This window comes from Hippopotamus amphibius, chromosome 15, assembly GCF_030028045.1.
Source record: "Hippopotamus amphibius kiboko isolate mHipAmp2 chromosome 15, mHipAmp2.hap2, whole genome shotgun sequence".
Lineage (NCBI taxonomy): Eukaryota > Metazoa > Chordata > Mammalia > Artiodactyla > Hippopotamidae > Hippopotamus > Hippopotamus amphibius.
Genome location: NC_080200.1, coordinates 21,736,892 through 21,808,980, shown reverse-complemented (window position 1 = coordinate 21,808,980; position 72,089 = coordinate 21,736,892). Strand labels below are relative to the sequence as shown.

General features: G+C 35.4%; 3 protein-coding genes and 1 pseudogene across 3 annotated transcripts; all 4 read right to left on the bottom strand.

Moving 5' to 3' along the window:
• Window positions 1-15,452: 15,452 nt before the first annotated feature.
• On the bottom strand, window positions 15,453-16,397 carry LOC130836715 (olfactory receptor 2G3). The gene has a single exon (XM_057709193.1). The coding sequence runs from the start codon at window positions 16,395-16,397 to the stop codon at window positions 15,453-15,455; it is 945 nt and encodes a 314-aa protein (XP_057565176.1).
• Window positions 16,398-30,501: 14,104 nt separating this feature from the next.
• LOC130836347 (olfactory receptor 2G2-like) lies at window positions 30,502-31,472 on the bottom strand (annotated as a pseudogene).
• Window positions 31,473-35,388: 3,916 nt separating this feature from the next.
• LOC130836791 (olfactory receptor 2G2-like) lies at window positions 35,389-36,336 on the bottom strand. Its single transcript, XM_057709347.1, has one exon. The coding sequence runs from the start codon at window positions 36,334-36,336 to the stop codon at window positions 35,389-35,391; it is 948 nt and encodes a 315-aa protein (XP_057565330.1).
• An 8,110-nt stretch (window positions 36,337-44,446) lies between these two features.
• Window positions 44,447-45,376, bottom strand: LOC130836709 (olfactory receptor 2G2-like). The gene has a single exon (XM_057709170.1). The coding sequence runs from the start codon at window positions 45,374-45,376 to the stop codon at window positions 44,447-44,449; it is 930 nt and encodes a 309-aa protein (XP_057565153.1).
• Between the last annotated feature and the right edge of the window lie 26,713 nt (window positions 45,377-72,089).

The following is a 72,089-nucleotide window of genomic DNA, read 5'->3' as shown; positions in this document are numbered from 1 at the left end:
TTGAACTTGTTTGACCAGCCAAATGCATTTTGTGAGGCAATGTTTCAAGAGGGCATATTTTAAATTCCCATGGTTTGTCTGATGTATGTGTGCCTGGGTAAAGAATTGATGTAGCTCATAATTTATTCACACTTAAAGAACACTTTGAACATAGTATATCTTCATGTTTATGACATAGGCTCTGTGAATTTAGCTTCTATTGTTTTGTAATTATCACTCTGTGCAAAATATATTTGTTGTTTCAACATAAACAAAGTAATGGAATAACTTTCATTTTTAAAATCTAGTTAAGTAAAAAGAGGTATCTAACATAATGGAAGCATATTATTTTTAATTACTTTGTTACATTTTTAATATGTAGATATATAATTAGATGAGCATTAGAATGGTAACAACATTTGTCTGTAGGGAAGTAAAGATTTTTCTCTTTATTATTAAAATATGATGAAGACCCATAATAGAATTTTTCAAAGTCACACATGTGATATAAAGTTGTCCTTGATCATGATCAAAAGCATACTTTTTCTATTGTGTTTTCTCAATTATTACATTTAACTATTTAAATAGACAAAATGTAGGCACATGGCTTTACTTTTTTTCCAAAGAGTTAGTCACCCCAGAAATGTTAATTCTACAATCCCCTGTATTCCTTTAATTGTGCTCTTGCCTGTGCTACACAAAACTTTCTTGTGACTATTGGAAAAAAAGTGGTCATTGGACTAGGTCAAAGCTGAGACACATGTATGGCCTTGAATGTGGAATTAGTGATATAAATATGAGGACTCTGTATTCTCTGTAAAGAGCAAATTTCTCTCTCAAATTCTCTCTCAATCAGGGACACAGAAGGTGGGGCCAGTTATATTACCTGATTTTCATTAGGTTCACAGGAGTGAACAGGAGTCACATGAAAACAAACATGTGAAACAATTTTACTTCATATACTTCACATAGCTAGTGATAAAGTCTAACCCAACCAAAGTAGACTAAGTTTTATTTTAAAATTCTACTGAAAGCATCAGAAGTACAAGACCAAGATCTAGAAGAATCAGGAAACTGTACATATAAGATCACAACATCTGCAAAGAGATAATTTTACCTATTCCTTTTCCATTTGTATATCTTTAATTTTCTTTTCTTTGCTGATTGTTTTTGTCAGTACTTCCAATACTATGTTCAATAGAAATGATGAGAGTGGGCATTTCTGCCTGTTACCAGATCTTAGAGAAAAAGCTTTCAGTTTTCCCATTGATTATGATGTTAACGGTTTTTCTTTTTTCTTAAATGACTTTTACTGTGTTAAGGAAATTTTCTTCTATACTTATTCTGCTAAAAGTTTTATCATGAATGGATATTAAACTTTGTCAAATGTATTTCAGAATCTGTTGAGATGATTACATGATCTTAATTATTTATTCTGTTATTCTGATATACTGCATTGATTGATTTGAGTTTGCTAAACTAAAATTGCATCCCAAGGATAAATCTCACTTGATCATGGTATATAATCTTTTTAATGGGTTGTTGAAATTGGTTTTTAGTATTTTGAGAAGGATTATTGCATCTATGTTTATCAGATACAGTGGTCTGTGGTTTCCTTCCATTGTACCTTTGTTCAACTTTGGTATCAGGGTGATGCTGGCCTTATCACATGAGTTTGGAAGTATTTCCTCAATTTTTGGGAAGCATTTAAGAATGATTAGAATTAATTCATCCTTAAATACTAAATACTACAGATGAGGATCTAACATCATAAATACACAGTAAAGCCATCCAGTGCTGGACATTTCTTTGTTGTGAAGTTTTGATTACTTGAAACCATATTTGTGATTGGTCTGTTCATAGTTTCTATTTCTTCCTGGTTCAGTCTTGGAAGATTGTATTTTTCTAAGAATTTATCCATTTCTTCCAGGTTCTCCAATTTATTGGCATATAGTTGCTGTAGTAGTCTCTCATGATGTTTTGTATTTCTGAGGTGTCCGTTGTTACTTCTCCTTTTTCATTTCTAATTCTGTTGATTTGCATCTTCTCCCTTTTTTTCTTGATGAGTCTGGCTAATGGTTTATCAATTTTGTTAATCTTCTCAAAGAACCAGCTTTTAGTTTTTTTTTAATTTTTGCTATGGCTTCCTTCCTTTCTTTTTCATTTATTTCTGCTCTGATCTTTATGATTTCTTTCCTTCTGCTCACTTTGGGGTTTCTATGTTCTTCTTTCTCTAGTTGTTTGAGGTGTAAGGTTAGGTTGTTTATTCGATCATTTTCCTGTTTCTTAAGGTAGGACTGTATTGCTATAAACTTCTCTCTTAGAATTGCTTTTGCTGCATCCCATAGGTTTTGGGTTGTTGTGTTTTCATTGTCATTTGTTTCTAGATATTTTTTGATTTCCTCTTTGATTTCTTTAGCGATTCCTTGGTTGTTTAAGAGTGAATTGTTTAGCCTCCATGCATTTGTATTTTTTGCAGTTTTTTTCCTGTAATTGATATCTAGTCTCATGGCGTTGTGGTCTGAGAAGATGCTTGATATGATTTCAATTTTCTTGAATTTGCTGAGGTTTGATTTGTGACCCAAGATGTGATCTATCCTGGAAAATGTTCCATCTGCACTTGAGAAGAAAGTGTAGTCTGTCGTTTTTGGATGGAATGTCCTATAAATATCAATGAAGTCGAGATGGTCTAATGTGTCCTTTAAAGCTTGTGTGTCTTTATTTTCTGTTTGGGTGATCTGTCCATTGATGTAAGTGGGGTGTTCAAGTCTCCCACTATTATTATGTTCCTGTCAATGTCCCCTTTTATAGCTGTTAGCATTTGCCTTATGTATTGAGGTGCTCCTATATTGGGGGCATAGATATTTACCATTGTGATATGTTCTTCTTGGATGGATCCCTTGATCATTATGTAGTGTCCTTCCTTGTCTCTTTTAATAGTCTTTATTTTAAACTCTAATTTGTCTGATATGAGTATTGCTACTCCAGCTTTCTTTTGATTTCCATTTGCATGGAATATCTTTCTCCATCTCCTTTACTTTCAGTCTATATGTATCCCTTGGTCTGAAGTGGGTTTCTTGTAGGCAGCATATAGAAGGGTCTTGTTTTTGTATCCATTCAGCCAGTCTGTGTCTTTTGGTTGGAGAATTTAATCCATTTACATTTAAGGTGACTACTGACATATGTGTTCCAATTACCATTTTCTTCATTGTTTTGGGTTTGTATTTGAAGGTGTTTTCCTTTTCTTGTGTGTCCTACTTAGAGAAGTGCCTTTAGCACTTGTTGTAAGGCTGGTTTGGTGGTGCTGAATTCTCTTAACTTTTGCTTGTCTGGAAAGCTTTTGATTTCTCCCTCAAATCTGAATGAGATTCTTGCTGGGTAGAGTATTCTTGGCTGTAGGTTTCTCTCTTTCAGGACTTTCAGTATATCCTGCCATTCCCTTCTGGCCTGCAGTGTTTCTGTAGAAAGGTCAGCTGTTATCCTGATGGGTTTTCCCTTATATGTTGCTTGTTGCTTTTCTCTTGCTGCTTTTAATATTTTTTCTTTGTGTTTAATTGTCATTAGTTTGATTAATATGTGCCTTGGTGTATTTCTCCTTGGGTTTATTCTGTATGGGACTCTCTGTGCTTCTTGGGCTTGGTTCATTATTTCCTTTCCCATGTTGGGGAAGTTTTCCACTATAAAGTCTTCGAAGATTTTCTCAGACCCTTTCTTGTTTTCTTTTTATTCCGGGATGCCTATAATTCAAATGTTGGTATGCTTAATGTTATCACTGAGGTCTCTGAGACTGTCTTCTATTCTTTTTATTCTTCTTTCTTTTTCCTGCTCTGTGGCATTTATTTCCCCCATTCAGTCTTCCAACTCACTTATTCATTCTTCTGCCTCAGTCATTCTGCTGGTTATAGCATCTAGAGTATTTTTAATTTCAGTTATTTTGTTATCCATTGCTGTTTGTTTTTCTGAGTTCTTATGAACTGTTTCTTGTACTTTCTCTATTTTGTTATCGAGATTTTGTATCATTTTTACTATCATTACTCTAAATTTTTTTCAGGCATTTTTCCTATTTCCTCCTCATTTATTTGGTCTTGTGGGTTTTTTTCCTGCTCCTTTGCCTGCATGGTGTTTCTTTGTTTCCTCATGGTTGTCCAAACTTTTGGGGTTGCTTGTCCTGGCGATAGAGGTATTTATAGAAGACTGTCCAAGCCTCAGACTAATGTCCAAGTGTTGGGTTTAAACAAATACTAAGTCTAGGAAACACATACATGTATAAGACACACAATTACTGAATGCATTAGGACATAAGGCTCTGGAAAGACCTCACAGAACCCCAGTATGCTATCAGATATTCAAAGAGAAACCCAGCAGAAACTGACAACTGAGACAGAACAAATCAGAGACAAAAGCAAAAGCAAACAAACAAACAAATAACACCTTACACATACAAACAGTAATCCAGGGAGATTTTGTAAGCTAGGATCAAATATAGAAAAGAGCTAGAGTACCACCAGACAGAATGGAGATTCTCAGAATGAAATTAGACAATTGTACTAAGGACTAAGATAAAGACAAAAACCTAATATTAAATACCAAGGTGGTGCATCATCTGGAGACTAGAGCAAGGAGTCTGAGCAGATCGATAGTGTTGCTTATAAATATGTTAAGATAAAATAAACTAAAAATGGATGGAAGAAAGGGGAACAGAAAAGTGTAGTGTGATTGGAAATATGCAAATAAAAAGAAAGGAATAGAACTGTATAAAGGATAGGGATGAAAGGAAAGTATGAGAGATATATTGTCCATACTACCAAAAACTTAGCTAGAAATAGAAGTATATAAAAAGGCAAAAAAATAAAAATAGGATAAAAATAGCATTAAAAAATTATGTTCTAAAACTTGTAGATCCCTTAGGACTAAGATCGTAATTAATAAAGGAAAAAAAAATCCAGTACTGATCCCAGAATGGACCAGTTCAATAGGATTGATACTAATATTTCTGTTTCCTTAGAGTCTCAGCTGTAAGTGTCCTTCTACTCGCCTTGGGTTTTTTTGCATTATTCTGTGGCCAGCAGAGCTTCCTTTATTGTTCATCTGTAAGCTCCGGTGTGTGGGGAGGGAGAGGGTACAATAGTGGCTCCTTTCCCTGGGAATGAGTGAGCAGTGGCGCACCATTGTTTCAGTCAGGCTTGGAGGTGCCTGTTGCAGAGGGACGCTGGTGGCTCAGGTGTAAACAGAAAGTCTCAGAGTTGAGCCTCTCTAGGGTTTTTTTTTTTTTTCTCTGAAGCCTCCCTGCTGCAGGCGTTCCAAGGAGTTTTAATCCAGCCCCGCCTGAGTGCCTGAGGGTACTTGTTATCCCTGAGTGCCTTAGGTGGCCCACAGGGCGTCTCTCCACTGCCTGTTGCAAAGGCCCGAAGGAGAGAGAGAGGCTATGCCCGCGTCTCTTCACCCCACCCCCCGCCTGCGAGCCTGCAGCATCCTGCTGCCATCATGGCTGGGCAGCTCTCAGGGGCAGGCATTCCTCGCCGCAGACCTCTTCCCTCCTGTCCTCTCGGTCCGTCACCTTACTGGCAACAATTTTTCTCACCCTGAACCAGCTCTCTGGTTCCCACGCTCCTGCTCCCGGACTCTCTGTTCAGCTGTGAATCGATGTCTCGGTCCGGGAACGCTGAGCTGTGGTGTGGACCCTCCGTGTGTTTCTCACTCCCTCCAGTCTGCCACAGCTCCACCGCTTCACCCTCTTTGAGCCGTTGTAGATGCCTCCCTAACAGTTATGTTGGGATCCTTGTGGCCCTTTCTGGTGTCCGAGGTTGTCTGCTGATGTTCAGCTGGTTCTCTGTGGGAATTATTGCATCCTTCGGTGCATTCCCATTGCATCTGTGGAGAGGGATGCATTCCATGTCCCTCTACTTTGCTGCCATCTTTTTTTCTTAAGCCAAACTCTTTAAGTGGTGCCACAGTCCTCTGTGGAAGGAGCCCTAACTGGCATAGTGTGAAAGACCATGGTCCTCTTCTTGGACCGACTCTGGGCAGCATAGGATTTATTTAAATTAATTTTGTTTGGGACCTATGAAACTCATGAACTTAGATATGCAAATAACTCTCAAGGTTTGGAAAGCTCTCAGCCATTATTTCCTTAAATAATCTATCAATCCTCTTCACTCTATTTTCCTTCAGAAATTCCAATAATTCACAAATCAGTTCTTTTGATAGTATCCTATAGCTCTCATAGGCTTTCTTTATTCTCTTTTATTCTTTTTTACTCATTCTCCTCTGGCTGGGTGTTTTCACAGTTCATGTCTTCTATCTCAGAGATTCTTTCTTCTCCTTGTTCTAGTCTGTTACTCTTAATAATCTCTATTGCATTTCTAATTTATTTTATTGTACTGTTCAGCCCCAATATTTCTGTTAGGTTCTTTTTAATGATTGCTATAACTTTATTAAACTTCTTGGTTTTCTTGAATTGTTTTGGGTGCTTTCTTGTAGCTTCTTTTCTTTAAATAGTTAAATTATTTACATAGAAAAGTGCAGATCTTCATTTCTTTGGGATTGGTTACTAGAAGATCATAGTGATCCTTTGATTGCATCCTGTTTCCTTGATTTTTCACATCCCTTAAAGTTTTGCTTTGCTCTCTTCATTTTTGATGTAGCAATCATCATCTCCTGTCTTTATGAATTAGTTTTGGAAGAGAAGTACCTTCTGACAGCCTTGGTAGTGATTCAGAGGCTTTATCAAACTTTCTATGGGTACACTTGCTCCATGATTTTTGCTCCTCCTTGTTTCAGAATTAGTAGGCTTGTGGGGTTTTTTCCTTTCATTTTATTTTTATTTATTTATTTATTTGTCCTGTAAGGCACCAGATTGCATACTGACAGCATTTCTTTTACTTTCCCAAAGGTTGTTCTAAATCTCAAGTTTATGGTCTCTCTGTGGTTCACAGATTTGGGCCCGCTTTCTGTGCTTGCTCAATAACTGTGCCAAAGAACTCTCTCACCACTGCTATCAGTAATATGCACAATGAACTGGCCACAGAGGGGAGAGCTGTGTGCATGAGACTCACTGAGTGCTGGGGGTGACCATGGGCCAGCACATGTGAATCTATGGGTAAGGCCTTCTCAGTGGCTCATGCATGGTCTTCTTGATGGAGTCCATGATGCAGTCAAGAGGATTCAAGTATTTTTACTGCTCTCTGAGGTGCTAGAATATCTCCACCAGAAACATGAACTTCCACAAAGGTCCTCTCATCAATGCATGATTGTTTAAGACAGTGATTTCAAGAGACTCCCAGACCAAGCTAAGAGGAACTGGAACCAGTTCATGGGCCATTGCAGGATCATAGCTGGGAACAAGGTCAGTATGCCTATTATCCAATTGCACAGGTGGGTGAGACCCCTACATGGTCCTTTGCCATATGGTACTAGATCTCATAGTTCCCCAAAAGACATTTTTTGCCCAAGGTTTAATACCAAATTATTTTTGTTGAGGTTAGGGACAAAGTGAGAGATGTCTTATTTCAGTAAGATGAGGATGCCACTTGAGCTCATATTTTATTTTTAATATTAATTTCCATATGTTCCTTGGTCTTATATAGAAATATAATTTGTATTTGTATGTTTTTCTTATATTCTGTGACTACTGAATTCCATTCTTGGTCCTTGGAATTTTGTTGTAGATTCTTTGGTAGATTCCACATCTTACCATATGCAATTAGGAAGAGTTTTATTTCTTCTTTTTTGATTTATATGGTTTTATTTCCTTTTTTGTCTTATTGTGCTATGTTGAATGGCAGTATTAAAAGAAGGCATTCATTTTTGCCTTGCTGATGGTATTAGAGGAAAGCATTTAGTCCTTCAATATTAAGTATATTAGGGTAGATAGACTTCATCAAGTTTTACAAGATGGTATTCATAGTTTAATGGGGGTTTTTCACATATATTGGTGTTGAATTTTTTAAATAATCTTCTTAATTTATATGAGCATGTTATTTTCCTTCTTTTGTCTTTTTTTTTTAATGGTGGTTACATTGATTGAGTTTTAAAAATTGAGTCAACATTACATCCCAGGCATAAACCTAACTTGGTAATGTGTATAATTTATTTTATATTGCTTAATTATATTTTATGATATTTTGTTAAGAACTTTCATGTATACATTCATAAGGGATATGTGTCACTATTTTGCTTATTTGGTAATACCTTTTCTGGTTTTTATATAAGAGTAAAACTGGCTTTATAAAATGAAGTGAGGAGTGCTTTATCCTCTTCTGTTCACTGGAAAAGATTTGCAAAATTGTTGTTAATTCTTCTTTAAATGTTTTGTAGAAATCCCCAGTGATATCATCTGAGCCTAGAGATTCCTTTTTCAGAAGTTTTGCAATGATGAATTTAATCTCCTCCATGGTTATAGGGCTATTCAAATTGTCTGTTTCACATTGGACTAGTGGTAGTAGTTTGTATGTTTGGTCTAATTGGTCCATTTCCCCTAAATTTTCAAGTGTATATTAAATTTATGTGCCCTAATGAGAACCTACTGTATAGCAAATGGAACTCTACTCAGTGCTCTGTGGTGACCTAAATGAGAAGGAAATCCAAAAAAGAGGGAATATATGTATATACATAGCTGATTCACTTTGCTGTACAGTATAAACTAACACAATATTGTAAAGCAACTATACGCCAATTAAAAAAAGCAAAAACAAACAAATTTTTGTGTCAAATGTAGGTATGTGTTCATAGTATTTCTGTACTGTATATTAATGTCTTGTGTACCTATAATAATACTTTCTCTTTCATTTCTCCTATCAGTCCTTTTTATTTGCTCTCATGTTGTCTTCATGAGCCTTGCTACATGTGGTCAATTTCATTGATATTTTCAAAGACCTAGCTGTTTTTTACACTGATCTTCTTCATTGTTTTCCTTTTTCAATTCCATTGATAGTCAATCATATCTCTATTGTTTCTTTCTTTCCTTGTTCTGAGTTTATTTTGCTTTTACTCTTGTAATTTCCTGAGGTTGGCACTTACATTATTTACATGTGGCTTTTTCTCATTTCTAATGTGAGCATTTAATGGTAAAAATTTCTCTCTCAGAATTGCTGTAGCTGCACCTCACAAATTTTAATATGGTGCATTAATTTTCATCTAGTTAAATATCTTTTTAAAATTTCCATGGAGGTATTATTTTAGACCTATAGATTATTCAGAAGCAGATTGTTTAATTTCTGAGTCTTTGGAGGTATTTTTATTATTTCTATGCTATTGACTTCTAGCTTGGTTCCATTGTGGTTGGAAAACACACTCTATATGGATTCGATTGTTTCAAATTTATCAAGGTTTGTTTTATGGCTCAGGTCATGGTCTATCTTGATATATATTCCCTCAACGCTTGAAAAAAACTGCATTCTGTTCCTGTTGAGTAGAGTGTTCTATAAATGTCAGTTAGAGCCTGCTACTTGATTGTACTGTTGAATGCTACTGTATCCTTCATAATTTCCTGTCAAGTTAAGGGAGTGTTTTTAAATTCATTAACTGTAATTGTGTATCCATGTGTTTCTCCTTTTAGCTCTTCTGTCTACTTTACAGCTCTTATTGTTTGGGGCATACATTTAGAATCACTGTGACTTCTTGGTGGATTTACCCTTTCATTATTATATACTATCCTTCTTTTCCTGGTAATTTTATTTGCTCTGAGTCTATTTAAATGATATTAATATAGCCAACACTACTTTCTTTTGATGGATGTCCCCATGGTAAATCTTTTCATTATTTCACTTTCAACCTACCTATATCATTGTATATGAAATGAATTTCTAACAGACAGCATATACTTAGGTCACTGAAAAAAAAATAACTCTGCTAATCTGTCTTTTAATGAGTGCATTTAGAATCTTTACAGTTCATGTATTATTTATATATTAGGGCTATATCTGCCATTTTATTCTTTGTTTTCTGTTTATTTTGACTAACTTTTCCTCTTTTTTTTTTTTTTTCCTGCATTCCTTTGTGTTACTTACATCTCCTTTAGAATTCTATTTGGTTTTTCAATAGCGTCTTTCAGTATATCTATTTTAAATAACTTAGGTTTTTTTGGTATCACATTACTTGCAAATAATATATCACATTCTATTGGTGTCACCATTTCTCCAGTTTGAATGAACTCTATATTTTTCATTTATTTTATCTTACCTTTTCTCACTTATAATTTTCTTAAGGATTTCTTCTGCATGTGTTTCTTCAACATATATAAACATCACAGTGTTTTATGTTTGCTTTGAACATCAAATGTAATTTAGAAAACTTAAGAGAAGAAAGTCTATTGTATCTATTCACAAGTTTACTCTTCCCAAAGTTTTTTCTATCTTCCTAATGTTCCAATATTCCTTCTTCAATTATTTCTTTCCTATTTATACAAATTTCTTTAGCCATTTGTTTAGGGTAGGTCTGCTGGCAAAAAGTTCTCTTAGTTTTTTGTGATCTGAGAATGTCTTGATTTTGTCTTCATTCTTAAAGTGTATTTTCAGTGGACATAGGATTATGGGTTGACATTTTTAAGCACTTAAAAAATGCTGTGACATTTACTTCTGACTTTAATGGTTTCTGATGAGAAGTCCACTGTCATTCAAGTTGCCTCCTGCAACCCCCAACCTCAGAGGTAAGATGCTATTTCTTTCTCCTAGATTTCAAGATTTTTTTGCCTAAAGTTTTCAGAAGTTTGATTATAATGTGTGCTGATGTGGATTTCTCTGTATTTACATGTTTGAGGTTCACTCAGCTTCTTACCTCTATAAGTTTATTTCTTCTACCATTGTTGGACTTTTTTCAGCCATCATTTCTTTAAATATCTTTTAGCCTCACCTTTCTTCTTTTCTTCTGAAAATTTGATGTTAGATCTTTTGTTATATTTACACAGGCCCCAGAGTTTCTGTTCACCTTTCCTTTTTTTGCCTGATATTTCTCTTTCTTGTTCAGGCTAGATAAATTAATTGTCCTATCTTCCAGTTTATAGATTCTTTCCTTTATCCTCTGTTCCACTGTCTATTGTTGACATTATTCATTGAGAATTTTTCAATTACAGTTATTGTATTTTTTCAGTTTTATAATTTTCATTTTTTTTTCATTTTATATTTTCTATTTCTTTGTTGAGTCTGTTTCTTTTCTGAGACTTTCCACTTTTTTTATTTATTTCAAGTGTGTTCATCATTGGTCATGAAGGCATTTTTATAATGGTTGCTTTAAAATCTTGTCAGATAATTATAAAATTTCAGTCATGTTGGTGTCCTGTGATTGTCTTCTCTCATTCAAGTTGAGATTTTTATTGGTTCTTGATGTGACTAGTGATTTCTAATTGAACCTTGGCATAATGTTACTAGACTCGGTAACTGCTTTAAACCTCTTTTAGTTGACCTGCTTTTCTGAAACTGTTCTGACAGGGAAAGAAGCAGGCTCTGCCAGGGCAGTTCTGGATGTTCTCCACTCAGCCTTTATTGATGTCTATGTTGTGGGGAAGGGCTCCTCACACTGTTGGGCATGGGGGAGATTTCCATATCCAATTATGCCTCTGCTAATACCACGCTGGCTGAAATGGGCAAGTGTGCTGCATTACTGTTACCCACATGATCACTGATACAATAGTCAATAGCCTTTTTATCACTAGGCTATGGTAAAAGTCCAAACACTTTAGTAGGCCTCCTTTGACACCATCCCAGAAAGGAGGGGGAGATGCACCATCAGGTGGGAGTGGAAGTCCAGGCTCCTCACATGGTCTCTGATGACACCATGGGAGGTCTCATTTATGCCCAAGGGCATAAAAGTCCCAGGACCCTATTGGTCTTCTCTAACATTACTCCAGCTGGGATGCTTGGAATAGCTCATTAAACTCTGGAGATGGTGAACATCTAGGCTCCCTATTTACCCTTTTCTGGTGGAAGTGTAGATGGGAGCACATTTTTTTCTGTGACGTTTGAGAGGGGTGAAGGAGTTATTGTCAAAAGTTTTCTGTCTTGCTTGGTTTCTTATTTCCCTTTACTCTAACTGTAAAAAGTTGGGTTTTGTTGGAATTTTTCTTTTTAATCTGTAACCTTTGGCTTTATTTGGCTTGCCAATTTTCCAAGATCTAGCCTTGTATAGATGAGGAAGAAAACAACAACAGATATAAGAAACAAGAGAACTCATCACTGTGTTGTTCCAAAGATCCGTAGTTGGTCTGCTCTCTCCTATCCACCATTCAGAGTCTTGTTGTGTTTGTTTTATATATAATATTCAAGGATTTTAATTGAACTTAACAGAAAGAATAAGGAGAAGTACTTCTACTCCATCATCCTGAAACCAAAAGTTCTTAAATAAACTTTGTCATTTTAGAAAAATTTTAGATTTAGACAAAATTTTCTCTTCCATAACTGACTGCACACCATTGGCCACTCTAAGAAGAGAGGGAAAAAAATCACCACAGGTTGATGGCATTTTGAATTTTAGTTTTCCTCAGTCTGCCTATAATTTTTGTTTTCCAGAGTCTTCAGGTCACTCCTATATTTTTTCTCTCAAGTTTCTATAGATGCATTCAGTGGAAGAGATAGGATGAAATGTGTTTGCTTCATCTCATCTGGAATTAGAACCTCTGAATTTGAACTTTCTTTTACCCTTCTCTCCCACAGAACCAACTTCACATTGTTTTCCTCTTTCTTTTATCAAGATCTGATATAAAATCTGAAATAATAGTAAAAATTAATGAATCAGGGAGAAGGATGTCATTATTTCTTCATCATAGTACCTAGAACTTGCTTAATTAACAATAGCTTAAGATAAACATCCTGTACATTTTTCTTATTAAATTAAAAAAATTATTTTAAATTTATAGGTCGTTGAACATGGAAGTAATTATTAGTGATTTTTTGAAGAGTTCTGTTATTCAGATTGACCAAAAAATCTTTAAATAGGGAGAGATTTCCCAATAAAGTTTCTTATTTCTGTTTCATCAGTTACAAGTGAATAAAATATTTAATTCATAAGCCTGAAGTTGGAAATATTCTGTTCAGAGATCCTAGCAAACTAATTTGGTTGTGCTTATTTATGTTCGGGAGTATGCTAAGATTAAATCCGTTTGGATGCTATTTATAAAATAGTCAAATAATAGTTTATAATTTTTAAACCCAATTAGTCTCCAATAAAGATAGGGGGAAAAAAACCCAATTAGTGAAAATATTATCAAAATATGACATATTTTTTACAGGACAGAAAGCAGGCTGTTTCTACCACACGTTGATCATCTGATTAAAGAAGCAAATTTTCAACCTTAAAACTTGTGATTTTTCAACTTTGGGGTTATATTATCTTGCCAACATTTAATTAAATACTTAAGAAATTATCACTGAGCTAGGACACCTGAGATTATAACTGTACCTTTTTGTTTCCTTTCTTCTATTATGGAAAGCTGATGTTGTAAAGAAGTACTGCCAATGCATAAGTTGTGTGTTTTTTTTTTCTTTCAATTTAATTTTCTAAAGACAGATATTCTATGACCCTCCAGAAGTTTTATTATTTTCATTAGTTTGGAAGCATATTCTTAATCAAAGTTTTGAAAATATTGTCTTTACAAATGTCTGTTCATTAATCAGAATGAAAGTACATTACTCTCAAATCCTTTTATGCATATCATATTTCATTTTCTTGCAACACATAAAATTTGTGTGATTTTTGATCCTCCATCTCTTCTTCCAAGGAACCTTTTCAGTCTTTCCAATGTTCAACATATAATACCATCTTTAACTTTACCAATAAATAAAGTAAAATAATCTGTAATCTGAATTTTCCATGGTAAAGAAAATACAGGTTAATTGAAGATGTTTCTTATTTACATCACACATAGCCAAAAATTGTTTACTCTGCACATAGCTGCTTTTGAATTATCTGCCAGCATTCAGTTCTATGATTATTTTTTCTATATTTTAAGTTATTGATATTGTGCAAAGTTCAACATTGTCTTTTTATATATAGTTGACAATTTCTTATATTTGTATTTCTAAAATATGGTTTTAGAAGTTTCATATTAATAGAAACTTGCATTTCTAATGGGTGGCTTACCCATTTTTGCTATAAGGAATGATTTCTTCTTCACATATAATGATAAGATTAATAAACTTCAATGTAGAATCATTTATGCACATCATTGTATGCTTATTTTGAAAGAGAAAAACTATTAATTTAGAAATTTTACTGCTTTGTTGAAAATGACACAGCAGAAAAGCCTTGATAACTCATTTCCTTCTTTATGAGGCAGTGTACTAGGAGAAAACAATGAATTATCAAATAATCAAATACAAAGTTTTCTACTATTTACCATTATACTTCCATATTCACTCTGTTCTTTTGCAACTAGTATAACATATACACATAAACACACACTTAAACACACATACACTTACAGAATTACTACTGTAGCTTACACCACTTACATTTTATATATGGAATGAGGTCTGTGTGTTTACACTGTAAAAAATTCAGACCAAATATGACCCTAATTATCTCAATTATAACATTTTCTTGATTTCCTAAGATTCAATGGATCATCTTCGAGATTTATTACCCTTAACAATAATTATTAAGAAAATAATGGTGTATTTTGAAGTGCAGATATTATTATTATTTTATTTAATGTATAAAATGATTTAGAACAAAATTATTGAATTGCTTTTTCTCTTAAAAGTTCTGTATCTACCCTGCATGTCATGAACTAAGAACACAAAAGGAGATGCACTCACTAAGTTACACAAAGTAAATGTGTTGAGTATATTTTTTTTCACTTACTCCTTCTTAGAAGGTATCTTTAAATGATAAATGGGTTATGGAAAAGAATACAATATCTTCCTAGTTAGTAAATCAATACTATGAGAATTTTTTCTGCCTGGGTAGAGGAAGTACATGCACAAAGTGTTTATTTTCCAACATGAAGCTTTGATGAGTGGGGCATTATGAAATGCATATAACATATTTGGCAGAAAGTTGGACAAGTTGCTAAAATAGAAAAAAAATTATTTAGACAAGGTGGCTAAAAGTTCTTAATATTCAAGAGAGACAAATATACTCAAAAGAATATACATATAAAGAGCTAAAATGTATTATATTATCTTTATAAATATAACATTTCTTTGAAAGAGCTCTTAGAGAAACCTATTAAAAGTTTTTAACTTTCAGTGAATAGCTGGTAAATATTTAATGGTTTAATTTTTTTGAATCCTTGGGAATAAGTGTCAGGATTAAAATACAGACTTTGTGGTGAGAATCACAATTTATACCCATGCATATTTCCCATGGCTCAAACTCTCAACTTAAATAAACATATATACATTTTGTTTATTTAAAGATAAAAGAGGGTGAAGTTCCTCATATAGATAAAACAAATGAACAGTAATTTAACTTGGGTAAAATTGAGAACAGTGGTTTGGCTAAATAGAAACTGAGTAACTGCATAACCAATACCTTGCACATCATGTCCATAGGGAGCACAGTTTTCCTGAGAGAAGTTTCTTCAAAGCATCTTTCACATCCTTGTTTCTTAAAGTGTAGATAATAGGATTTAAGGTGGGGGTCACCATGGTGTAGAAAAGTGAGATGAACTTACCTTGGTCCTGTGCATAACTGTTACTTGGTTGCAGGTACATGTAAATTATGGTGCCATAGAAAATGATCACCACTGTAAGGTGGGAGGAGCAGGTGCTGAATGCTTTGTGCCTTGCCTCCACTGAGTTGATCCTCAGCACTGCTTGAGTTATGAAGCCATAGGAGATAAGGATGAGTACTGGGGGAATTAGGAGAAACAGGACACTAACAATGAAAAGCACCAACTCATTGATGGTGGTGTCCACACAAGCCAACTTGAGAAGAGCTGGTACTTCACAAATAAAATGATCTAGCCTATGGTTGCCACAAAAAGGCAATTGCAAGGTAAAGGTAGCATGAACCAGGGAATTGACCAAACCACTGAGCCAGGAGATGGATGCCAGCTGCTGGCATAGCTGTGGGTTCATGATGACTACATATTGGAGGGGTTTGCAGACAGCAGCATAACGATCCAAGGCCATCACAGCCAGGAGGATACACTCGGTGGAGCCCAGCGCTAGAGAAATATAGAGTTGTACCACACAACCTCCATAAGTGATGGTTTTCTCTGGTCCTCGCAGATTAACTAGAGTCTGAGGTGCAAGGCTAGTAGTGAAGCAGATGTCCAGTAGGGAGAGGTTGCTGAGGAAGAAGTACATAGGGGTATGAAGAGGAGGATCCAGGTATGAGATGATGATGATGGTGAAATTTCCCGCAAGGGTAAGGAGGTAGAAGAAAAGGACAAACACAAAGAGCACAGCCTCCAGGCGAGGGTGGTCTGAGAAGCCTAGAAGGACAAAACCCATCAGGGAACTCTCATTGGCTTTTTCCATTCCTCCAGAGGGAACTACACCTGCTAAAAGAGGAATGAGAACAGAGGAATTTGAAACACCTCATCCTAGAATCACAGAATGCATATGCTGAAAGGCTAATGGAGACTGACTTATCCAACCTACTAATTTTTCACCCCTAATATGTTACTGACTTGAAACATTAACCCATGTTACTTCATTTCAGTCCAATGACTCTCCTTTAAAAGTCATAAATGCTTTCAACTTTGGGGTTATCTGGAAACTGATTATTAAAGTCATTCAAAGTAGATATTTTCATGTATATCAAGAAATGTGTAATGACCTACTCACTACTAAAATCAAGTGCCTCTCAAAGTAAAGTGAATAGAATCTTCATGGTTTTTAACTGTTCACAAAAATCTGCATACAAAAATACATTATTCAGGTTTCATATTTGGTTTTAGCATAGGCACAAATGGGGATGGGAAATTTCTTCACATCTTCCGCCTACACACATGCATTCTTAAACACTCATCTCTATGCAGTGCCTCAACAGAGAAAGGTAAGGTAGTCATGGGTTTAATAGTGTATCTAGACAGACATAACAAAATTAAATAGTTAGGTGATGAATAACTTAAATTTAAAAATAAATTTTTAATAAGTTAATAATTTTAAGCAGATTTTTACAAAATAAATGAGAAAAATATTATTTTGAAATATGAAGACTAGGGAAGCCTTTATGTATGAAACTAACAAAAATAATATCTTTGAAGATGGTAATATTAGGATGGGAAGGGATAAAATATCATTTTCGACATGTGGGAAAACATTAGAAATAACTAGGAGGAAATGAAGAGGAATGTTTGAGGAACCAAACTATATAATATAAATCAACTTATACAAGTTCATTCAATGATTGAACTCCCAAAAAATAAAAATTATTTTTAAAACTATATTTTAAAACAACATCACTTAAAACAATCTGGCCAAAATTTCTTAATATCCTAGACTGCAAAAAAGTACTTAAAAGAATATACATTATTAACAAAAAAATAATGAATTAGAGTTCATTGCAGCACTATATACAATAGCCAATACATGGAAGCAGCCTAAACATCCATCAAGAGAGGAATGGATAAAGAAGATGTGGTACAGATACATAATGAAATATTACTTGCTATTATTATAAATACAAACTTTTTTGAAAGAGCTCTTAGATAAACCTTTTAAAACTTCTCAACTTTCAACATGATAAAAACATAAAACAGATTACAAACAAAAATGAAGAGTTTATGTGAAAGGTGAAGAAAATTCAAGGTCAGTTGGTAAACACCGGTAGAGCATTGTGTAGGTGATACATTTGCCTTTATAAGAAGCAAAAAGTTGAGTGTTAAAGACTTTCCTAGAAAAAACTATTTGAAGCCAAATTGTAGAAAATATTGAGCAAGATAAAGTTATTAATTTTGTTATGCAGACAATGAAATGTCACTGAAGGTTTATGAGCACACAGGAGAATGATACTATCAATTTCTGTTTTGGAACTATTAACCTGGTAGTGATATGTAGTTGCATAAGGAAAGAAATTGATGTCAGGGAGTTCAGTTAGGAACATTTCAATATTCTCCTCATGTAAACTGGGGGCCATGTAGTACAAATAGACTGAAAACTATTGAAAATGACAACAATTTAATGAAAATTAATTGAAGGAAAATTAATTGAATGAAAATAAGAAAATTAATTGAATAGTGATTTTGTAATGGAAAGGGGAATAAGATGGGGACTTTAAGATGATTCCATGATTTGCTTTCAGAATGAGGAAACTAGGGAAGTGTAAAATGAGAGACTACATTTCCCATTCTGATACTTTTTTGCCCAATTTACCAAGACTCCCAATTCAAAATATGTTTCATTTCATCCTCCTCCACCCTGCCTTTGGCCAATGTGTTTCTTCCTGACTGATTGTGAAATTTTAGTATAGGATTCAAATAAGGTGATTGTATCTAGTGTGCTTATTTATATACACTGAGCCAGATGTAAGCCAGGTGTGTTTTCCTTCCTTCCAAAAGAGGTAGAGGGAATGCTTTTGAATGTCATTTCATGATGACTTTTAAAGAAATTTCTAATATCTGTTTGTCTCTATGATTGAGAATTGTTACACTAAACATAACAAATGTATAAACCATGAAAAATATAGATATTAATGCAAGAAGAAGGTGAAAACAAGCTGAGATTTTCAACAAAGACATAAATCAAAAGCAAGAAAGAGGTGTGAAGTAGGGCCAAATCGTGTGAGAAATCTTAAAATGAGGATTATCCTCGTATTTTCTTAAAATAACAATTAAGTTGTGTGTGAGTGAAGGGAGAAATATTCTAATAAAGATTGTAAATTACTCTGTAGGTGAGATAGTAAAGGACTTTGAAATTTAGCCTAGAAATGTTGATGGTTTGTATAAGGCTATTTTAAAATATCTTACCTGTAGAATCAATTGAGCTAAAAAAATAAAAGGTAAGTGATAAGCATATATAAGAATCAAGAAATGAGGTAGTGAGTATCATGATCTTTGCCTTTAATTCTTATTCAAACTAAGCACAAACCACCAGCCAGAGGGATGAACACTACACACGAAGCACTTAAGTTCCTCCTTCTACTAGTCCATGCCTTCCCTAACCTCTGCCTCTACCCCCACAAGCCTGATGTATTACCTTGCCATGCTGAGCAATTTGCAATCTCCTAACTGTCCTTTCATTTATCTTTCCTTTTGTTGATCCCTATATAGGGATATTCTCTCCAACAACCATTACCTGAAAATCATCTACACAGTTTTCAAAACTCAGCACTGGTCAATTACATACAAACTCTCCCTTGACTCTGACTTACCTCCACTCTCCATGATGGCAAGATTTATTTTGTGTCACTATATACTCTAAAGCTACTTCTACAATAGAAACTATAAGACACTACTAACCTAATTTTTACTTCTGTATAGTTTTACCAAACCATAAACTACTAAAACTTAAGGGTCATGGTTTACTGATACTTTATGTAATTTTATGATGTCTGATATACAATAATTCATCAATAACAGCTTGATGAAGCAATGAATGCATTTTCAGGCGTCCTATTTCCCACAGTCAGATTCTTTAAAAAAAAATTCTCTATAGAAAATATAAGGAAAAAAGTTATGGTCAGATAAGCTGAGCTGGGAGAGAGAACTGAACTGCATATATAGGCAATTAAAGCAACAATGAGCCAAAACAAGGTGACAGTGAAGTCTTTAATCACTTAGAGTGATGGCATAAGCAAGAGTCTAAAATTGGAGAAAGTACCTACTCCACCCTGTTTCTTGTCCCTTTGTGGAATGGTGTCACTTCTGAGGGTACCCTAAAAAAAAAATAACTCCTGCAGTTTTATGATCCTGAAACCAAGGGGAGGGAGAGAAGAAAAGGGCTAAGTGTGAAAAAGTAGAGTATTGAATCAGAAAAGAAGAAGTTGTCTTAAAGATTTCCCCTCTTCCCCCTACCAGGAGGCCTTGGCAAAAGTACCTGAAGAAGACCTTTTCCCAAAGCTTCAGACAAACGGACCCAGCAATGAAGATGCTCAGGACACACGTACCAATATGTACAAGAACATGAGCAGCCACAGGGGCCTGAGTCTGACTGCAACCTTTCAGATATTGCAGTGAATTGGCTGATGTGAGGGTGGCAGCTTTCTCCCATGAAGCCTGTCAGGCAAAGCCTTTGTAATTGCCTATGGTCAGGCTTGAAATGTAACACATGGGTTTTTAATCAGGAATCAACTCCTCTGTTACCTGTGTTATTGTGTCACTCAGTCTTTGTTCATTACCTCAATCACCTGCTTGTAGAAAGCTTTGGAACAGCCTGAAAAATCATAATTCTGCCCTGTCTTGATTTGGAGAAATCCAATGTAAGACAGATGTTTTTCTGATCTAGGGTATTTTCCATATGCTATGTTCCTCCATGGCTACTCTATAGGTGAAAATACAAGATCAATGATTATAGATTTCTCAGTATCTGTTCAGGTGTCTTAAAACCAGATTGGAAGTTGCCCTTCTGACTAATAAAGTTCATGGTCTAATGTGTAGTCAAGTATTCTCTACCCATGAAGATTCTGATTCTTGCTGACCCTCAAGTTTCAGTAAAGTACAATTACATCCTATAAGGAAACACAAAAATGAGACCATAATGTCAATAGAGTCAAGAAAGAATAGATCTCTAGAAAATATTTCATTTCTTCTCAATGAAATCCATTCAATAATACAGACCCTCTGTTATTTGGTTAAAAGTATCCATGCATTATTTTTCTGAACTGACAGATAACTCCAGAGTTCAAAGGCTTGCAATGGTGCACTACTGAATGAAGGTTTCTTTCTGCTAATTCTCATGAGTAAATTTTTACAGAGAGTTGAATCACCCTGAATTGAAGTGCTCTAATTGAGCTGTGATGTTGTATTGCTGTGGAATAGAGTATGTCTATATCTATTTATCTATCTGTCACCCATCATCATCATCATCATCTATGGTGTTTCTACAAAAGTAAATTTGACTCAAAAATGTTAGCCATCTAAAGAAGTCAGTGGCACTAATTTGTGCACATGAAAAACAGCAATAAATTGCTCCATTCCCTTATTTGATATGTAAATCTGAAGTTCAGATAGTTTACCTGTCTCATCAAGCATCATTATTATTTATATGATAGAACAAATCTAGTGGTAATAGAAACTATAAGCTTGCTACTCATTAACTTTTATAAAGCCCTTCAAGATCCAAGTGTACTTGATTAAGGCTGAACACAGTTCTTACTTACTATTAGGGTTATTTCATTCTGTTCAAATTTTCACATCCTCAGGAGGCATATTATATAGTATTTTCTTAGTTTTGTGTTTACATGTCTAACTAGCCCCTACTCACAAGAAGAGTGGTTTCAAAACAGTGTCTATTAAAGAGTCATGTTTTCAACAGGAGCCAACTCTGAGGAAACTTTTAGTGGTAATGAGAATTATGACAGAAGGGTATCCTTCTGGGGAAGTTGGCAATGTCATGAAAAGGCCATGGTGTGTTTATAGCTAAAAGTCTTCTGGGGAAAAACTGTGTCCCCAGCAGGCAATCAGCCAGGGGACTGACTAATCTCTGGGAATCATCCAGGGAGAATGGATGCACATTCTTCCCAAGTGTGAAGTTCTCCTTTCTTCCTTGAAGAAAGGTCTTGGGACCCAAGAAAGGTCTTAGGACATTATAATTTGTTAAGAAAATAGAAGACATCAGACTTGACCAACATAAAATAAATGAATAAATAAAAACAGCCTACTTCTTTTGGCTCCTTCCTCCTTCACTCCAATTATAAGAGAGAATATCACTTTATTCTCCTTAAAGTAAATCCTTCCTCTCATATATTGGATTCCCTGCACATATAAATTGCTCTAACTATGACCATCTTTCCCTGGTACTACCAAGTAACTTTAAAATTAAAATGATCTGAAGAAATGTCTAGATTTATTTTTTTGCAGTGTCATCTTTTTGTCTCAAAACATTTATTTTTAATTGAATTATAGTAATTACATTATATTAGTTGCAGGTATACAGCATAGCAATCCAAAATTTGTATAGATTATACTCCAATTAAAGTTATTATAAAATATTGGCTATATTCCCTGTGCTGTACAAAATATACTTATAGCACATTTATTTTATACATAGTAGTTTTTACCTCCTAAAACAATAAATGTATCTTGCCCCTCCCTCCTTCCGTCTCCCCGGTGGCAACCACTAGTTTGTTTTGTATATCTCTGAGTCTGTTTCTGTTTTATTATGTTCTTTTTATTGTTGTTTTATGTTTTAGATTCCACATATAAGTGATAACATGCAGTATTTATCCTTGTTCAAATTATTTCACAAGCATAGCACCCTCCAGGTTCATCCAGGTTATTATGCATGGCAAATTTCATTCTTTTTTAAGGCTCAGTATTATTCCATTGTATATATTACCAAATCATCTTTATCTATTTATATGTTCATGGGCACTTAGTTTACTTCCAAGTCTTGGCTACTGTAAATAGTTCAGGTATGAATACTGTGGTGCAAGTATCTTTATAAATTAGTTTTTTCATTTTTTTTCTCGTTGTATACCCAGGAGTGCAAATGTTGTATTATATAGTAGCTCTATTTTTACTTTTTTGAGGAACTCCATACTGTTTTCCAGAATGTGGTTCACCAATGTACATTGCCACCAACGGTATACAAGGTTTCCCTTTTTCTGCATTCTCTCCAACATTCGTTACTTGTAGACTTTAAAAAAAGAATAGGCTTGATTTTTAGTTCCACTTTTTTTTTAATTTTTATTTTATATTGGAGTATAGTTTATTAAGAATGTTGTATTAAAAAAATCTATAAAAAAAAAACAAACAAGAATGTTGTGTTAGTTCCAGGGGTACAGCAAAATGGTTCAGTTATACATATACATATACCTATTCTTTTTCAAACTTTTTCCCGTTTATGTTATTACAGAGTATGGAGCAGAATTCCCTATGTTATACAGTAGGTCCTATTGATTACCTATTTTAAATAAATGTATACACGTCAATCCCAAACTCGCAATCTATCCTTTCCTTCCCTGACCCTTCCCCGCTGGTAAGCATAAGTTCATTCTCTAAGTCTGTGAGTCTGTTTCTGTTTTGTAAATAAGTCCTTTTGTATTATTTTTTTTTAGATTTTACATATAAGCAATATCATATGATATTTGTCTTTCTCTGTCTGATTTACTTCACTTAGTACGATAATCTCCAGGTCCATCCATGTTGCTGCAAATGACATTTTTTCATTCTTTTTAATGGCTGACTAAAATTCCATTGTATGTATGTACTACATCTTGTTTATCTATTCATCTATTGATGGACATTTAGGTTGCTTCCATGTCTTGGCTACTGTAAACAGCAGTGCAAGGAACACTGGGGTACATGTATCCTTTTGAACCATGATTTTCTTCAGGTATATATGCCCAGGATGAGATTGCTAATGATATGGTAGCTCTATTTTTAGTTTCTTAAGGAATATCCATACTGTTCTCCATAGTGGCTGCGACAATTTACATTCCCACCAACAGAGTATCAGGGTTCCCTTTTCTCCACATCCTCTCCAACATTTATTGTTTGCAGACTTTTTGATGATGGCCATTCTGACTGGTGTGAGGTGATGTCTCACAGTAGTTTGACTTGCGTTTCTCTAATAATTAGCAATGTTGAATATTTTTTTCATGTGCTTTTTGGCCATCTGTATGGCTTCTTTGAAGAAATGTATATTTAGGTTTCCGGCCCATTTTTTATCGGTTTCTTTGTTTTCATTTTTGTTTTTTGTAACAGAGAGCTGTATGAGTGGTTTGTAAATTTTGGAGATTAATCACTTATCTGTCACATTGTTTGCAAATATTTTCTCCCATTCTGTGGCTTGTCTTTTTGTTTTCTTTATGGTTTCTTTTTCTGTGAAAAAGCTTTTAAGTTCAATTAGGTCTCATTTTTTTATTTTTGGTTTTATTTCCATTACTCTAGGAGACTGATCAAAGAAGATATTGCTTCAATTTATGTAAAAAAGTGTAAGTGTTCTGTCAATATTTTCCTCTAAGGATTTTATAGTATCCAGTCTTACATTTGGGTATTTAATCCATTTTGAGTTTATTTTTGTGTATGGTGTTAAAAAATGTTCTAATTTCATTTTTTTTACATGTAGTTGTCCAGTTTCCCTAACATCATTTATTGAAGTGACTATCTTTTCATTGTATATAGTTTTGCCTCCTTTGTCATCAAGTAATTGACCATAGCTGTGTGGGGTTATTTCTGGACTTTCTATCCTGTTCCATTAATATATATTTCTGTTTTTGTTCCAGTATCATATTGTTTTGATGACTGTAGCTCTGTATTATAGTCTGAAGTCAGGGAGCCTGATTCCTCCAGCTCTGTTTTTCTTCCTCAAGATTTCTTTGGCTATTTGGGGTCTCTTGTGTCTCCATACAAATTTTAAGATTTTTTTTGTTCTAGTTCTGTGAAAAATGCAGTTGGAAATTTGATAATGATTGCATAGTGAATCTGTACATTGCCTTGGGTAGCATAGTCATTTTGAAATATTATTTCAATATAAGAACATGATATATCTGTTTGTGTCATCTTCAGTTTCTTTCATCAGTCTCTTATAGTTTTTGGAGTACAAGTTTTTTGCCCACTTAGGTGGGTTTATTGCTAGGTATTTTACTCTTTTTGATGTGATGGTAAATGGGATTGTTTCTTTAATTTCTCTCTCTGATCCTTCCTTGTTAGTGTAGAGGAATCCAACAGATTTCTGTGTATTTACTTTGTATCTTGCAATTTTACTGGATTCTTTGATGAGCTCTAGTAGTTTTCTGGTAGAATCTTTAAGATTTTCTCTGTATAGTATCATATCAGCTGCAAACAGTGAGAGTTTTGCTTCTTCTTTTCCAATTTGGATTCCTTTTATTTATTTTGCTTCTCTGACTGCCATGGCTAGGACTTCCAAAATTATGTTGAATAAAAGTGGCGAGAGGAGCCATCCTTTTTCCTGATCTTAAAGGAAATGTTTTTGGCTTTTCCCATTGAGTATAATGATACCTGCAGGTTTGTCATATACAGCCTTTATTATTATTTTGAGGTAGGGTCCCTCTATGCCCACTTCCAGGAGAGTTTTCATCTTAAATGGGTGTTGAATTTTGTCAAAAGCTTTTCCTGCATTCATTGAGATGATCATATGGCTTTTATACTTCAATTTGTTGATGTGGTGTATCACATGGATTGATTTGTGGATGTTGAAAAATGCTTTCATCCCTGGGAAAAATCCTGCTTGATCATGGTGTATGATTATTTTAATGTATTGTTGGATTTGATTTGCCAGTATTTTGCTGAGGATTCTTGTGTCTATGTTCATCAGTGATATTGGCCTGTAATTTTTTTTATGGTATCTTTGTCTGGTTTTGGTGTAAGGGTGATGGTGGCCTCATAGAGCAAGTTTGGGAGTGTGCCTTTCTTTGCATTTTTTAGAGTAGTTTCAGAAGGATAGGTGTTAACTCTTCTCTAAATGTTTGATAGAGTTCACCTATGAAGCCATCTAGTCCTGAACTTTTGTTTGTTGGAAGATTTTTAATCACAGTTTCAATTTCAGTACTTGTGATTGGTCTGTTCATATTTTCTATTTCTTCCTGGTTCAATCTTGGGAGACACTACCTTTCTAAGAATTTGTCCATTTCTTCAAGGTTGTCCACTTTATTGTTATATAGTTGCTTGTAGTCTTCTCTTATGATCCTTTGCATTTCTGTGGTGTCATTGTAACTTCTTTTCCATTTCTAATTTTATTGATTTGAGCCCTCTCCCTCTCTTTTCTTGATGAGTCTGGCTAAAGGTTTATAAATTTTGTGTATCTTTGCAAAGGAACACCTTTTAAGTTCATTGATCTTTACTATTGTTTTCTTCATTTCTGTTTCATTTACTTCTGCTCTCATCTTTATGCTTTCTTTCCTTCTACTAACTTTGGGGCTTTTCTATTCTTCTTTCTCAGTTGCTCTAGGTGTAAGGTTAAGTTGTATATTTGAGATTTTTCTTGTTTCCTGAGGAAAGATTGTATTGTGATATACTTCCTTCTTAGAGCTGCTTTTGCTGTGTCCCAGAAGTTTTGCATTGTCGTGCTTTTGTTTTTATTTATTTCTAGGTATCTTTTTAAATTTCCTCTTTGATTTCTTCAGTGATCAATTGGTTTTTTAGTAGCAAATTGTTTAGCTTCCATGTGTTTGTGGTTTTTACAGTTTTTTTTTCCCTTGTAGTTGATTTCTAATCTCATAGCATGGTGGTCAGAAAAGATGCTTGATATGATTTCAATTTTCTCAAATTTACTGAGGCTCACTTTGTGGCCATGTGCACTTGAGAAGAATGTGTATTCTGCTGTTTTGGATGGAATGCTCTATAAATATCAGTTAAATCCACCTGGTCTAATGCATCATTTAAGGCCTCATTGATTTTCTTTCTGGATCATCTGTCCATTGATTAATGTGCAGTGTTAAAGTCCCCCACTATTACTGTGTCATTGTCAATTTCTCCTTTTGACTGTTAGTATTTGCCTTATATTTTTAAATACTCCCATGTTGGGTGCATATATATTTACAATTGTTATATCTTCCTCTCAGATTGATCCCATGATTATTTTGTAGTGTCCTTTTTGTCTCTTGCAATATTCTTTATTTTAAAGTCTATTTTGTCTGATATGAGTATTGCCATTCCAGCTTTCTTTTTTTTTTTTTTTTTGTTTTTTGTTTTAGTATAAATTTAAAATCCTTTAATATACCTTCTAAGAAATTGGCTCATACAATTGCAAAATTAAATGGAGAGGACAAGAAAGAAGAATGCAAAAGCTTTTGCCAACTTGCATTAAGAGAATTTTTGAACCAAACTTTGTAACAATAATTATATTAACTACTCTCCATAATCACTGTGAGTTATTAGTGCCATGCAGTTATGAGTGTGGATTAAATGTAACATAACAATTTCAGAAAAGTTAAACTAGTATGTCCAATGTACATACTAAGTTGAAGCATAAGAAATTGCTAACGTTCAACTGTTTTTAATGAACCAAAATAGTAATTTCATGTGGTTCGACCTAACAGTCCTTAATTAACACATTTTAAAAGGTACATGAAATTTTTAAAAAAGAAAGGCTTATTATTATTTTTTTATGTTTTTTTTGGGGGGGGGGGTCCAGCTTTCTTTTTATTTCCATGCAATAACTTTCTCTATCCCCTCACTTTCAGTTTGCGTGTGTCCCTGGATCTGAAGTGGGTCTCTTGTAGACAGTATATATGTGTCTTGTTTTTATATATATTCAGCCAGTCTATGTCTTTTGTTTGGAACATTCAATCTGTTTGTATTTAAGGTAATCATTGATATGTGTATACTTACAGCTGTTTTGTTGATTGTTTTTGAATGTCTGTTTTCTTCCCTTCCTTTGTTGTTCTCTCCTCCTGTGATTTTATGACTATCTTTAGTGTTGTGTTTGGATTACTTTTTCTTTTTTGTGTATATATCTATTATAGATTTTTGGTTACTGTGAGGTTTTGATATAATAGTCTCTATATACACATGATTGTTTTATGTTTCTGACCTCTTAATTTCAAATACATTTTAGATATCCTGCATTTTTCCTCTCCTCCTCTCATGATTACTGGTTTTGATATCATATTTTAAATTTATTGTTTTGTGTATCCCTTAACTGGTTATTGCTAAAACAGACGATTTTATTACTTCTGTCTTTTCACCTCACTACTAGTTTGCTTGTGAATGATTTCATACCTTTACTATGTGTTTGCTTTTACTGGTTAGCTTTCCCATTTTGTACTTTTTCTTTTCCACCTAGAAAAGTTCCTTTAACATTTATTGTAAAGCTGGCTTGGTGGTGTTGAATTCTTTTAGCTTTTGCTTGTCTGTAAGGCTTTCGATTTCTCCTTTAAATTGGAACAAGAGGCTTACTGGGTAGAGTAATCTTGGTTGAAGGTTTTTCCATTTCATTATTTGAAATATATCATGCCACTTCCCTCTGGCTTGCAATGTTTCTGCTGGAAAATCAGCTTATAGCCTTATGGGGATTCCCTTGCATGTTATTTGTTGCTTTTCCCTTGTTGCATTTAATATTTTCTCTGTCTTTAATATTTGTCAATTGATGACTATGTGTCTTGGTGTGTTCCTACTTGGGTTAATCCTGTACAGGACTCTCTGTACTTCCTGGATTTGGGTGACTGTTTCCTTCCCCATGTTAGGGAAGTTTTTGGCTGTTATCTATTAAAATATTTTCTCAGGGTCTTTCTCTCTCTCTTCTCCTTCTGGGACCCATATAATGTGAATGTTAGTGTGTTTGATGTTGTCCTAGAGGTCTCTTAAACTGTCCTCATTTCCTTTCATTCTTTTTTCTTTATTCTCTTCCATGGCAGTGATTTCCATTATTCTGTCTTCCAGCTCACTGTTCCATTCTTCTGCCTTATTTATTCTGCTATTGATTCCCTTGAGTGTATTTTCCACTTTAGTTATTTTACTCTTCATCTCTGCTTGATTGTTCCCTATAACTCTTTGTTAAAACCTTTTTGTAACGTCTCACTCTTTGCATCCATTCTTTTTGCAATTTTTTGGATCATCTTTATGATCATTACTCTGAACTCTTCTGTGGGTAGATTGCCTATCTCCACTTCATTTATTTTCTATTTTTTTAATTACTGTTTTATTTATTCTCTCTCTGATCATTATTTTTCCCTACTTCTGCTGACCTTTGGCTTTGTATGTTCTTTTTTTTTTTTTTCCTATTTTATGTGGTACATTACATTGTTTATTTGAGATTTTACTCATTTCTGAGGAAGGCCTGTATCACCATGAACTTCCCTCTTAGAACAAGTTTTGCTGCATCCTTTGATATTCCACTTTTTCCTTCATGGACCTTATTTCTATTTAAAACTTTCCTCATTATCTTGTAGTCATTTAAGGCTGATCTTTCCTAATTACATGCCTTTCACAATAGGCATGTGCCCTTTTACCTGGTTTTCTTCTTATGTTTAGCACAGTAGGTGACATTCAGTACTTCTTCACTAAAATGTGATGAACAGATAAATAAGTGAGAGGATAATACTCCAAACATTAAAGGAGTAGAAGGCAGGCAATGCCTTGCCTTCAACAGTATGCTTGTACTTCTGAACAATTATAAATCACAATTCATTTCCTGAGATTTTTTTATTTGAAATCATTACCAATTTGGATTTATAAGACCCTCCCACAATACACTTCTGCATCTCATTAAATTAATTTATTTTGATATAAATTTGAACACAATGCTGTTTTGCCTACAATAGCCTATAAAATTTAAAGCTTGAGGGCTTCCTAGGTGGCGCAGTGGTTAAGAATCCGCCTGCCAATGCAGAGGTCACGGGTTCGATCCCAGCTCCAGGAAGATCCCACATGCTGCGGAGCAACTAAGCCCGTGTGCCACAAAAAAAAAAAAAAAAAAATTTAAAAAAAAAATTTAAAGCTTGTAAAATAAATTGAAAAGAAAATATACCACAATACAGTCACACAAAAATTTCCAGAATGAAGATAGAAGAGTTTCTGATTCTCATAAAGGAAATGGTACAGGAAAAGCTCATTTAGAGTTATATTATGCTAAAATATCATTTTTAGCATGAATAAGAAGAAGTGTTTGAATAAGATTTTATCTGGAGAGAAAAATCCCTAAATAATGAAAATATACTTTTATATTTAAAATATATTTATAAGTGCAGATTTATATGTAAAATATATAGGGTTAAAATAAAAACAAAGCATTAATTGTATTTTCAAGCCACAGAAGATTCTACATCTGTATGTCACTTCACACTGTTTCACTGCTGCACTACATATTTAGAGAATCAGTCTCCTTCTATCTGCCTTAGTCATCATCTTTAACGTGTGGATTTTGTCTACAGGTTATTTTTGCACCTCCATAGATTTCTTCCAAGTTCTACGAGAAAAAAGCATACAGTGAAAGAAAAGGCTTTTGCTTTTTTAAAGCTTGTCTGAGGCACATCCATGCCAGATGTGTTTATAGAAAGAAATGTCTTCTCTCCATCCTCAGCTACGAAAGGCTGAAAGATGAAATGTATTATCGGCAAATGTAGGAAGGATAAGATGTTTAGTTGAACACCTGATTTTAATATTTTTCCATAGCTCTTAATCTTCTAAAGACAGTCTCATATGCTACATAATATAATCTTCAGAAAAGACACTGAAGTATAAATTGAGAAAATGATTCACCTTATGCTACTACTGAGTAATGACAAAATCAGGACTAGAAATATATTCTGTAGTGTTAAATATTGTATAAGTAATTAGCCAAAAGATAAAGTAAGAAAATGATACAAGTAAGCTCCTATTAAAAGATGTTTGGGACTTCCCTGGCAGTCCAGTGATATAGACTCTGCACTTCCAATGCAAGAAGCATAGGTTTGATCCCTGGTTGGGGAACTAAGATCCCACATGCCACACAGTGTGGTCAATAAAATATTTTTTAAAAAGCAAAAATTAAAAAAAATAAGTAGAAAGATGTTCATCATAGTATTACTTTAAATTCTTTAAATAATCATGTAATTATCCCCAGAATCTTCTCTAGAGTTTTTTAGTGCTCCTTTAACCTCCTTGTTTCTTAAAGTATAGATAAGAGGTTTGAGCATGGTGCTCATCACACTGCAGAAGAGGGGGACAAATATTCACTGGTCCTTGGCTCCACTCTTCACTGGCTGCAGATAAATGAAGATTATAGTTCCACAGAAAATGGTGACAACCATCAGATGAGAAAAGCAGTTCTTAAATGCTTTTTTTCTTCCAGTAGCCAACTTGATCTTCAAAATTGCTTGGTAAATGTATCCATAAGTCCAGAATAAAGGAAACAGATACTATAAAAACAGGCTACCAGCCACAAAGAGCTATACACACACACTCACACACAAGTGGTGAAAGTGGTGTCCACACAAGCCAGCTGGATAAACACAGGAACTGCACAGATGAAATGATCCACTTGGTGATGACTATAGAAGGGCAGCTGCATGGTGAGAGTGGACTATACCATGGTGGTATCTACCCTGTTGAGCCATGCCAAAGACACTTGGATGTGACAAAGGTCAATGTGCATGACAAAGACATAATGTAGAGGACAGCAAATAGCAGCATAGCAATGGTAGGCTATTACTGCCAGGAGGACAGATGCCATGGATCCCAGTGCATGGGATATGTAGAGTTGAACAACACATCTATGATAGGTGATAGGCTTCACTGAATCTCTCACATTAACTAGAATCTGAGGAATAATACCTATGGAGAAATAGAGATCCAGGAAGGAGAGATTTAAAAGGAAGAAATATATTGATATATGAAGCTTAGGATCCAGATGAGATACTAAGGTGATGGTGATGGGCCCCAAAATGGTTAGTAAATACACAATCAAGATAAATACAAATAGAACCTTCTGTAACTGAGGATAAATAGAAAACCCCAATGGCATGAAAACTGTTAGATTATTTTCATTGGTACCTCTCAGCATCCTCATGTGCAAATTATGTTCCAGAAAGCTGACTTATAACTGAGAAGGATGACATATTACATATGGTTAAATGAGTGACAATGTCACCTTCCCCTAAAGTATTTTACTTTAAACACTTAGAAGCTATGTTTACATCTAGTGATTTAGATCTGTTTTCCTACCATGTAAATTTTAAGTAAATGTAATCCCGCTTTACCTCTTAGCTGTCCTCTTTGATGCTCTCTTAAGTAAAGAGCAGTAGATCTCTAATAAAAACCATCATCTGCTTTGAGAGATAAAATGGACCATCACTTTTTCATAACCCAACTAAAGTTAACCTTTTCTACTAGTGCATTCCTGGTTACAGAAAGGGAAAAACTCAGATAATTCCAATTAGGGACACAAAACTTAGGTTTTATTTAGATTTTACGGTTTTATTCAATTAAGGGAGAAAAACTTTGTCACCCATGAACAGTGAATATAATTATCAGGTTACATGATTGAAATGCATTAAATGTGATTAGCATTAATTAAAAATTAACTCCTGAGAGCTTATGGGACCTGAAAAATATGCCCAGGGCACACAGTATGTATAGGGGATGCTCCTACAGAAGGTCATGCCTTTAAGACCAGGAGAGGTACCTGTGTTGCCTAATTTATAGGGAAACAAATGTAAAGCATCAAACAAAATGAGGAGACAGAGGAATTATGTTCCAAACAAAAGAACAAAATAAAACCCCAGGGGAAAAGACCCTAGTGAAGTGGACATAAGCAATTTACCTGATAAAGAGTTCAAAGTAATCAACATAAAGATGTTCACCAAATGCAGGAGAAGAATGGAGGAACACACTGAGAACCTCAACAAAGAGTTAGCAAATGTAAGAAAGAACCAATCAAAGCTACAGAATACAATAAATGAAATGAAAAGTAAATCCCTAGAGGAAATCAATAGCAGCGTAAAGAATACAGAAGAATGGATAAGTGATCAGGAAGACAGACTATTGTAAGTCACCCAATCAGAACAGTAAAAAGAAAAAAGAATTTTAAAAATAGTTCAAGGGACCTCTGAGATGATATCAAGCACACTAACATCCACATCATAGGGGTCCAAGAAGGAGAAGATAGAGATAAAGGAGAAAACACTTGAAGAAACAATGGCTGATTGTAAAGCAACTATATGCCAATAAAAATTAATTAAAAACACAGGAAACAATGTCTGAAAATTTCCTTAACATAGGAAAGAAAACAAGCATCCAGATCCAGGAAGAAAGAAAGTCTCAAAGAAGATGAACCCAAAGAGATTCACACCAAGACATCTCATAGTGGTAAAAGTTAAAGAGGAAATTTTAAAGTCAGCAAGAGAAAAATAACTAGTCACACAAAAGAGAACTCTCATAAGGCTATCAGCTATTTTTTCAGCAGAAAGTTTGCAAGCCAGAAGGAAGTGGCAGGACATTTAAAGTGCTGAAAGGACAAAAAAAAAAAAAAAAACAAAACTTACAACAAAGAATACTCTACTTGGCAAGCTTATCACACAAAATTGAAGGAGAGATCAAGAGTTTTCCAGACAAGCAAAAACTAAAGAAGTTCATGACCACTACACGGGGCCTTACAACAAATATTAAAGGGTCTTCTTTAAGCAGAAAAGAAAAGGCCATAATTAGAAATAAGAAAATATATGTAAGGAAAAATCTCATTGGTAAAGGAAAATGTATAGTAAAATGAGTGGATTGGCCACTTATAAAGCTAGTATAAAGGTTATAAATAAAAGTAGTAAAATCAACTATAACTACAATAAATGCTTAAGGGATACACAAAATAAAATATGTAAAATATGATGTTAAAAACATAAAACATAAGAGGGAGGAGTAAAACTGTAGGGCTTTTAGAATACATTCAAACTTAAGCAACTGTCAGCTTGAAATAAATTGCTATATACATAGGTCTATATATATGGACCTCATGGTAACCACAGATAAAAACCTACAACAAACACACAGAAAACAAGTAACAAAATAGCAATAAGTCCATACCTATCAATAACCACTTTAAATGTAAATGAACTAAATGCCCCAATCAAAAGACGTAGAGTGACTGAATGGATTGGAAGAAAAAAAAAAAAAAAAAAGACCCATCTATACATGGCCTACAGGGGACTTACTTTAAATCTAAAGACACACATACACTGAAAGTGAAAGTATGGAAAATGTTATTCCATGCAAGTGGAAATGAAAAGAGAGCTGGGGTAGCAATACTCAGACAAAATGGTCTTTAAAACAGACTGTAGCAAATGACAAAGAATGGCATTTACATAATGATAGAAAGGTCAATCTGAAAAAAGGATAAAACATTCATAAATAATAATTTTCCCAACATAGGAACATCTAAATATATAAAGCAAATATTAACAGACACAGAAGAAGAAATTGACAATAATACAATAATAGTACAGGACTTTAATACCCCACTTACATCAATGGGTTGATCATCCAGACAGCAAATCAACAAGGAAATATTGGCTTTAAGTGACACATTAACCAGATTAACTTCATAAATATATACAAAACATTTCATCCAAAAGCTGCATGATAGATTACATTTTAGACCACAAAACAAGTCTCAGTAAATTTAAGAGGATTCATATCACATCAAGCATCTTTTCTGACCACAACACTATGAAACTAGAAATAATAATGAAAAGAAAACTGGAGAAAACCTAAACATGTGAAGACTAAACAACATTCTACTAAACAGCTAATGGATCAGCAAAGAAATCAAAGAGGACATTTTTTAAATACCTTGAGACTGTGAAAATGGAAAGACAACTTTCCAAAATTTATGGAATATAGAGTATTTTTGCCAACTATAGGCTGTACAACCTAATGTTTTCCATAATGCAGTGAAATAGAGACTGTAATACTATGTGTTTGCACAAAATTTCTCATAATCAAGATGCAAAAGTCCTCATTTCCAGAAAAGAAATGTCATAGGCAAAGGTCATTTAGAGTGAAGTGATGGAAAACAAATCAGTGTTGTAGCATAAATAACAAAAGAAGTTTGATTAAACTTTCATCTGGAAAATGAGTCTCCAAATTATGAAAATATGTTTTTATATATAGAAATGTAGGTGTCAAAATTTTAAAAAATACTGTATTATTGCATATTTTAAAAAGTGAAATCATTAACAAAAATAAGAAATATACTGTTATACTAACAACAAGGGTTTTTATTTATATGTATTTGCAAGCTATAGAATATTCTATAGCTGTGCTTTTTCTTGGGAATCAGACTCCAATGTTAGACAGTTCAAAGTGGTTCATTGGTTCAACCACAAAATAATAAAATCAAGCTCTTTCTGCTTTATCCTTTACCTTTAATGTGCGGCTTTTATTCTTATGTTGTTTATGCAAGTCTACATATATCTACTACATTCTAAGTGGATAGAGTATAGGGTGAAGTAAAAGAATTTGCTTTATGACAGCTTGTCCATAGTTCACCCATCTTAGATACACCCTGCAAAAACATAAGCCATAAATACATCTAGAGAAACAGGAAGGATGAGAGACTGAATGTGTTACTCACAAATGAAAAAATAAAAGATTAATTTAAAATATTTCTTGAATATTTTCATGTTTGTCTTAATCTTACAAAACATTTAATTAAAATAAGCCTAGTATGCTGCATATGCAGTGTATTTTGGAAAAAAGAGGTTGACTAAAGAATTCATTGCAACATATTATGTTATTAATGGGTAATAGTAAAGTTGGGACTAGACACATATATTCCGTAGTATATTATAGAACGTTGTATAATAAATTAATCAAAAAGGTAATGAGAGAAAAATGACCAAATGGACTCCTATTAAAAGATGTTATGTGAGTTCTTTTTACCATAAAAAAAAGAGATGTTTATCACAGTAGTGCTTTTAAAAATTTTTTGACAATCATGTAAAATTTACTACCAGAATCTTCCATAGAACTTTCCTTAATGTCCCCTTAACCTCTTTGTTCCTCAGAGTATAGATAAGAGGATTAAGCATGGGGGTCACCACAGTGTAGAAGAGGGAGACAAACTTTCCCTGATCCTTGTAGGTACTCTTGGCTGACTGCAGATACATGAACATGATGGTTCCATAGAAAATGATGACAACCGTCACATGGGAGGAACAGGTCCCAAACACTTTCTTCCTTCCAGTAGCTGATCTGATCTTCAAAACTGCTTGGGCAATGTAGCCATAGGAGACCAGGATGAAGGAGACAGGCACTATAAGGAAGAGGATACTAGCCACAAAGAGCTCAGCCTCATTGAAAGTGGTGTCCACACAAGCCAACTTGATAAGTACAGGGACCTCACAGATAAAGTGATCCACTTGATAATGCCCACAGAAGGGTAGCTGCAGGGTGAGAGTAGACTGTACCAGGGTGGTGGCCACCCCACTAAGCCACGCCAAAGATGTCAGGGCCATGCAGAGATGGGGATGCATTAAGAGAGTGTAGTGGAGGGGACGGCAGATGGCCACATAGCGATCATAGGACATCACAGCCAGGAGGACACACTCAGTAGATCCAAGGGCATGAGAGACATACAGCTGAACCACACAGCCACCATAGGTAATGGTTTTCATGGGATCATGCAAGTTTACCAGCAGCTGCGGAATAACGCTGCTGGTAAAGCAGAGGTCCAAGAAGGAGAGGTGAGAAAGGAAGAAATACATTGGTGTATGAAGCTTGGATTCCAGACGAGATATCAGAATGATGGCGGTGTTCCCCAAAATGGTTAGTAAATACAAGATCAAAATGACCACAAATAGAATCTTCTGTAACTGAGGATAATCAGAAAACCCTAACAGGATAAAACCTGTTATGTTGCCCTCATTGGTACTCTTCACCATGAACTCCATCCCAGTCTTGTAATTACAAAATGGAAACATGCACTGTGCCACATCTTCATTATTGTTTTGTTCTTTTTTCCACACTCTTTCCCAGTAGGAAGCATCATATATTTTATGTTTATTACTAAAGCAAAAATATTTCAAACATTTTTTTTAGTAAATGCTATGCAGTATTTATTATTAGTTCTTTCTTTGTCATTTCAGGTCAGTGCCCTGCAAAATGTCTACCTGCCCCTTTATTGGCAATTCCCTAAATCACTGCTTTCTTATTTGCATGGTAAACAATTACTACTTCAGTTCTCCTTTCTTTTCATTCTGAACCACAGTTGGTGGGAATGTAACGTGATACGGCCACTATGGCAAACAGTATGGAGGTTCCTAAAAAACTAAAAATAGAGCTACCATATGACCCAGCAATCCCACTACTGGGCATATACTCTGAGAAAACCATAATTCAAAAAGGTACACATACCACAATGTTCATTGCCACACTATTTACAATAGCCAGGACATGGAAGCAACCTAAATGTTCATCAACAGATGAATGGATAAAGAAGATGTGGTACATATATACAATGGCATATTACTCAGCCATAAAAAGGAATGAAATTGAGTTATTTGTAGTGAGGTGGATGGACCTAGAGACTATCATACTGAGTGAAGTAAGCCAGAAAGAGAAAAATAAATACCGTATGCTAACTCATAAATATGGAATCCAAAAAAAATGGTACTGATGAACCTAAGGGCAGGGCAGGAATAAAGATGCAGATGTAGAGAATGGACTAGAGGACACGGCGGGGGTGAGGAGGCTGGGAAGAAGTGAGAGAGTAACATTGACATATATACACTACCAAATGTAAAATAGATGGCTAGTGGGAAGCTGCTGCATAGCACAGGGAGATCAACTCAATGCTTGGTGATGACCTAGAGAGGTGGGATAGAGAGGTTGGGAGGGAGGCTCAAGAGGGAGGGGATATGGGGATATAGGTATACATATAGCTGATTCACTTTGTTGTCAGCAGAAACTAACACAACACTGCAAAGTAATTGTACTCCAATAAAGATGTATTAAAAAATTTAAAAATTAAAAATAAAATCACACTTGAATATTTTAAAAAATATATTAATTAAATAAAACAAATTATCAGGATAAAAAACAAAAACATAAAAAAGAATATGTTTCAGTAATTTTCATAGAATGCAATGGATAGGAAAGAAATAGAGTTTTTAAGAAAGACAGAAGGATGACACGAAAAAGTCTAAAACATAGTACCCTAAATTTCTCACAGTAAATTTTCTTGACATTGAAATCTCAAAGTTTAAGATTATGAAAGCTGATATTCAAGCTAAAGTCATAATTCTTAAAGTTACTTTATGATTATATGTGACATAACCCACAATGAAGACATGCCACTATTAGATGTTCAGGCTCCAAATAACATAAAATAAACACATAAAAACCAAACATACTGGTGATATAATGTTTATATCATTGACAAGATATTAAGCATTAATGAAAACTTTGGTTATGTATAGAAGAGGACCTTCACTCTTTATATTCTCTGATTCATTGCTGTTAAACTGAAATCCATAAATAGGTAGGTGAAACAAGATACCAAAATTTCAATTGAGGATTATTAAATGTATCATTTTTTTAAATCCTAAATATTAAATTAAAAGAATATTCACAGTTTAACACTATACAAAAGATAAAAGAAGAAAAAATTAGGTAAATAAGTTATAAAAATGTGAAAAAATAAAACTTTATAATAAAACATTTTAAATAAACAAAATTCATCCTAAATATTAATGAAACATCGCTTAAAAAAACATAGAAAAGAAACTAATAGCATATTAAAGACAATAATACAAAATTAATAAATAGGATGATTTTTGAAAATATTTCAGAAATATCTTGAGTTTACCACACAAAGAAATTTTCATGCAAAACAGCAAATTGAGGTAATATTGTAAACAATTTGTGCTCTTTATTACAAAACTGTAAATTATCAGTGTGCATAAATACCATCTTTAAAGTCTCTAATTAAAGTAGAAGTATATTTGTTAAACAAAGACACATTTCCTTAAATATACAGCAATATTATGGAAGGAATCAGGTTGTTTAATTGGGACTGAATGAATCATGCTAATAATTATTCCTTCCACCAATATCTGAGGAGTATCTTCCAAGGTTCAACCAGACTTCCCTTCCAGCTCCCTGGCAAATGCTGACTGTGCCTCCTGCAGCTATGTTTCTTCTTTCTATGCAACCTACTCTTCCTTGGGCTCCCCCATACAGTATGGTATGGGCCTTAAACCACTGTGTGAAGCTAACTTTTGAATTTGGTAGCTGAAAAGACCTCCTAACATGGGAAATTTTGGTCCCTTTGCTTTGAACTAATTCTCCATGACATGGGGCACCCCATGAGAGACATAGCATTCTCTAAACCCTTGAAAATAATGTTCTCTGTGTCCCAACAGCCACCTAACACCTTTAAAGACCATTGATTATCTGTGCTATTCTCAGAAAACAGGATACTCATAATCGATGTTGTCTTGAATTGTCACCCAATCAACATTGTCACCTGCAGCCCAATCATCTACCTACACAACCATCTACAAGGAGTTTTCATATCACACTGATTATCTATGTCACCCTCAGGAAAAAAGATACTCATAATTCCTGTTCTCTTGAGTGTACCTCCAGGATATCTACTTTTAAAGTACAGAAAACTTCTGGATGTTTTCATATCACACAGTGTCCATCCTGACTGTAACATAGCATTGATAAAGCCCCTCCCCCTGCTTGTGCTGGACATGCCCACAGCACCTCACACCCACCTGGAGCTCATCCTTCGCTGAAGCACCTGTTCATTCCTTGCCTGTTCCTGAGACTCCAGCTCTAATGCACATCCACAATTTGTTCCTCTTGGTTGACCCATCAGAAATAGCACCTGTATCAACAAACGATGTAAACTCTCATATTGTGCTCCTTCACTAACCCTGAAATTTTTTTCTCTTTGAAAAATAGTCTGGCATCCACTATTTCACTTGGTTATAGGCAGTGAGTTCAAATTCTGTCATAGTGTTGAGCCCATGAAGTATTACTCTCCTTAAAATACTTTCCAGTATACAAATGTTGCTATGAATCATTCAACCTTCTACTCAATTTTGGTAAACTCTTCATTTCCAAAATCCAGCAACAAAACAGAAATATAAGAGTTTATTTCTAAATATACTAAACACAACTTTCTCATCCAAACAGAATAGAAATGACTCTAGGCTAAAGGCCACAAATATTGTCTGCTAACTAAAACACTATTTTTAAAATTGGGTTCAAATGTCCTTTCAATAGAAAGAGGAGACTCTGGGATGCACAATGAGAGCAGGCAGCATCCTGATATGAAAAACAAGAATTTTAATTGTCTATGGGGTCAATCATAGCTCCAGAGCAGATCAGGAGACTGAAATTGCTTTTAAATAAAAGGGCAGCAGGATGGTAAGTGGAGAAGTGAGGCACATGCTAATCTTTCAGAAGTGAATTTTTGGAAATTTATTTGTAGTTGCAAGTAAGATCAATTGGTTGAGCAGATAATGTATACCCTGACTTAATTCCCTTTTAAGTCAATGAGATTTTTTCTAGACTTTGGCAAGATGTTTCCCAAATGTGTATCAAATGCAAAAATATTTGGCTCAGAAGACCTTTTTTTTTTATTTCGAAGAATATAGAAAGCTCGGGAATGATCAATTTAAATGCATTCTTTGCTGCCTTTGAGCAGAGGTGAGATCAAGCATTGAAAAGAAAGAGAAAGAAAGATGAAAGAAAAGAAGGAAGGGAGGGAGGAAGGGAGAGAGAGAGGTACAGAGGGAGGAAGGGAGGAAGGAAAGAAGAAAGAAAGGAAATAAGAAATAAGGTGATTTTATCAGGAAAAAAGTTTCTAAAATAATCAACAACAAAATGAAAAGACTAATTTGAAATTCACAGACTTCACAATTCTGAGTTTCTTCAATTTCAGGGTTTGCTGTACGTTGCAGTAAAACATACAACCTGACTATGATGACTGCCGCTGGTGCCACATGTCAACGTACCTGTTTCAGGCCAAGAACATGCATTCTGGCTTCGGAAGTTACTTCCTTGTCCACAGTATTTCCAGCTGCCTGTGGCTTAAGAAGAAATAAAAGGATGTTCCTGGGTAAGTTCCCAGAGCCACAGGAGCTGTTCAAGAAAGAGCAAGCTAGAAACCAAATGTTAGGTTCTGAGAAAAAGTGTTCAGGTTGTTGCACAGCCCTGTCACTGACTACCACCTAAACTGATGTCAGTATGCCCAGAAAGATGATACCTAATGTTTCTCCCATACCTGGAAGAGTATGCAAGAATATTGAAACTTATCTTTGGGAGTTTTCTGTAGAAATGAATTTTGACCCTCAGTTATGAGTAAGAAATATCACAATAGCTAGAAAGCTACTTCTCTGGGGGCTGAATCTGTCTGTAACAGCTCAAAAAGATGTTTCTCCTGGTCTGTGCAGTTGTGGTACAACATGGAAGTGCCCATTCCAAATAATGAAAAAGTAAATGGTTTCTAAACTAGGTGCTGAGGTTTGCATGGAAATATGTTATAAGAAAGTGAGCTATCCCCCAGTGATGCCAATTTAAAAAAAAAAAAGTGAACTTGGAAGGGAGAAACCCCGGTGACTTTTTTTCTTCCATAAGGAGATGGTTTATGCTAGGAAACAAATTAAAAAAAGCTTTGTTAATGCAGCCTTAGCATGTCCCCAGAAGGATAAGAGAATTACTATATTTCCTCTATGGAAAAAGTGTTGCTCATTAAAATGTCCGTAACAAAAGATCCTGGGATATGATCATGAAAAAAATGCCCTGTCATCATAATTTATTTCTATCACTTAAGGGTTTATGCAGTAAGACCAAGAATTTACCTTGGAATATTCCAAAACATTTGCCAATTAAATTCATCTTGATTAGCCTTTTATAACGCTTGCATAATACCATAAGAAAATACCATTTTTGGTAATTACAGAGAATTCAGAGAAATTACAATAATTCAGAAAATTAACCTCATGAGTAGATCTCTTAAGTAACTGGCCCACAATATCAAGGTGGCTATAGACTAAATTCCAGTTGAATAGCAAATGTCAGGCATTATTGCACTGCTCTGATCTCAGTATTATAAAATGCCACTTTATACTTTTGAGCAGATTAATAATTCTATTCTTATTTCTCTTTCCTACTCTTATAGTACTTTAGTTGTTCTATAGAACGAAAATTAATTGCAGCTTTATTGTTATTCAAAATGGAAGAATCCCATTTTTCCTTGATTATCGAAGTCTGATTGTACTTATCAACAATCTCCAAATTCTATATCCTGCCTATTAAGTTGTTTTGTACTGGACTCAGACTATAATAATCAGTGTTGTGGCTGGACCAGCTGTTGTGGTTCTTATTATGTTTGCAAAACATCCTTCAGCAATGACCATTAGGAAACTTTGAAAAATAAAGTTTTATTACTTACAAGATTTAAAAATTACACAGCATACCCGGGGCCACATGGTGGACTGGGGGTAGAGAGCAGTGGGCCTGGGGTTCAGCTTTTGGGGTCAAGGGTGGGGACCAAGGATTTCTTGGGTTCATTCTTTGTTGGTGAATTTAAAACATAAGAACAGAAATTTAAAGTGCCAAAAGCCAGAGAAAGACAAATATCATATGATATCACTTATATGTAGAATCTGAAAAAAAACATAAATGAACTTTTTTACAAAACAGAAATAGACTCACAGACATAGAAAACAAACTTATGCTTACCAAAGGGCAAGGCAGGGGAGGGATAAATTACGAGGATGGGATTAACATAGAGACACTACTATATATAAAATAGATAACCAACCAGGACCTACTATATAGCACAGGGAACTTCTCTCAATATTTTGTAATAATCTATAAGGGAAAAGAATCTGAAAAAGAATACATACACACACACACACACCCTATATATATATACACACACACACACATATATATACATATATAACAATCACTGTGCTGTACCCCTGAAACTAACATGGCACTGTATGTCAACTATACTATAAATAAATAAATAAATAAATAAATAAATAAATAAATAAATAATAAATAAATAAATAAATAATAGCCCAAAGAGGGAAAAAAAACAGCAGCCCAAAATATCAGTTACTGAAATGTGAACCAAGATCTCCAAAACAAAGGAGCCTCAATGGCAGGAGGTTGCCTGCCTCTTTACCAAGTCAAGTGGCGGATATAGCCGTCTTTGAAGTGGACTCCCATTGAAATGGGTGCCTCAGCCATCAAACCTTAAAGTCAGGCATTCACAAAAAAAAAAAAAAAAAAAAGTCAGGGCTTATGCTGCAGAGGCTTGTTTTCCGTTCCCACATATTTTTCTAAATCATTAAGCCCCAGTTTAGAGTTCAGAGACATTTGTGCCCTCCTCAGCAAAAGGGAGAACATTCTATTTCTAGCCATATCCTGCTACATTTGTGTATATATCATGTAAATCTTATAATTTTAAAGAAAATGTCCTCTCTGTCACCGAAAACATACCACTTAAAGACTATTTGGCTATTCTAAGCTATCAGCTCTTTTAAAACTCACTCATGGGTTCTTTCCTTTCTTATACACATATTAACATATTTGTAATTTAGCAAATAACAATATAAACCCATCCCTCCTTCTTCAAGGTGAGTTGCTACTGCCTAGATAATGTTGTTCCACAGCCATATCAGTTTAATATCAAAAACCCAAAGAAAATAAAAACACATAGCCATTAATATTACCACTTTATTGAGATAGATTTGCTCTTACAATCAATTTGCTGAAAGTGAGGTTTTCTCTCCCTAGCATTGACTTCTATTGTTTGGCAAGATATACCAGCACGTAGTGAAAATCTACCAATTGACTGAGTTGGACTATTGGTACATAAACTCTAAAAAAGTGTGTGTGCTGTTTTGTTCACATCTGTGTCCTCAATGCCTCAATAACAGTTAACAAAAAAATGCATTTCATAACAGAGATAAAGCAAAAATAAGTTCCATGATGCATTAAAAATTGAATGTACCTAGCAATATATGAAAGGGAAGAGGTGATTAATTCATTAAATAAATATCTTCTGTGTAGTAAGGAGACCATCTTAGAAGTGCACAGGTGGTAGAAAATCAAAACGGGAAGAAGCAGATAGAGAGATAACTAAAAGGTAAAATCCACAAGATTGTGTATAAGTTAAATACAGCAGGTAAAATAGGAGACAGGAGTAGGGATGATGTATGTTACATTTTGTGAGATTGAGAATAGTAAAAAAAAGAACCAACAAAAAAAAGAGAGCTTTTGATTTAGTTTTTATGTGCTAATTTTGAGATTATTTTAACACACCCAGGTGGAGAAGTGAAATACATAGTTGAACATGAGAATAGGGACAGAAAATATTTGTATTGAAACACAAATCTTGGAGTCACCTTTGTACAGATTTTACTTTAAACCGTGATGAAGTCATAACATAGTTGCCATTCTCAAAAACCTACTAAGGAGAGAAATATAAAAAAAGAAAATTGTCAAACAGGTGGAAAAATTCAGCAATAGAAATGAGCTCAGTGTAGAATGGGACCACAACCTAAAGGGTTCAGGAATCCACAGTTAGTTGAAAGAACAATGTAATGGAGGTTTAGGATTTGCTCTTCCTGTTATGAGTCACTGGTCAAAATATCTCAATCTCTCCAAAAGAAAAATAATATCCATAGCATATAGTTATGGCTATTAAATTAAATTTTATGAACAAACTTTATAAACAATAAAACATCTAGAATAACCTAATTTAATTTGGGTTGCTCAATATTATTCATCCCAGTTTATAGCTGATATAAGGGTTAAGTAAATTGTTCGGGTCACACAGCTGTTATGTGGTGAACTGGGCATTCAAAACTCAGGTCTGTCCAGCTTGAAAATTCAAGCTCTGTTTAAAATTCTTCTACCCAAACTCAACTTATAGGGTTATGAACATAGCCACATTGTTTGTTATTATTGTTTAATAACACTCTTCTAAATATCTCTTAATAATTATGTCTCAGTAAATCATGAAGCTTTCCCCAGAATTTTTTTCAGTGCTGCTTTCACGTCCTTATTTCTCAGGGTATAGATAAGGGGGTTAAGCATGGGGGTCACCACAGTGTAGAAGAGGGACACAAACTTCCCCTGGTCCTTGGATCTACTCTTGGCCGGCTGCAGATACATGAAGATAATGGTTCCATAGAAGATAATGACAACGATTAAGTGGGAGGAGCAGGTCCCAAAAGCTTTACGTCGTCCAAAGGCTGACTTTATCTTCAGAACTGCTTGGGCAATGTGCCCATAGGACATCAGGATGAGTGACAAAGGCACCACCAAGAATAAGACACTAGCCACAAAGAGCTCTGCCTGGTTGAATGTGGTGTCCACACAAGCCAACTTGATGAGCACAGGAACCTCACAGAAGAAATGATCCACTTGACGATGCCTGCAAAAGGGGAGCTGTAGGGTGAGGGTGGACTGTATGAGAGTGGTCGCCAAGCCACTGAGCCATGCCATAAATGCCAGGATATAACAGAGCCGAGGGTGCATGACAAAGGCATAATGTAGAGGACGGCAGACTGCGACATAGCGATCGTAGGACATTACAGCCAGGAGGACACACTCCGTGGATCCCAGGGCAAGGGAGACATAGAGCTGAACCACACAGCCGCCATATGTGATAGACTTATCTGAACTCCCCAGGTTGACTAGAAGCTGAGGAATAATACTGCTGGTGAAGCAGAGGTCCAGGAAAGAAAGATGGGAGAGGAAAAAGTACATGGGATTGTGGAGTTTAGAGTCCAAGAAGGATACTAGGATGATGGTAGAATTGCCGAAGAGCGTCATGAGGTAAAGGAACAAGATTACCCCAAAAAGAACCAGCTCTAACTGAGGTCGGTCAGAAAAACCTACCAGAATGAACCCACGGAGGGTGCTGTCATTGGTCCACTGCATTACTCTTGCTTTGATTATTCACTTCAGAGTGATGGGGTCACATTAAACAGAAACTGCAGGAATTTCATGTCAGTTCCCTGGCAATTAAGATCTAGATGTTGAGAAATAACACTCTGGATATAGGTAAAGAGAAAGGGCCAAAGTAGAAAATATTGATGTGTGGTATCATTGGTTATCTCATGAAGTGGCATGCCTGATCTGTTGAGCATAGTTTTTCCATCTACCTTGAGGATAAAACAAAAGTTAAAATGCATGAAGTTTGAGATTCTCTACACCTTCTCATCAATATCAATTTTTTCAATGTGAAGGTAATAGAATTTTGTAGGAAATGTGGAAGTTACAAACACCAATGAGCATTCTTAGAATCTACCAGATGGATAGATAAATAAGGTAAGAACATGATGAAATGTGAGAATATGCATCTTATCATCTGTGTAATCAGTGTATTATGAGAATGCAGAGTAGGAAGAGGAATCTTTAGAGGAGAAGGCTTAGGTTGAATTCACCTTGCTCTTAAAGAGATAAGGAGAGCAATATAAGACCAAAAAATTTCTTGATGGTAAGAAATAAATATAGAAATGGAGAATACATTATAGGATATACAGGAAAGGGAACTAAATTTGAAGCATGATTATTGCTTATTGACTATGCCACATAACAGAATATGATACTTACAAGGTAAGTTTGAGTCACTTTTTCAAGGACCACAAACATCAGTACATATTATTTGCATAGCATAGGCCTTGTAGGAGGCTTTTGGTTTGACTTAAATTTTCCTTTTCAAGACAGATATGTCTGCACAGTGTAGAATCATTTAAAACAGAAGACAGCCTAATTCAGAAACTATGTAGACAGCTAACACAATAGTGGACAATCACAATTGTGGAGAGAGAGAAGGTAATATCAACAGAATGCAAGAAATACTGCAGAGCATTAAGTGGAAATCATTAAGATTTAACTACCAATGGGATATTGAGCCAATTAATAGGAAGAAGTTAAAATTATTAAAGTTTTACATATGATGAAATAAGAAGATTGAGTAGTTAAGAACAGTGTACATCAATTCAGTGCCAAGTCAGCGGATGCCCGGAAGAATCAGACTGATCATTTCTACAAAGGCCAAGAACAAAATTAAGAACCACTGTTTTGATGTTCTTCTTGTCATAAAGACTTTGACCCAGAGTCCCACCTACATGTGACACATGAATACCAACTACTCATTTGACACTATCCACAATTAAAATCTTATATAAAAACATAAATCATGTATATAACTTATGTGACTATGACAATTGCATAAAAACATGATTATAGAAGTTAAATGTATATAAACACTGTACCCAACCAAGTGCCAAAATCCTGGATGTCTTAAGAACACATGGTAAATTAATTGTTGTCATACCCCAGTCTCTTTTAAAAAGCAAATACAGATGAAAGGGGTAACACTTGAAGACCCTGTCTTTACTCTGAAGTTTTTATTTAAAAGCAATCCTATTGAGTTTTTAAAATTTTGTTTAACTATATCTCTTTTACCATTGAGTCTGTTGCATTAGCACAAGTTTTCAAAATTTCTCTTTTGTGTCATTAAAATAGATTTATAACTAGTATCTTCCCACCAAGACACCACTGAAGCCATATTTATTGTGCTTAGATACACGTGCAATCATTGCCACTCCTTGTGGTAATGGAAGTCCATAGAGCATGATAAAAATTCAAGGACTGGTGACAGAAAAGGCATAAGCTTAAGTCTTTCACATTTTAGTTGTATACTTTGAATAAATCGCTGGATATCACTGGGCTTTGCTTTGCTTGTCTGTAATACTGAGATGACCACTAGTTCTAATTTGCAAGGATAATGTAAGGACTGTTTGAGATAGTGTATCTAGAATGCCAGTGCTTTGGCTGGGGATGAATATGTGTGAATAAACATTGTGTTTGGTGTGTGGGTTGGAGTCTTCAAAGGTAAGGTCAAAAGTCCTTCATGTGGCTTATTAATTATGCCTAGGCCAAACTTGCTAGATTTTGACACCTCCTTCCAAACCTCAGAAGGAACCACTTTCAGTTCCCAAAACTTAAAATATGGTTTTCCATTGTTAAGTTTTGCTGCATGCTGTGCTTTTAATAGCATTCACTCACACCACATCTGCCTAGACATTTTTACACATTCTTTAAGACTAAATTTAAATAACATTTTCTGGGAATTTTTACAGAAAAGTCACATTTGCAGTTCATTTCTACAACATTCTATATTTCTATACTTTCTGTATTCTATACTTATTATTCAACACTTTACAGAGTATTGTATATAATGTCTCATTTATCTTGATGTCCTTAATATCTAGCATAGTTTCCAAAAAATGATTGTCAAATCAAAATACATATATAAATATGTATAAGTAAAAATTAAAATGAAAACCTTGTTATTTATTTCATTATACATTTATCTTTTATCATTTAACATATGTATTATTTTATGTAGTTATATATTAATATATTTTAACTAATTTATAATATATATTCATATATTATAGTATACTTATATTATACTTATAATAAAATAAATAATAAAAACAAAAGATCTAAATGTTTAGAAATAAGATTTTGTAAATAGTTAAGGAGAAAGGGCTAAAGTAGAGAATACCAGTGTGTGATTTCATCGATTATCCCATGATACCTGGTCTGTTCATCAGAGGTTTTCCATCTACCTTAAAAATAAAACAAGTTAGAATGAATCAGGGTTGAGGTTTTCATTACTTTTTCATCAATATCAGATTTATATATACTTGATTTTTACACACTGCTCCATTCAATCATAAACACGTTGAGGACATGTTTTCCCATCTTTTTAACAGCATGTATTAAAGTGTTTTATACATATCAGGTGAATAATTACAACTTTATTTCTCATTGGACATTATATCAGCTAATATATTCATCAGTATTTATTGTATATACACCAAGTCCCAGGCTCTATACTATATATGAGGGGAATATGAAATTTTAAAAGGCATGAATTTTGCTATCAAGAACTTTGCTGGCTAGTAGATGCACCAGCAAACCCAAAAAGTAAGCACAATAAGAAGTTTTAGGTGCAACTGCACAGCAAATCTTATTCCATTCTACAACAACTAATAGAGGGGAGAAAAAAAGGAGATGAAAGAAAGATTTCGGAAAGCAGATTTGAGTCGAGTTTTTAAGATTATAAAGTGCTCTTGAGTTGCACAAGTTTATTTCAGGAAGAAGAAGCAGTCTGATGAGAAAAAAAAAAAGACTTGAAATAACCTGGCATCATCAGTAACTGCTGAATGTTGTTTTCTGGAGCTTAAAATGCAAGGGTTGGAGAGAAAAGAAGGATATAGAAGCTGCAACCAGTCATTGATTGATCTTAAGCTGTTTATGTACTAGAAATCCATACAACATTTGTCCAAACTATGACAACCATGTGGGCAATTTTATGAAAAGAGTTGTTAAGAAATCATTTTGAAGAGTTCAGCAGTGGCTAGGTGAGAGGATGGGATCTGAAACAGCAAGAAAGAAAGGATAAAAGTGTCTGCTGACCTCTACTTTTACTTTTCACTGTCTTTGATCCAATTTATGTCTTTGAAAATAAAAATAAATTCATTTAATCAGCACTTCTGAACAGGCCATTTTGGTAAGAGAATTCCAAATGGGTTTTCTATTTATCTACAAATGTTTATTATATAATATACAGAGAACTGGAATTTCAGCTTTCCCATCTACCCTTAAATAAAATACTAGCAGAGGACAGAACTCTGCAGGACTTCTAGTAGTAGGATCAATGGATGTAAAACAGTCTCAGGGCATTTCTTTGAACACTCCCTTCACAGTAATCATGCATAGATAAGTAAAGATGCATTCAGGAAGAAGAAGAAAAGTAGAGGAAAGAAGTAACAGATCAAGGCAAGCAGTAAAAATGTAACAAGGGTTTAATAAATACCAATTGTTAGCAGCATGAGTAAAGGAACACATGATGCCTTTATGAGAGATATAAAGCATGATTTATATGCCTTTTGAAAAAGGACATAAGTCCTTAATTTCAGAGAAGTTCTTAAAATTCTTAAGCTCTTTTAGGAGATTATATAAATAAAGCCAAGATTGCCAGTTTCAACAGCTGTGTAGATCAATGTTTCTCTGCAGAGAAACCCTGGTATGTTTTTCTTCTTGTAGTAAGCTTGAACAAATTCTTCCAGGGGAGTGCTACCAACTGAGTATAATCCACATCCACTTGGAAAGCAAGTGACTTTGAAGTGAAGGGACTGGTCTGATTCTGTAGGTATGTGATCATCAGAATATTTCTCTGAAGACTGAAGTGCTAAGAACCTCCAGGACAAATGTCCAGATCTGACAGCAAACCAGGCACTTAGAAAATAAACCCAGTGGTGCATCTCTCATAGTTGAGTTTGTGAGCTGCTTCTCTCTTACACAACAAAATGCATGACCTGGTCTCAATACTTCACTGCAGAAAGCTTCTGCCAGCTCTTAGTTTTTTTTGAAAGAGAGAAAGGTAAATCTTTGCCTGATTAAGCCGCATTTATCCTGAGAGAGTACCAGGACTGCAATCTGTGTATCTGCACAGGGATTCACTAGATGAAGTGAGATTTGGAATTCACTTTAAGAGTGATCACTGACTCCCTGACTAACCTTGGGAAATGGTTTTATGTCCCTAGAACCAAGAGTCTTCATATATATTTACAGGATATAACATCAGTTATATTAACATTAGTTGTTCTATGCATCTAGGATATACTGCCATGAGAAATTAAAATATTCTTTTAAATATCACTGAGAGGCAATAATCCAGCCATGAGTATATGATTATCGTTATATAATAAGACAGAGGACTCATCATATGACAAACTCCTGTTTTGAATATGTTCATTCTGTGGACCTGTTTGATTCTCTCCATGAGACTAGTGGTTTCACTATTCTTATCAACACAGATGAGGAAACTGATGCTGAGAGTGGAGAAGTAACATGTTCAAGGTGACTTTAGCAGCAAAGCCAGAATCTGAGCCCAGGTGTTTGCGTTCCCAAACCCCTCAGATTATGCTGGCCTCCTAGGTTCCTGCTAAGATGGAAGAAATTGACATATATGTAACTGCTGTGCAGCTACCACTACCTTCTAAGTCATTTCTTTGGTGTGTCATTCATAGTACTTTGCTTTCCTCTAAGCTATTTGTTTTGGTGAAAATTGCTCTGTTTTGAGTTGTAGCTTCAAGCCTTCCAGGCTGTGCTAGTACCTTGGAGAGCTCTCAGATATTTAACATTCAAACACTGTAAAGAACGCAGATAGGAAACTGTCTCCATGGTTGTATACCAATTCCTATTTCATGTATATCTGAATGATCTGCTTTGTGGTTAAAAAGAGGAAGTAAAATTGAATAAGAATATATAGACAGTGCCAGTGACAGGTGGGATTCTGACAAATATTAGGGACAGAGAGTAACACTGGGAAAGAGGATGAGGAGTAAAAGAAATACAATTGTGGGTAAACTGTCAGATAAGATACATCTTTGCAGCTTCTGGAGCTAGGGGTATTCTCTTAGTCAGATGAGTAAAACCTGGCATGGATGAGGCCAATGTTTAGGGTTTAATCTTAAGGGATATCTTCTTGTTCAGAAGTGCACACCACAAGACAATGTGAGGAAGGGGTGGTGCTCCAGAAAATGTTTCTATTGTTCAATGGGATGAACCCTAAGCCACTAGAGCTAAGCGTAGTTCTCTCCAGTCAATGTGAAATGGTTCTCTGGTTAGATACTGTGAAACATTTAAATGTTACTTATGGGAGAAAAGGGTATTGGAAAAATCTTACATAACTTACCCTTAAAATCTGTTGATATAAAGACTTTATGTATAATTGTTTCTGAGCTGCCTAGCGTGAAGCCCATAGCTGATCCCTTAATAGTAGGAGACCTGCATCATTCCTGCGTTAACCATGTGGTTTGATCTTAGTAAATCATTTTTCCCTTTTTACTAATTTTCCCTTTTTCCTAAAGTGAAATGAAAAATGAACTGTGAAAGGGCTGGGTTACAAAAATTTAATTCTTATTATAATCCAAATTTAAGTATTGTCCAGGAGAGGAAGTGTCTTTGCTGCTATATAATCTGAATGTTGTGTATCAACTATTAGGGAAGTCCAATTTAAAACATAATGCTTTATGTTCATAAAGCAAGGAGAGATCCCTGTTTTTTTCATGAATACACCAAGGCAATGAACTTTTGGAAGCCACTCAGTAACCGATCTCTCACAAACCCACTGGCAGTTTTTCTTTAGAAACGCATTACCATTGGGAGATTGAGATTGCCATATATACATTACTAATAAGAAAAAAATATCAAATTGTACACTTTAAATACATGCAGTTTGTTGTATGCCAATTATATCTCAATGAAAGTTCTTAAAATAAATAAATAAATAAATAAATAAATAAATAAATAAATAAATGCATTACTCAGTTACCTTTTCCCTGCTCAGTGGTGATGTTAGTCCAAAAGGATCTGTTGCCAACTCATTAAAGATCCTTGAACTCATAGTTTCATCTCTATATGTTTCTGTTTCCACCTCTGGAAAAGGAAATGAAAATGAAAATACTTCTGTACATTCTCTAAAGAAAAATTAAAATAATTTTTAAGTTTAATTTAAAAAAAAATTTTAAGTCAACAAACTGTAACCAAATTTATGGCTCATAAAAGAAGCTACTGCAAATGCTTTAGAAGTCTCTCTCTGCAGTAAACTTGTGATCAACAATCTGGTACCAACTCTAAAAACATGAGCATTCCTCTTTGGTCAGCATGATAGTTCACTCAGAAGAGTTCTAAGAAACATATTTAAAGGTTATCCTTCCAGATGATGTAACATCTAAATGTTGAGGAAATATCAGCAGTTTACAAAGCATGCTATCTTAAGAACAATGCACATGTGGAGCAGCACAAACTTTGTTGTAAGCTAAGATGTTCTTCCTCCTGTGATGTTCAGAAAATAGACCCAATTTATTATGAAGCTGTCAATTTTTCTAAAGTGTAGTTGCTTGTGTACTGCAGAGAGGTCATGCATTTGCCCTCTGGGATATTATGCCCCACCAGGAAATACTTATTAAACACAAGATGGCCAAGGAGAGCAATAAATTGTAATCCCTAAAGTCATATTTTTTAATCACTTGAAGCATTTTTAACAGGCTAGAAAACTTCAATAGTATTTCTGGAAGCTCTCAAGACTTTATTGAAAACATGTGAACAAGCTTCCATTTAGACATCCAGCCAGCCAGCCAACCATCTCTCCATACTTCCACGTCAGCCTTTCTTTTAAATTCCCTAATATTTTCTAATTAGAGTCTAACCCCAACTTTCTTGACACCAGTTACAGGGCTTAACGTGCTTTGTCCCAGCTTTCTTCCTCAGTTCTATTTGTTCCCGTATTGTTATTATTTTGGTTTGTTTTGTTTTACATTTCTCACATTTCAGTTTATTACTATATTGAGGCATTTTAAACTCCTTTTCCCTAACAAGGAAATGTTATTCTCACAGTTTTTTATTCTTTATATTTCATTCCTTAGATACCTTTTCAATACTACCAATTTGAAACAAATCCCTATTATCACTCCTTTTGTTTTAATTTCTAGCATCTTAAAACAATTAAAAAATTATTCACCCTATTTATTAATGCCTAGATATCACCCTAGATTCTGAAGTTTGTGATGATGGCTTGACAATTGCATCATTAGCACATAGTTGAGTGTCTGATACATAGCAGTTATGCAATAAATATTTTTAAATGAGATAGTTATTTTAATCAACCCACCCATATTTACATTGATTCCCTCAAAATTTACTTCATATTTGAAATACTTTTATGTAAACATATAAAACAATAACAATATGTACTTTATGTTATTGAGGGCAGAGATCATGTCTTACTAATCTTTTTAACTCCTTTATAGTAATAAATGCATATTGATTTAAATCAAGTATTAAGTAAGTACTTCTTATTCAGGCATTATTAAATAAGGTTTCATTCCAGTTATTTGTTGAGCATTTATCTTCTATCCACTGCTCCAGAAAATACAAATGTAGCAATGAACCTTCATCCAGAGAGATCACATGATGATAAATGAACATCCATGTCCCCACTACCCAGTTTAAGATAGAGAATATCGGGAGAGAAAAGATGGCGGCGAAGTAGAGAGACGTAGAGTGCATCCCTCTCCACAGATGCATGGGGAATGCACGGAAGGACGCAGTCATTCCCACAGAGAACCAGCTGAACACCAGCAGACGGCCTCGGACACCAGAAAGGGCTGCGGGAAGCCCGACATAGCCGGTAGGGAGGCATCTACGAGGGCTCAAAGAGGGTGAAGCCGCGGAGCTGTGGCAGACGGGAGGGAGTGAGAAACATACGGAGGGTCCGCAGCGCAGCTCAGCGTTCCCGGACCAAGACATCGATCCGCGGCTGAACGGAGGGTCCAGGAGTGGGAGCGTGGGAACCGGAGAGTTGGTTCAGGGTGAGAAACATTGTTGCCGGTAGGGTGACGGACCGAGAGGACAGGAGGGAGGAGGTCCACGGAGAGGAGTGCCGTCCCTGAGAGCTGCCCGGCCATGATGGCGGCTGGAGGCTGCAGGCTCCCGGGCGGGGGGGAGGAGCCGCGCGCATAGCCTCTCCCTCTCTTTCAGTGCCTCTGCAACAGGCAGTGGAGAGACGCCCTGCGGGCCAGGCGCTCAGGGATAACAAGCACCCTCAGGCACTCGGGCGGGGCTAGATTAAAACTCCTTGCAACGCCAGCAGCAGGGAGGCTGCCAAGAGAAAAAAAAAAAACCAGCATCAAAAAGAAAAAACCCCGAGAGAGGCCCAACTCTAAGACTTTCTGTGTACACCTGAGCCACCAGTGCCCTCTGCAACAGGCACCTCCAAGCCTGACTGAAACAACAGTGCGCCACTGCTCACTCACTCCCAGGAGAAGGAGCCACTATTGTACCCTCTCCCTCCCCACACACCCAGGCTTACAGACGAACAATAAAGGAACCTCTGCTGGTCACAGAATAACGCAAAAAAAAAAAAAACCCAAGGCAAGGAGAAGGACACTTACAGCTGAGACACTAAGGAAACAGAAATAGTAGTATCAATACCTATTGAACTGGTCCATTCTGGGATCAGTTCTGGATTTTTTTTTTTTTTTCTTTCTCTCTCTCTCTTTTTGTTTTTGTTTTTTTTTTTTTTTTTTTTTTGATTTATTAAATACGGTCTTAGCCCTAAGGGATCTACAAGTTTTATAACATAATTTTTTAAGGATATTTTTATTCTTTTTTTTTTTTTTTTTGGCCTTTTTATATACTTCTATATCTAGCTAAGTTTTTGGTAGTACGGACAAAATATCTCTCATACTTTCCTTTCATCCCTATCTTTTACACACTTCTATTCCTTTCTTTTTCTTTGCATATTTCCAACCACATTACGCTCTTCTGTTCCCCTTTCTTCCAGCCATTTTAAGTTTATTTTATCTTAACATACTTATAAGCAACACTATCGGTCTGCCCAGACTCCTTGCTCTATTCTCCAGATGATGCACTGCCTTGGTATTAATATTAGGCTTTTGTCTTTATCTTAGTTCTTAGTACAGTTGTCTAATTACATTCTGAGAATCTCCATTCTCTCTGGTGGTACTCCAGCTCATTTCTATCTTTGATCCTAGCTTACAAAATCTCCCTGGATTGATGTTTGTATGTGTAGGGTGTTATTTGTTGTTTGTTTGCTTTTGCTTTTGTCTCTGATTTGTTCTGTTTCAGTTGTCAATTTCTGCTGGGTTTCTCTTTGAATATCTGATAGCACACTGGGGTTCTGTCAGGTCTTTCCAGAGCCTTATGTCCTAACGGATTCAATAATTGTGTGTCTTATACATGTATGTGTTTCCTAGACTGAATATTCGTTTAATCCAATACTTGGACATTAGTCTGAGGCTTGGACAGTCTTCTATAAACACCTCTATCACCAGGACAAGCAACCCCAAAAGCTTGGACAACCATGAGGAAACAAAGAAACACCATGCAGGCAAAGGAGCAGGAAAAAAACCCACAAGACCAAATAAATGAGGAGGAAATAGGAAAAATGCCTGAAAAAGAATTTAGAGTAATGATAGTAAAAATGATACAAAATCTCGATAACAAAATAGAGAAAGTACAAGAAACAGTTCATAAGAACTCAGAAAAACAAACAGCAATGGATAACAAAATAACTGAAATTAAAAATACTCTAGATGCTATAACCAGCAGAATGACTGAGGCAGAAGAATGAATAAGTGAGTTGGAAGATAGAATGGGAGAAATAAACGTCACAGAGCAGGAAAAAGAAAAAAAAATAAACAGACTAGAAGACATCCTCAGAGACCTCAGTGATAACCTTAAACGTACCAACATTCGAATTATAGGCATCCCAGAAGAAGAAGAAAACAAGAAAGGGTCTGAGAAAATATTTGAAGAGGTTCTAGTGGAAAACTTCCCCAACATGGGAAAGGAAATAATTCACCAAGTCCAAGAAGCACAGAGAGTCCCATACAGAATAAACCCAAGGAGAAATACACCAAGACACATATTAATCAAACTAATGACAATTAAACACAAAGAAAAAATATTAAAAGCAGCAAGAGAAAAGCAACAAACAACATATAAGGGAAATCCCATCAGGATAACAGCTGACCTTTCTACAGAAACTCTGCAGGCCAGAAGGGAATGGCAGGATATACTGAAAGTCCTGAAAGAGAGAAACCTACAGCCAAGAATACTCTACCCAGCAAGAATCTCATTCAGATTTGAGGGAGAAATCAAAAGCTTTCCAGACAAGCAAAAGTTAAGAGAATTCAGCACCACCAAACCAGCCTTACAACAAGTGCTAAAGGAACTTCTCTAAGTAGGAAACACAAGAAAAGGAAAACACCTACAAATACAAACCCAAAACAATTCAGAAAATGGTCATTGGAACACACATGTCAATAATCACTTTAAATGTCAATGGATTAAATGCTCCAACCAAAAGACACAGACTGGCTGAATGGATACAAAAACAAGACCCTTCTCTATGCTGCCTACAAGAAACCCACTTCAGACCAAGGGATACATATAGACTGAAAGTGAAGGGATGGAAAAAGATATTCCATGCAAATGGAAGTCAAAAGAAAGCTGGAGTAGCAATACTCATATCAGACAAATTAGACTTGAAAGTAAAGACTATTAAAAGAGACAAGGAAGGGCACTACATAATGATCAAGGGATCCATCCAAGAAGAACATATCACAATGGTAAATATCTATGCCCCCAATATAGGAGCACCTCAATACATAAGGCAAATGCTAACAGCTATAAAAGGGGACATTGACAGTAACACAATAATAGTGGGAGACTTGAACACCCCACTTACATCAATGGACAGATCACCCAAACAGAAAATAAATAAAGACACACAAGCTTTAAATGACACATTAGACCATCTCGACTTCATTGATATTTATAGGACATTCCATCCAAAAACGACAGACTACACTTTCTTCTCAAGTGCACACGGAACATTTTCCAGGATAGATCACATCTTGGGTCACAAATCAAACCTCAGCAAATTCAAGAAAATTGAAATCATATCAAGCATCTTCTCAGACCACAACGCCATGAGACTAGATATCAATTACAGGAAAAAAACTGCAAAAAATACAAACACATGGAGGCTAAACAATTCACTCTTAAACAACCAAGGAATCACTACAGAAATCAAAGAGGAAATCAAAAAATATCTAGAAACAAATGACAATGAAAACACAACAACCCAAAACCTATGGGATGCAGCAAAAGCAGTTCTAAGAGGGAAGTTTATAGCAATACAGTCCTACCTTAAGAAACAAGAAAATGATCGAATAAACAACCTAACCTTACACCTCAAACAACTAGAGAAAGAAGAACAAAGAAACCCCAAAGTGAGCAGAAGGAAAGAAATCGTAAAGATCAGAGCAGAAATAAATGAAAAAGAAAGGAAAGAAACCATAAGAAAAATAAATAAAACTAAAAGCTGCTTCTTTGAGAAGATTAACAAAATTGATAAACCATTAGCCAGACTCATCAAGAAAAAAAGGGAGAAGATGAAAATCAACAGAATTAGACATGAAAAAGGAGAAGTAACAACGGACGCCTCAGAAATACAAAACATCATGAGAGACTACTACAAGCAACTATATGCCAATCAATTGGATAACCTGGAAGAAATGGATACATTCTTAGAAACATACAATCTTCCAAGACTGAACCAGGAAGAAATAGAAACCATGAACAGACCAATCACAAGTACAGAAATGGAGGCAGTGATTAAAAATCTCCCAACACACAAAAGCCCAGGACCAGATGGATTCACAGGCGAATTCTATCAAACATTTCGAGAAGAGTTAACACCTATCCTTCTCAAACTCTTCCAAAATATTGCAGAAGGAGGAACACTCCCAAAGTCATTCTACGAGGCTACCATCACCCTGATAGCAAAACCAGGCAAAGATGTCACAAAAAAAGAAAACTACAGACCAATATCACTGATGAATATAGATGCAAAAATCCTCAACAAAATACTAGCTAACAGACTCCAACAGCACATTAAAAAAATCACACACCATGATCAAGTGGGGTTTACCCCTGGGATGCAAGGATTCTTCAATATATGCAAATCAATCAATGTGATACATCATATCAACAAATTGAAGGATAAAAACCATATGATCATTTCAATAGATGCAGAAAAAGCTTTTGACAAAGTTCAACATCCATTTATGATAAAAGCTCTCCAGAAAATGGGCATAGAAGGAAATTACCTCAACATAATAAAAGCCATATATGACAAACCAAAAGCCAACATTGTTCTCAATGGAGAAAAACTGGAAGAATTCCCTCTAAGAACAGGAACAAGACAAGGGTGTCCACTCTCACCACTGTTATTCAACATAGTTTTGGAAGTGTTAGCCACAGCAATCAGAGAAGAAAAAGAAATCAAAGGAATCCAAATTGGAAAAAAAGAAGTAAAATGGTCACTCTTTGCAGGTGACATGATATTATATATAGAAAACCCTAAAGACGCTACCAGAAAACTGCTAGCACTCATTGATGAGTTTAGTAAAGTAGCAGGATACAAAATTAATGCACAGAAATCTCTTGCATTCCTATACACTAACAACGGAAGAGCAGAAAGAGAAATTAAGGAAACAATCCCATTCACCATTGCAACAAAAAGAATCAAATACCTAGGAATAAACCTGCCTAAGGAGGCAAAAGATCTGTATGCAGAAAACTTTAAGACATTGATGAAAGAAATCAAAGACGACACAAACAGATGGAGGGACATACCATGTTCCTGGATTGGAAGAATCAACAGAGTGAAAATCACTGTACTACCCAAAGCAATTTACAGATTCAATGCAATCCCGATCAAATTACCAATGGCATTTTTCACAGAACTAGAGCAAGAAATCTTACGATTTGTATGGAAACGCAAAAGACCCCGAATAGCCAAAGCAATCTTGAGAAGGAAAAATGGAGTTGGTGGAATCAGGCTTCCTGACTTCAAACTATACTACAAGGCCATAGTGATCAAGACAGTATGGTACTGGCACAAAAATAGAAAGGATGATCAATGGAATAGAATAGAGAACTCAGAACTAAGCCCAAACACATATGGGCACCTTATCTTTGACAAAGGAGGCACGAGTATACAATGGAAAAAAGACAGCCTCTTCAATAAGTGGTGCTGGGAAAATTGGACAGCAACATGTAAAAGAATGAAATTAGAACACTTCCTAACACCATACACAAAAAGAAACTCCAAATGGATTAAAGACCTACATGTAAGGCCAGACACTATAAAACTCCTAGAGGAAAACATAGGCAGAACACTCTTTGACATACATCAAAGCAACATCCTTTTGGACCCACCTCCTAGAATCATGGAAATAAAATCAAGAATAAACGAATGGGACCTCATGAAACTTAAAAGCTTTTGCACAGCAAAAGAAACCATAAACAAGACTAAAAGGCAACCCTCAGAATGGGAAAAAATAATTGCCTATGAAACAATGGACAAAGGATTAACCTCCAAAATATACAAGCAGCTCATGCAGCTTCATACCAAAAAAGCAAATAACCCAATCCACAAATGGGCAGAAGACCTAAATAGACATTTCTCCAAAGAAGACATACAGATGGCCAACAAACACATGAAAAGATGCTCCACATCACTAATCATCAGAGAAATGCAAGTCAAAGCCACAATGAGGTGTCTCCTCACACCAATCAGAATGGCCATCATCACAAAGTCTGGAAACCACAAATGTTGGAGAGGGTGTGGAGAAAAGGGAACTCTCCTGCACTGTTGGTGGGAATGTAAGTTGGTACAGCCACTATGGAAAACAATTTGGAGGTTCCTTCAAAAACTACAAATAGAACTACCATATGATCCAGTCATCCCACTCCTGGGCATATACCCAAAGAAAACCATAATCCCAAAAGAAACATGTACCATAATGTTTATTGCAGCACTCTTTACAATAGCCAGGACATGGAAGCAACTTAAATGCCCATCAACAAATGAATGGATACAGAAGATGTAGCATATATATACAATGGAATATTACTCAGCTATAAAAAGGGATGAGATGGAGCTATATGTAATCAGGTGGATAGAACTACAATCTGTCATACATAGTGAAGTAAGTCAGAAAGAGGACAAATATTGTATGCTAACTCACATATACGGAATCTAAAAATGGTACTGATGAACTCAGTGACAAGAACAAGGAAGCAGATACAGAGAATGGACTGGAGAACTCGAGGTATGGGAGGGGGCGGGGGGTGAAGGGGAAACTGAGACGAAGCGAGAGAGTAGCACAGACATATATATACTACCAACTGTAAAAGAGTCAGTGGGAAGTTGTTGTATAACAAATGGAGTCCAACTCGAGGATGGAATATGCCTTAGAGGACTGGGGCAGGGAGGGTGGGGGGGACTCGAGGGGGGGGCGTCAAGGAAGGGAAGGAATATGGGGAGATGTGTATAAAAACAGTTGATTGAACCTGTGTACCCCAAAAAAATAAAAAAATAAATAAATTAAAAAAAATAAAATAAAAAAAAAATAAAAAGCAAAAAAAAAAAAAAGATAGAGAATATCACCAATGGCTTTACAACCTATATGTGAACATGATAACATAATACTGCACTGGCTTTATGCAATAGATTTAATCTGTCTTCTACAAATTATAGATTCAATATACTCACATAAAATACAGCAAGCTTTGTTGACACATTCCAAGCTAATTGTAATATTTATATGAAAATTCAATGGGATGGAAAAAGAAAAAAAATTGAAAAGACAAAAAAATTGAAATTTATTCTACTGTATTATCAAGACCTCCTACAATTTTAATTAAGAGCATGTGGTACCAAGGCACAGATAGGTAATAGGTTAAAATAAGGAAGAAAAAGCCTAACAACAAGAACATATATCTATGATTTATCACCAGTGGGACAAGTAGAACAGTGAGAGAAAGGAATGTCCATATGTTTGTCCTCTACATCTGTGTCTCTGTTTCTGCCTTGCAAACTGGTTGATTTGTACCATTTTTCTATATTCCTCATATATGTGTTAATATACGGTATTTGTTTTTCTCTTCCTGACTCACTTCACTCTGTATGACAGTCTCCAAGTCAACCCATGTCTCTAGAAATGTCCCAGTTTCCTTGCTTTTTACAGCTGAGTAATATTCCATTGTATATATGTACCACATCTTTTTTATCCATTCATCTGTTGATGGACATTTAGGTTGCTTCCATGTCCTAGCTATTGTAAATAGCACTGCAATGAACACTGGAGTGCATGTGTCTTTCTGAATTATCGTGTTCTCTGGGTATATGCCCAGCAGTGGGATTGCTGGGTCATATGGCAACTCTATTTTTAGTTTTGCAAGGAACCTCCATACTGTTCTCCACAGTGGCTGTATCAATTTACATTCCCATCAACAGTGCAAGAGCGCTCCCTTTCTTGAATGTGTTCTTTATAAAATATGCCAAAAAATAAAATAAAGTTGCCCTAGGAGAACAATTTAAAATGAGAATGTTATACCATTGCACACCTACTCATAATATTTGCCAAAATTTAAAAGGCTGACAACATGAAGGGCAGACAAAGATGTGGAATGTCAAAAACCCTGATACACTGATGTTGAGACTTCAGAATGGCCATTTAGCAATTATTTATGCAATTTTCAAGCAAAGTGGAAAATCAACATACACTATTGCCCAGCAATTTTACCTTAAAGTTCCCTAGAGAAACCCAGGCACGTGTGCAGAAGGCTAAATACAAGACACATAGATAATCATTATTCAATAGCACCCAAAAAAATTGGAAAAACACGTTGTCTGTCAAGAGTTGAAGGAATAAAATAGCAGTATTTATTTAATGGAGAACTGTACAAAAATAAATATGAGTGCAAAATACAATTAAGTTGCAAGTGAAGGTGGTGAAGAAAACTGGGAAAGCAATTCCTACAATATACATAGAGTTGCTGTTTCTGGGAGAAGGAAGACATTGTCTGGTGGAATAGTATTTGCTTGTTTGTTTATTTTTGTTGTTTTTTTGTTTATTTGTTTTTTGGCCTCATCACATGGTATGTGGAATCTTAGTTCCCTGACCAGAGATTGAATTTGTGCCCTCTGCAGTGGAAGCATGGATTCTTAACCACTGGACTGCCAGGGAAGTCCCTTCTGTATTTTTTTTTTTGCTTGTTATTTTTTTTTTTTTAATCAACCAAATGACATAGTTTACAAGGATTCACTCTCACTGTTGTGTGGGTTTTGACAAATGTATAATGACATATCCACCATCTTACAGAATAGTTTCACAACCTCTCAAATGTTTTGTGTTCCACCTATTAATCCCTCTCTCCCCTCTAATTTCTGGAAAACACTGATCTTTTTACTGTCTTCATAGTTTTCTATAATGTCATATGCTTGACATGATATAGTTTGGTAGTCTTTACAGATTGACTTCTCTACTTTATAATAGGCATTTATGTTTCCTCCATGTTTTTTTAATGACTTGATAGCTTTCTTTTTAGCACTGAATAATACTGTAGTGTTTGGATACACTACAGTTTATCCATTCACCTACTGAATGACACATTGGCTGCTTCCAAGTTTTGTCAACTAAAAATAAAATAGCTATAAATATTTGTGTGAAGGTTTTTGTGGGCATAAGTTTTTAACTCATTTAAGCAAATACCAAGGAGTGGGATTGATGGATCATATGGTAAAAATGTGTTAACTTTTGTAAGAAACTGCCAAGCTGTCCTCCAGTAGCTATGCCCTTTGGCATTCCAACCTATTACTCCATATCCTCTCCAACTTCTAGTGTTGTCAGTGTTTTGAATTATTGCCATTCTAGTAGATGTGCAGTGGTATTTCATTGGTGTTTTAATTTGCAATTTTCTAATGATATATGATGTTGAACATCTCTTCATATGGTTATCTACCATCTATATATTATCTATAATGGGATGTCTCTTTAGATATGTTGCCCCTTTTTAAAATTAGGTTATTCATTGTCTTGAAGTGTGAATCTTACAACTTTGTTCTTTTCCTTCAATATTGTGTTGGCTATTCTGGGTCTTTCCTCTAAACTTTAGTATCAATTTGTCCATCCATACAATAACCCAGTAGGATTTTAGTAGAGATTGCACTGAGTCTATGGATCAAGTTGAAAAGAACTGACACCTTAGTAATATTGAACATAGAATATCTCTCCATTTATTTAGTTCTTTGATTTCTTTCATCAGAGATTTGTAGTTTTCCTTGTAGAGATCTTGTACACATTTTTTTGATGTGTACCTACATATTTCATTGGAGGGCATAATGCAAATGGTTATGGTTTTAATATCAAATCCCACTTGTTCACTATTGCATCATAAAGAGAAATTACTTGTATATATTAACTTTGTAACCTTCCACCTCATTATAATCACATCTTAGTTCCAGGAGGATTTTGTCAATTATTTGGGATATTTTACACAGATAATCATGTCATCTGTGAACAAAGACAGCTTTGTTTCTTCCTTTGCAATATGTATACATTTTATTTCCTTCTTTTATCCAGTTAGCTAGGACTTCCAGTACAATGTAGAATAGGAATGATGAGAGGGGATATCTTTCCCTTCCTCCTGATCTTAGTGGAAAAGCACTTATTCCTCATTGTTAAGTATGTTGCTAATTGTAAGCTTTTTGTAGATATTCTTTATCAGTTGAGGAAGTTAATCTCTATTCTTAGTTTTCTGAGTTTTTATCTTTAATTGGTGACAGAGTTTGTGAAATGTTTTTCTGCATCATCGGTAATATAATCAGGTAATTTTTCTTTTTAGCCTGTTTATGTGATTAATTACATTAATTAATTTTTAAATGTTAAACCATCTTTGTATACCTAAGATAAATCCCACTTATTCATGGTGTATATTTTTTTATACATTGTTGGAATCATTTTGCTAATATTTTGTGAAGGATTTTTACATACACATTTTTGTGTCTATAGTTTCCTTTTCTTATAAGATCTTTATTTTGGTGTTCGGTAATAGTAGTCTCATATAATGAGTTATAAAGTATTAGTTTTGCATTGATTTTGGGGGGGACATTGGAGAGAATGACTATCATTTATTCACTGAATGTTTGAATAATAGAATTTCTTACTGAATACATGTAAGCCTGAAGATTTCTGCTTTGGAAAGTCAGTTTTGTTTTGTCTGTTTTTTAAACCTGCACTTTAACCCATGGCTTTACTTTTTTTTTTTTTTTTAATGCTTTGAAATAACTTTATATCACAACTTCTCAGATCCCTTTATTAAGGAATCACATTTGATACTGTGCTGGTGAAGCTCCAGGGTTGTGGAAATAGCATTTTCCAAACTAATTGGACCATGGAATCCTCATACTTGAGAGCATTTCTCAGCAGTGACAGTCCATCAGAGGTGCGTTGGTAAATGCTGAAGTGCGGCAAAGAAAGGACAGCCTTGAGGAATTTCACATGGACCAGGAAGTGGCCTCATAATGAGGCATCCCTGCCCCACTAAATAGGTCATTCCTGTAGGAACCAGAATGACTGGTTCCTCACCTCTTCACCTGGACAGAGATGAATTCACCTGGCAAAATCTTCTTCTCCAAACCCAGCTTATCTGGTTTTTGTCACTCACAACACCTTCTTTTGATGGAATTATTTTCTTAAATTTATTTTTATCATCAATTAAGCCAATTAGCTTTCCCTAATCAAGGGGACTTTATCCAGTGGCTGTATTAGTTTCCTGAGACTGATGAAACAAAGTACCACAAAAAGGGCAGCTTAAAACAAGAGACACTATTCTCTTGCAGTTCTAGAGGCCAGAAACCCAAACTCCACCAAAGCCACATTCCCTCCAAAGGCTCCAGGGTAGAACGCTTCCCTGCCTCTCCCAGCACCTTGTGGACCAGGTACTCTTTGGCTTGTGGCTGCATCACTCCATTCTCTTCCTCCATCTTCACATGGTCCTCTCCTCTTCCTCCCTCTGATTGAGACGCCAATCATGGCATTTAAGGCCCACTTGGAAAATCCAGGAGTATCTCATCTCAAAGTCCTTAATTATATCTGCAAAGACGCTTTTTCCAAATAAGGTCACATTCACAGGTTTCAGTGGTTCAAACATGGACATATCTTTCGGGGGACCTATCTACTATAACCCTTCTCTTGACCATGGAGGTCATTTTATCAGTATTCAACAACAAAAGAACAGGATGAGAAAAGGGTATAAGACATTCTTTTCAGCACTGCGTGCTATCTGTCCATCTATCCTAAGCTTTTTTTCCTATGCTCTAGGACAGGGCAAGATACGGGTCAACAAATGACCCAAAATAAAAAGTACCACTGCATTTCTGGATGCAAAGAGGTCACTTCAGCCACAAAATAGGTGCCAGGTTTCTATCAGTTGGGATCTTCAGCAAGACCACTCCAAGACAGGAACCCCACTGCTGGACTGATAGAAAAACACATTTTGTTTTGATTCCTTAATATTGGAGCACAGTATGGTCCTGTAGGCTTCCTGCTTTTGGATATTTTCTGGTAAGTCCAAACAGAGAATGATTCCAATCTCAAGGTTCTCAACCTGGGACAGCCAGAAGAGATGAGGGGCCACCTGTAACATCTGTGGAGTTTCCAGCAGCAGGTATTGGATGATTGTTGAAAGGGCAGGAAAAAAAAGACGCTGGGCTGGAAGTGAAACCTGGGCTCTGGCCCTAGCTCTGCCACTAACCAACTGCGTAGCTTTGCCAAGTCATGTATCATCCTGAAGGGACTGTATTATAAGTCTCTTTGTGTTGGAAAAAAAATCAAAAACAAGTAAGAGCAAGCCTCTGGAAATCTCTCCTTTTATAATACACTGTTATTCAACATTCTCTGACTAGTCATACATACAGTTCACATTCCAACCAGTTTACAAGGACGGTGTGAAAGATACCCAACAACACAGTTCCCTGGCTGGGTATTTCTTTTCACATACATCCTCAGAAAAAGAACTAACATCTGGCAACAACTCTTTTGAATGTCTTACCCTAGGGAAAGTAAACATAACGGCAAGGGATAAATAGGGGCCACCTTCGTTCTTCCTTAAACCCTATGACGTGTAACCTAGTACCTAGACAAGCAGTCTTTAACACAGGAGTCCCCAGACAGGCTTTTAGGGAGGGTTCACGAACATCTTGAAATTACACGCAAACTGGTTTTCTGCCTGAACATATGCACAAACTTCCTTTGCATTTCCAAGTATATCCATAAACCCCTACCGGAAAAAAAATAAAAAATAAAAAAAAAAGGTCAAGAACCAGTGCTCTAAGAATGTTCCTTTTCTGAAGCACCTTTCCTATTTAGTTAATAATGGAGCTAATTCCCATAGCGTCCTATTCACCTGTAAGTTAAAGCTGAACTGCTTTGCACGGCTCAGTCTATCACTGTACGTGGTATCTGAGACGCTATTCTACGATACTCAAGTAAGAGCACGCGGACACAAATCCCGACACTGGACAACATGTGTCAGTCCCACAGTTTAAAAACGTGTCTGCAGACCTCTGCTTCGCTGATCCCGACCAGGTGCGCAAATGGCAAGCTAGTTCGCCTCCAGGGCACCCCCCAGGGCAGCTCGCGCGGGCGGCCGGCGGCGCCCAGCTCCCGAAGTGACGCCACCCGAGTTCGCTCACACCTCCGGGAGCCACGGCCTGTCCCTTCTCTGCCCTCCAGCCCCCTACACGAACACCAAGAGCCCCGGCCACGCTGCCTGACTGACACCGCCCTCCCCGGCGCACCGCGAACCGCAGCCGCCGGCTTTACTTTAAATACAAGTGTCACAGATTGTAATTAATACAAAAGAAAAATCAAAATTGTCACTAGTTAACAGCTTACAATTTAAGCTATAGGAAGCCTATAGTCTACTAGCAAACCATAGAGTTTTGTGTTATGTGTTTTTTGTCACCCTAATCTTTTGGTTTGTTTGTTTTCTCCCAGTTTTACTGAGATGTAATTTACATACAGCACCATATAAATTTCAGGTGTACAAGATAATGATTTGATTTACATACATTATGAAATGATTATCACTATAAGTTTAGTGAACATTCATCATCACATATAGACACCAAATAGAAGAAAAATAATTTTTTTTCTTGTGATGAGAATTCTTAGGATTTACTCTCTTAACAGCTTTCATATATAACACACAGCAGTGCAATTCTGTTTATCATGTTGTACATTACATCCCTATTACTTATTTATCTTATGACTGGAAGTTTGTACATTTGACTACCTTCATTGAATTCCCTGTCACCCCACCCTTCGCCTCTACTAACAACAACTCTGATCTCCTTCTCTATTAGTTTTTGTTTGTTTGTTTTGATTTGGAAGTACACATGACCTACAACACTAGATTAACTCCTGCCAGACAATATAGTGATGCAATATTTCTATACATTTCAAAATGATCTTTACTATAAATCAGGGAGTATGATGCCTCCCTCTTTATTCTACTTTCTCAAGATTGTGGCTGCAGTAAGTCCCCAACATATGAACAAGTTTCATTCTGAGAGTGTGTCGTAAGTCCAACTTGTTTGTAAGTCCAGTAAAATTAGCCTATGTATCCAACTAACACAACTGGCTGTATAGTACTGTACTATAATAGGTTTATAACACTTTTCACACAAATAATACATAAAAAGCAAACAAACAAAAAATAAAGAAAACATTTTTAATCTTACATGATAGTATCTTGAAAAGCACAGTAATACAGTACAATGGCTAGAATACAGGGGCTGACCTTGAATGAACAGGCAAGAAGAGTTACTGACTGGAAGAGGGAGAGGAGGTGAGATGGTAGAGCTGAAGGATAGTCAGCAATAGGAGATGGAGTGCAAGCTGCAATTTCACTCATGCCTGACATTGATGGCACAGGTCTTGGTTCCTTGCTGGGTTCAATTCTATCTACTCTCTCATAAAAACAACCCAGTGATGTCTAGGTAGTAGCTCTTTTTTTCTCATCATAGATGACATGGTAGCACTGGATTGCACTCTGAACGGCTGCTGCAACCTTCGTGTACTGTTCTACATTTGGGTCCTTTGTCTGCATTGTGAATCTCTTTGATTCTTCAGTTACTTCTTCTTCCTCTTGTTCTCTCTTCATCCTTTCTCTGGGCTACTGCTTTTTTCTCATCACTGTTGCTTTTATGCTTGCTTCCGGACATCCTAGGCTTGAAACAAAGACACTGTACTACTGTACTCTATTCAGTACTATACAGTAAAGTACACAAAAATATAACCACTTGTAGAGGATGCATACACCTGACAATGTACGACAGATATGTGAACTAACTTATGTGATTGGACATGCGAACACACATTCACGTCTTTGAAAGTTTGCAACTGGAAGGTTCGTATGTAGAGGAATTACTGTATTTTGTCTTTTGTGTTTACATACAAGTTTTAGAACTATTGTACTAGTTCTATGAAAAATGTCATGGGTATTTTGACAAGGATTGCATTTAATCTGTAGATTGTCTTGGGAAGTATGGTCATTTTAAGAATATTAATTCTTCCAGTCCATGAACTTGGTATGTTTTTCCACCTGTTTGTGTTGGCTTAAATTTCTTTGTCAGTGTCTCATAGTTTTCCAAGTACAGGTCTTTTATCTCCTTAGTTAGATTTTTTCCTAGGTATTTTATTCTTTTTGATGCAGTTGTAAATGGGATGTTTTTTACTCTCTCCTTATGATAGTTTATTGTTAGTGTATAGAATTGCAACAGATTTCTGCATATTAATTTTTTATCTTGCAACTTTACCAAATTTATTGATTTCTAGGAGTTTCTTGGGATGGTGTCTTTAGGATTTTCTATGTATAGTATCATGTCATCTGCAAACTGTGACAGTTCACTTCTTCCTTTCTGATTTGGATTCCTTTATTTCTTTTCCCTGTTTGATTGCTGTGGTTAGGACTTCTAATAATATGTTGAAAAAAAGTGGTGAGAGTGGGCATCCTTGTCTTGTTCAAGATCTTAGAGGAAATACTTTCAACTTTTCACCACTGAGTTTGATGTTAGCTGTGAGCTTGTCATATATGACCTTTATTATCTCTATGTTAAGGTAGATCCCCTCTATATACATTTTGTTGAAAATTATTTATCAAAACTTGATATTGAATTTTGTCAAAAGTTTTTATACATAGATTCATATGATCATATAATTTTTCTTCTTGAATTTGTTAATGTGGGATATCACATTGATTAATTTGTGGATAATGGGCCAGCCTTCAACCATTGGTATAAATCCCACTTGATCTTGGTGTATGATCTTTTTAATTCATCGTTGAACCTGGTTTGCTAATACTTTATTGAGTGATAAAAAAATGTTTATCAGTGATATTGGCCTAGAACTTTTCTCTCTTGAGATAGCATTCTGGTTTGGGTATCAGGGTGATGCTGACCTTGTAGAACAAGTTTATAAGTGATCCTTCATGTGCAATTTTTTTGGAATAGTTCGAGAAGAATAGATGTTAACTCTTCTCTAAACAATTGGTAGAATTCCCCTGAAACCATTTGGTCCTGTACTTTTATTTGTTGGGAGGTTTTTTCCTTTTTTTTTTTTTTTCCTGATTCAATTTCATTGCTGGCTATTGGTATGCTCATTTATATTTATTCCTCTTTCAGTCTTGGGAGATTATATATTTCTAGGAATTTGTCCATTTCTTCTAGATTGCCCACTTTATTGGCATATAATTATTTGTAGTAATGTTGTATGATCCTTTGTAATTTTGTGGTCATTTGTATTCCTTATTATTTCTGATTTTTAATGAGCCCTCTCTTTTTTTTTTTCTTACTGAGTCTGGTTTACCAATTTTGTTTATCTTTTGGAAGAATCAACTCTTATTTTCATTGGTGTCTTCTATTGTATTTTTTAGTTTCAACCTCATTTATTTCTTCTTCTTGATGTTTATGATTTCTCACCTACTAAATTTGAGTTTTGTTCCACTTTGGTAGAGACTTTCTGTGTAACATTAGATTGTTTATTTGAGATTTTTCTTATTTACTGAGGGGGGCTTTTATTGCTATAAACTTCTCTCTTAGAACTGCGTTTGCTGTGTTGCGTAAATTTTGGATCATAGTGCTCTTGTGTTCATTTGTCTCCAAGTATATTTTTATTTCTTCTTTGATCTTTTCCCATGATCCATTGGTTGTTCTGTAGCATATATTTTAACCTCAAAGTGTTTGTGTTTTTCTAAGTGAGGTGTTAAAATAACCTATTATTAATTGTTACTGCCAATTTCTCCCTTTATGGTCCCCTTTATATTAACTGGATGTATTGAGGTGCTCCTAAGTTGGGTGTGTATACACTTACACAATTGTTATATCTTCTTCTTGGAATGTTCCAATGATCATTATGTAATTTCTTCCACGGTCTCTTCAAACAGTCTTTGTTTTAATGTATATTTTGTTGAATGTAAGTATTGAGGCCATGACTTTCTTTTAATTTCCATTTGCATGGATTGCATTTTTTCCATCACCTCATTTCAGTCTGTGTGTGTCATTAGCTCTGAGTGAGTCTCTTAGGCAGCATATATATGGGTATTGTTTTTGCACTGATTCATGCACTCTATGTCTTTTTTTTTTTTAAGCTCTTTATTGGCGTATAATTGCTTTACACTGTTGTGCCAGTTTTTGCTGTACAACAAAGTGAATCAGCTGTATTTATACATATATCCCATATCCCCTCCTGCAACTCCTTCCCACCTTCCCTATCCCACCCCTCTAAATTATCACCAATCATCGAGTTGATCTCCCTATGTTATGCAGCAGCTGCCCGCTAGCTATTTTACATTTGATAGTGTATATACATCAATGCTACTCTACACTTCATCCCAGCTTCCTCTTCACTCCCCATCCCATGTCCTCAAGTCTGTTCTCTAGATCTGCATCTTTATCCCTGCCCTGTCACTGGGTTCATCAGTACCATTATTTTAGATTCCATATATATGAGTTACCATATGGTATTTGTTTTTCTCTTTCTGGCTTACTTCACTCTGTATGACAGAATCTAGGTCCACCCACCTCACTACAAATATCTCAATTTCATTCGTTTTTATGGTTGAGTAATATTCCATTGTAAATATGTGCCACATCTTCTTTATCCATTCATCTGTTGATGGGCATTTAGGTTGCTTCCATGTCCTGGCTATTGTAAATAGTGCTGCAATGAACATTGTGGTTCATATTTCATTTTAGATTATGGTTTTCTCTGGGTATATGCCCAGGAGTGGGATTGCTGGATCATATGGTAGTTCTGTTTTTAGTTTTTTAAGGAACCTCCATACTGTTTTCCATAGCAGCTGTACCAATTTACATCCCCACCAACAGTGCAGCAGAGTTCCCTTTTCTCCACACCCTCTCCAACATTTATTGTTCCTAGATTTTTTGATGATGGCCATTCTGACTGGTATGAGGTGATACTTCATAGTGGTTTTGACATGTATTTCTCTAATTATTAGTGATGCTGAGCATCTTTTCATGTGTTTGTTGGCCATCTACATGTCTTTTTGGAGAAATGTCTATTTAGGTCTTGTGCCCATTTGTGGATTGGGTTATTTGCTATTTTGGTACTAAGCTTCATGAGCTGCTTATATATTTTGGAGATTAATCCTTTGTCTGTTGCTTCTCTGGCAAATATTTTCTCCCATTCTGAAGGTTGTCTTCTTGTCTTGTTTATGGTTTCTTTTGCTGTGCAAAAGTTTTTAAGTTTCATTAGGTCCCACTTGTTTATTTTTTATTTTATTTCCATAATTCTAGGAGGTGGGTCACAAAAGATCTTGCTTTGATGTATGTCATAGAGTGTTCTGCCTATGTTTTCCTCTAAGAGTTTTATAGTGTCTGGTCTTACATTAAGGTCTTTAATTCATTTTGAGTTTATTTTTATGTATGGTGTTAGAAAGTGTTCTAATTTCATTCTGTGTCTTTTGATTGGATTCAGTCCACTTACATTTAAAGTAGTTAGTGATAGATGTAGACTTGGAGATTGGGGGAAAGTGGCCAGCAAAGAGAGAGCACAGAAGCTCTCTGTCCTTTCCCCATACCTTGCACTATGCATTGCTT

Excerpts from the sequence above, each read along its gene's own strand:
- LOC130836715 (XM_057709193.1), bottom strand. The coding sequence starts at position 16,397 with ATGGAAAAAGCCAATGAGAGTTCCCTGATGGGTTTTGTCCTTCTAGGC.
- LOC130836791 (XM_057709347.1), bottom strand. The coding sequence starts at position 36,336 with ATGGTGAAGAGTACCAATGAGGGCAACATAACAGGTTTTATCCTGTTA.
- LOC130836709 (XM_057709170.1), bottom strand. The coding sequence starts at position 45,376 with ATGCAGTGGACCAATGACAGCACCCTCCGTGGGTTCATTCTGGTAGGT.